This window comes from Phalacrocorax aristotelis, chromosome 5, assembly GCF_949628215.1.
Source record: "Phalacrocorax aristotelis chromosome 5, bGulAri2.1, whole genome shotgun sequence".
Classification (NCBI taxonomy): domain Eukaryota; kingdom Metazoa; phylum Chordata; class Aves; order Suliformes; family Phalacrocoracidae; genus Phalacrocorax; species Phalacrocorax aristotelis.
The window spans coordinates 29794158-29850384 of record NC_134280.1 but is presented as its reverse complement, the minus strand read 5'-3'; the positions used below and the strand labels follow the sequence as shown (position 1 = coordinate 29850384).

Here is a 56227-nt window from a genome sequence, read left to right as displayed (position 1 = left end):
GAAAAAACTTAAATAATTTTTTTTAGTGTATAGCTCATTAGTTTCCTCATTATTTCCTCTTCCTTTAGGACAAATAAAAAGGCATCTTTGCAGTTCATCTCTGAACAGGGTTGTGCATAATCCCATTTCAAGAAATCTTATCACAGGTCTGCTGAATACAGTGATCAGTGTCCTCACTTACAGATACACGGTAGCATCTCACATTGTTCTGACAGCATTTCATATATTTTTTACAACCTAATAAAGACATCTGCAACAAAGAAAAACACGACTATTTTATATTACAAGGTATTGTAGTATAAATTAATAATACTCCTCAACTCTGTAAAGACAAAGTCAGGAATAATAGTATTCATAAGTATCAGGAACAAAGCCCTCAAATCAAAACAGTAGCTTAAAAAGAACCAAAACGGATTTTAGAAGGCTGCAAAGTGCTTTGAAAACATTAAAACCAAAACTCAACTATTTCCTCCAAATTTCTTGCTATAAGCTTTATTTTTTCACATCCCATCCTGAAAGGCAGACAATGCTAAATTTATGACAGATTAGCAGAATTTCTTAGACATATATCACTTCCATTAAATCCCCCATAGCTTCTCTACATGGCCTACTCTAGAAAAAAAATAAGAATTAAAATTTAAAAATAGGTGTTTTTTCCTACCTGTACATACAGTTTTATTTGCAATACCTTGAGAGAGAGAAAGACGTAACGGTACAGTTACACCAAACTATTCCACATCAATCTCAGCTGTTCTACTGAGAGTATAAGTATAAAAAAAAAAGTTACAGTAACTTTCACAATTACACACTAAATTTTAGAGCTATCACACAACGACAGAAAAATTTATCAACTTTATAAATTACAGGAAAAAACCCACGAATTTTTAGTTATTAAAGAAAATTAAAGTTACTAAAAATATATTTTTTACCGTACCTCCTTTTAATTATTTTTTCCAGAAAGCTGATCTTAACAGGTTATAAAAAATGTATTCCTTCAGCCATACGCCTTTGTATTTTATTTTTATTTAAAATAAAAAGTCACATAAATTATAAAAAAATTGGTTTTCGCCATTTGGCTCCCTCCCCCAAATTGACACTTTATAAAAACCTTCTGTACTTCTTTTCCCCCTCCCTCTCTCCCTCTCTACTACCTCCAAGATGGTAGGAAAGTTGTTGTTTTGGAGGGCAGAGGAGCCGCTCTCTGATGTTATGTCCTCTCAGTGCCTGTAGTGGTGCTGTAGGAGGCTGCTGGCTCGCTTCTTGAGCAGCCCCAGCAGCCCTGCCTTCTTTGCTGGAGAATATATTCAGGGATTCCCCTTAATAATCACCTACCCTCTGAGCACTTTGTAGTTTTAAAATAATAAAGAGCCCCCAAAGCTTCCTTCCCACAAAAAGCAGGATCTTCTCAGAGCCAGGGGGGCAGCAGCTCCTCAGCACAGAGCCCGAGCCCATTCCCAGTCCCTCTGCTGGGGAGGAAACTCTGATCTGTCAGCCCAACAGAGGGAAAGGGGGGAGAGGAGAGAGAGGAGAAAAAAAAAGCAGCTGGAAAGGTAAGCCAGGCCCGGCCTGCATCCCCGGGCTCGCGTAGCGCGGCAGGCGGTGCGAAGCGCGCAGGGCGGGCGGGGAGGCGGGCTACGCGAGGCCGGGGATCGGCCGGGGCGGTGTAGGCCGCAGTGGGGGGTGAGGGGAGCCGGGGGGGTTTTTGAGGCTTTTGGGCGACGAAAGGAGAGCCGAAGGGGGGTGAGACGGTCGTCAGAGCCCAGCGGGAGGGTCGGGGCGCGGCGCCGCGGCGCCTTTGCCCGGGAGGTGAAGGGCGGCGGGGAAGAACGGGGGTGGGGGGGCGCTAGGCCTCAGTGCGGCGCGGCCCGGCAACTCCGCTCCCCGCCCCGGCGGGCCCCCCGCGCCGGGCCCCGGGCCCAAAGCGGGCCGAGCCCCGCCGCCGGCGGAGCTTGGCGGATGGGGGGAGGCGGCGGGGGCGCCGCGGCCGCGGCCGCTTCCCCCCCCCCAACCCGCCGGCGCGGGGCGGCGGGGCGAGGGGGGCTGCGGGACGGGACGGGACGGGGGGGTCTGGGGGCGCCATTAATTTGCTGAAATGACTTTTAATGAGTGTCGGTGGCTACGGCGGGTGGGGGGATGCCCCCTCCCCCAGCCCGGTGCGGGGCCGCCGCGGCGGAGGCGGTGCCGGTCCCGCGGGGCGTGCGGGGCCGCGCCGGCCGCGGCCTGGAAAGTTTCGCGGCGTTTTTAGGGTGCTTTACCCCCCTCGACCGCCGCCGCCGCCCGCCGCCGAGGGGCCGGGGCCGGGGCCGGCGGGAACGGGGCGCCCCGGGAGGGGACCGCAGCCCCCCCCCCCGCCCGCCCGTCCTGTCCCCCCTACCCCTCCGCCGATGCCCCCCCTCCACCGGGCTGGCGGTGGACTCATTCGCCTCACAACTTTTGGAGAAGGTTTGGGGGGGCCGTCAGAGTGGCCCCACCCCCACCCCCCCACCCCCTTGTAAGCTGCCGATACACAGGGGCCCCGGCCCGGCCCCCGAAGCGCGGAGCGAGGGTCTGCCTCGGCCTCGCCTTCGTGCCCCACCACGTGCCGGGGCTGGCAGCCACCTCAGCCCCGCCGGGGCCCGGGCCGGGGCTCCTCAGCCGACCCCCCCTGCCCCGAGACCAGTTGGCGGTAGCGGGACAGGGGCAACAGCCTGCTGGACCCCCAGCCAGGGGAAGGGGTGGTCTCAGCGGCTCCTATGCAGCAAGGGCCGTGTCGGGACTTGGGCCCTGGCCCCCTGAGGTCCCCGCTGGGGCCGGGGGTCCCTAGGAGGTGCCGCTGCCCCCCGGGACTGAAAATGAAAGGATCCTTTTTTTCAGGGAAAAGAAGGTCTGGTAGTCGTGGAGTGAGCCTGCTGGAAAACCCACCAAAGCGCTTCACCCGGCACAGGTGAAATAGCTCCAGTTTCTAATGCGGGAGCTTTCTAGTTTTGGTCAAATGTTCCTTAATATGTCTTTTAGCTCAAAGTGCTAATGGCTTTGTACAGGTAACCTCAAATGAATTTTTGAAATGATGGTAACACCTTAAAGCCTTGTATTATACCATCTGACTAAAATATGTAGATCTATAGTTAGTTCTAACTTTGTTACTTAACATACGATGAAGGTTTATTTTAAGGCTGCTCTCAATTTTTGAGGATTGGTAGACTTAAAAAGAGAATTGGCAAATTTAGGGCAACGCATTGTTCCCTTGTACTTCAGTGCCCTCTCCTATGGGAACCCTGTATTGGCAGGGTTTCACACTAGGGCCTTACCCACCAGGTACCGCTGCTGATTGATGAACTGGAGCACTTCTGTTTTGTATGAAGCTGTCACAACTTGGTGACATTTCTGCAGCCATCTTCAGCCCTCTATGTGATTTGTTCAGAATACATACGTACATCAGACAAGTTTATTAATTGTAAGGCTATATTATCTACAGAAAGCAACCTGAAATTACTTAGTGGGAGTTATTTTGACATTTCAATATTTTTATGGTGAGTGAATTAATTTGTGCGTAGGGCCTGGTCCTAGCAAGTTGGAGGCACTGTGTTCTCACAGTATGGTAAATCCTCAGGAGGTACACATTTTTTGTAATACCATACCGAAACTTTGGTAGCTTATAACTGCTAAAAGGCTGCTCTGTGAGGAGCTCTACTGCTTTATTTTATTTATTGAGTATTCCTGCTGAACCAAGAATGATATTCCTGTACTGTGTGAAAATAAGCTTATTTGTCTTTGCAGCATTGGGACTGAAAATAAGACTAAGGTATTTTGTTTAAGCTCATATGCAAGTGCAGGTTATCTGTTATTTGAATAAATAAAAGACTTGGACTTGCAGCTCTTTTTTTGTTCAAGTACCGATGTAAAGTATGCTGTGGTATGTTTAGTTTCTGCTTTGTCTCAGGATCATGGTTTTGATATTTTGAGATAACATTTTAAAGTGTGTTTCTGCGATGTTGCAATGGCCTAAATGTTCCATTTGTTGCTGCACCTGAAGGCTGCCTTTCTGCAGCCTTGCTCACCCTGGCAAAACCTGGGCCTGTGTATAGCCACACTGAAATAAGTGTGCTTCTGTGCACACATGAGAATCTGCCTGCGAGGATGTGATTGCAGGACTGGGGCCTGAGACCTTCTGCTTAAATCAAGAAATCTGTGTTCAAAAGACTTCCAAAGATATGGGGCTCGTCTTAAAGCTTAGGTCAGGAATAGCCCCATTTAGGAAATTATTTTATTGAAATCTATAGGAATGTGCTCTTAGCGACAGTTGTGAATCATCCTACTTAATGTCTTTTCTCTTCAGAAATCCTTTGAAATTTGTAAAATTCCTAGAGTCTTAAATATTTGTTGTTTTTTAGGATCTGAGCTGGTTTTGTCATGTTTTCTTTAAGGTGCTGTTTTTCAGATGAGTGAATCAGCTGAAATTAAAATTTCTGCTTAAGTTCATTTTGTGCAGGAAAAAAAAAGGAACCACCTGTTCAGTTTTGGAACAAAAAGAGTTCTTTTTCCTTTCTCTTAGTTATGTTTTCTGCTGTCAGTTGAAACTTGTTACAAGTCTCTAAGTTCTCTAGCCATTATTAGGAATAATACTTAAATTTAATTCTGTATTTATTGCATTATATTCTGAAGCATAATCTCTATTACCAGTATCGCCTAAAATATACCACTGCTTTTCTGTTAATATATCAGATGCCCTTATGCGATATAAACTGCCTTTTTGCAGAATTGAAGTAATAAGCTTTCTGAAAAGGCAGAATGAGGACAATGTTCCTGCTTCTGTCTTCCTAGGTAGATTTTAACATATGAAAAAAAGTAATCCAAAATATGATTCCAGGTGGTAACTAAAAATGTCTAGGAAGATCTTAACATGTTAAGTGCCTTGATCTGTCAGGGTACTTGCATGTGCGTGCAGTACCTTGACTTGTGCAGGGCTCTTCAGAGGCCTTCTTGAGTAAGGTTTGTGCTCTCATTAATAAAAATGTTCCCTGCAGGAACTCTTGCAGTTGACTTTGGTTGCTTCCCAGTGTTTTTTGCCTCAATTTGGATGCTTTTACTAACAAAAAGACTCTTGTTTCCAGAGTTACAGTAGGCTTGGTTTGGTAGCTGAGTGTAGTAGAGAACGGAGCTGTTAAGTGACCAGAACTAAGCCAAAGTTACGGCTAGATCACAGAACGGGAACAGAAGTTACAACTTTGTGGTGCTGATGTCAGCCACAATTAGATGTGGTACAACATCTTCTGATAGAACAGAGACATTCACAGAGAGGTACTAATTGCCTAAAGTTTCGTAGTATGAATTAGAAAAAAGGAATGTTTTTGCTTTCCCGCTAATAATATAGTTTTTGCTAATACTGACTGAAAGGTAGCTTTAAATGCGTGTCTCTGTAATTATTATTATTGTCTCTGTTAATCTCTGAGTGCAGGAAATTCCATGTTTCCCAAGTATCTTAAAATGTATGTATTTACTGTTAGTCACAGCTCAAAGGGTCAGACAGTGGCAACACAGAGAGTTGTTTTTCCTTGGTCAAGTTGAGGAATCAGTAAAACTACTATTTATGCTATTTGTGTTTGTGGAGAAGCTGAGGTTCTTGGAGATCCATGTTCCACTTCTGGAGCCTGATGGTTTTGGAAGCATATGTAGAGGATTGTACCTTGTCTGTGAGATGTCATGAACACACCAAGCAATTTAACATTAAATCTGCACTAGTATTGGCAAATGCAAAACAACACAGTTAAGACCTCTTTAAGAGTGGCTTTTGTTTGGATGCAACGTGTGAAGCTCTGAGCTCAGTCCTCTTAATTATACATCTTTTAACCACCGACATATAATTGCCTTGCAATTTACAATGCATTTGGGGATTCCATTGCCTAAAAGGGTCTTACGTATGTTGAATGTCAAGTTCTGAGCATCTGTTTAAGAATGTATCTGACCCACATGATTTAACATATTCAAATATTTTCAGCATGGTGTTTTCTCAAAACTACCGATTGAGTTTTGGGGATATAATGCTTTGGGCTTTCTAATAGTGTCTAGGCCCATTAACTTCTCTGTAGACTACAGGTTATGTCAGGTACCAAATTTCTGTATGACATAATGCTGATACTCAGTATGGTCTAGCAAAGATTCCCCCGTCCTAAGTTTGCTGCTACACTGTTTCCCAGCCTCTCTGAAGGACTGTTTAACTGTTTTGGGAGAGGGTGTGTGGAGGGCAGAGCTACAGCTTTATTGTCTTGGAGCTGATGTGCATTGCAAGGGAACTGATTATGCCTGCTTGCCAGTTCTAAAAGCAGTTGGGAGTTGGCTTCTTCATGTGCCTGACAGCAGGTACTGATGGTTGCGCGGGTATGTACCTGTGTGTATTTAAGTATTTCATTTCTCTTCTTATGGTCACTTTGCAAACCACCTTCTGTTGTCTTATGGACCACCAGTGGCTGCACTCAGCAGGACAAGTAGCTCTGCTCTGAGTGATGATGTGGCAGAGCATGGCTTTGCTGTGTCCTGCCTGTCGTTCCTATAAAGCTTTGCTGGGATGCTAAGTTTGTTGCTCTTCACTTGTCCAAATAGGGCTTTTGCCAGAGGGAGGACATTTTCTTCCAGTCAACTGCTCAGGAATAAAAAATGTGAGAGGGGGATAAATGAATGTGTTATCAAATTACAAATGTTAGTGGTAACCTGATAAGAACATAAGAAATACCCTGATGGGTCAGATCAGGGGTTGATCCAACCTAGCATTCTGTCTTGGGCACTAGGAACAAGTGATGCTATTTAGGAAGAGCATGAAAGCCCAGCCACTTTTTACTGTTTTCTTATCTTACTCCTCCAACATCTGTATTTGTTAAATTAGGCGTGCTAGCATGTACGTCACTTATGTCCCTGTTGTCTATGAACTTTTCTGTTGTCTTTTTGAATCCAATGATACTCTGTCCGCTCCCATAACCTCCTGTGACAGCAAGTTCCAGCAGTTCACTACCTGTGAGTAGTAAAAATGACAACTATTTCTTTAATATAATAGTCAATCGCTTAATAGCTTCATCAAGTATCCCTAGTTCTAATATTGTGTGATATGGTATATGACCGTTCCATATTCACCTTATGATGAACGCTAACGTGATTTTTTTAAACCTCAGTCACGTCTTACATCGTTTGGCAATGGCGTGCATTTTTGGGTTCTCTTCTCTTCTTTGCCCTGTTGCTTCTGACTAGCTCAAAACCTTCTATTTAGAAGGAAAATCTAGGTTCCTGAAGAAGCAGCCTCTGGTTTTTCATTCATGGGTTGTGGCTAAAGCCAGTTTGAGCACGTGCAGACGTAAATTGTGTTTCTGTTGAACATTTCTACAGCTGCACTGTAGAGTATAAATGCAAAATCCAAAACAGCTTCCAGAAAGTTTTGTACCCTGATATTTTTGCAGTGAAGTACAGCTGCTTAAGCATTTGATTTTTCCAGGGGAAGTCCATGTTTCCGTCATCTCTTACTGAATCCTGTGGGACAAAAATAATTTCTCCCCCACCCACTATTTAGCTAAGTGTAGTTTCAGTTCTCTTCAGTTAAGTGACATGTGCCTCTTCCATGCTTGTGCTACTTTTTATGTAGCAGCAAGAAGCTTTGTTAAGAACTCCTGTATATTTTGTTCAAAATAAAATACTGAATCAGATTAAATCTGAGTCAATAGATTTAAAAGTGTTTGCTATTATATATATATATAATGCTATGGAAGTAAAAAGGAAAATCTCGTTTTAGATTAAGTACACCTTCAGCCTCTGATCCTGGCAGTGTGTCCACATAGTGCCACTGTCTTTTGGGGAGTCTGTGTAAGAATCTACCAATAAAGATATAATTGCAAGTTTGAGAGAGTTGCCATAGGGTTTTTTTTAAATATATCATTGGCTGCTAGGTATATTGTCTTTCTTTTTGTTCGTTACAGTGTAGTTGCACTAATTGATTCCTATCAGGATTTTTAACATGTTTATATTTGCATGAGCTTCTCTTAGTGTATATATAGACCCAAAGTTCATGCTCAAGCTCATTGGTTTCCCTGAGGATTATTGTCAGTATTTTTGCTTAAATGTTTCGTATGGCATTGTACTTGTGCCCTGTATCTTTCAGACAAGTGAGAAGTAAAATACTGTGCCTGCCTTGACACAGTCAAGTTAAATGCAAAAATAAGACTTAATTATGAGTTAAATCCAAAAATAAGACTGGGGGCACAAGAATAAATCCAGGATTATAGTGTCTGGGAACTGTAGAGCAGTTTCTCTACAGAAGCTTAACAGAGGCACACCAGCTATGCATTTCTTGCTGTTTACTTTGGAACCATTCTGAGGAACTCTTTTTCTTTGGTCTGTTGCTTGATAACCTTCAGAAAAAAAAATGTTGCTGGGTTGTGCAAAAGAGGAGAAGGTCATTGATCCCTCAAAAACTCTGCAAAGTATGATAGTAGTAGCTTAAAAGAAGGTGGTAAATAAAACAGAAAGAAACAGAGAGCAGTATGTGAGTCACCCAACTGCAAGATGCACTTGCTCTTTCAAGCTTTTCATCCTGTCCAGTATGCCACCAAATATGAGCTTTAGTTAACTGTCGAGAAAAAACTTTGGGGCAAAAGGCTTTCTGTCAGCTTCATTATGTGTATGAGATGCAATTAGTTAATGGTCATTGACTACTTTTTCTGCCATAGTAATGGAGGAGGCTGTCTCTCAAACATATGGGACCCAAACCTAGATCACAAGTCCCATGTTGGGCATGTCACCATGGGATTTATTTTTTTCCTTTCACATTGTTGCTGGATAATACTGCAGTGTATGTTAGTATCTGCCTTATCAAAGGTGTCTGAAAAGGTTATTTGGTTCTCGGCATGCTAAAGAAGAGGTGGTTCCCTCTTCCCATTCTGTGTTTTTGAAGGGCACAGCCAACAATGATCTTTTTTGTTCTTAGGACTGATGCGTTGTGAAGGGTTATATTCTTATGATTAATTTCAAATTTATATAATATTTACACGTTCTTCCATGCATTGAGAAAAGTTGGGAAAGGTGGTTGGAACTGGATTAGATGTCCGTGCTTGTGTTGTGACTATCCAGTGTAAACAAAGTGCAAGGCCCCTGCCCCAGGTGTGTGTGCTTGCATGCGTATGTGGAAAGGGAACTATGTGTGTAAAGAGGAAATACGAAACGATCCTTGTTATTGTCAAATGATTAATCAGGTCACTTGCACTTGTGCTAGTTACATTTTGTAGCACGTGTCTCCATTCTGTGTGCTGTGTATGCTGTGCATGTATGTATACAACTGTTTCAAGAATTTCAAGGGTATTTTTTTAAATTTGTATTATTCTTCTGTCCTTCTGCTTCTACAGCTAGATATATGCTAATGAAAGGCCTTGTTTATGCAGTTTACTGTTAGAAGTGCGATAGGGTGTTTTCTTTTGCCCTAGTGACTTAAAGTTGCTTTTCTAGATCCCCCAATGCCATAGTGCCTGTAGTTTTCTCAAGGTTGTTTTATACAGTGGGGAGTGAAGGTTTGTACCTTCACAAGAGGAAACCGCATCTTTCATGCAAAGTCTGTGTAGGCTCCCTGCTCGCAATTGTGTTCTTGTCATTTCAGGCTTGGGAACAAGTAAGTTGACTGAGGTGGTAATCTGTACATTTGTCACGTGCCTCTAATTTATTAGATATTTCCTGAATATCACCTCTATGTACATTCCTTTGCTTGAAACTGAACTGAGTACTGAATATACCATGTTCAAAAGAGTTGATTCCAGTGTTTCAGGGTGGCCTTTCTGAATAAAAGCTGCCTTTTGCAGGCTAAGCTGGGTGTAGGAGAGTAGCTGCGGAATATGTGTACCGTTAATTTTACTTGAAGGTGCTTTGGGGTGTGGTCTTTTTTGTTTTGGGTGGGTTGTTTGGTTGTTTGGTTTGGTTTGGGTTTTCTTGTTTGTTTGTTTTTTAAAGATGATTGCCAAAGACTCCATAGTGTTAGGAAATTAAAAAGTACCTTATGACTGTATGGATTTGTTATTCCGTGGCACTGTAGGAGTCTATTTTAGGGGGGGGAAAAAACCAGCCTCTTGCTGAAATGATGTTTCAGCCCTCCTGGCATGATGGGAGTACTGCCTCTGACATTATTAATGCCTGCATTTACCTAAAATAAGTACAATAAGGTAGGAAAAGCTCTGAAGAACCATGATGACCTCAGGAAGGACTAAATATTGATGCTTGCAGAAGCTGTGGGCACCAACAAGATCCGAAGACTGTTCATCAGGTGTGGTAAAGAAAGCTTTTCTGTTTTTTAAGAAAAAAAAAAAAGCTTTCTTGCACTGCCTGATGAAATTAAAATTTTGCAGAGCAAGGATAGTTACCAGCGTTTTCATAAGCAAAGATACTTGAAGTAAAACCTCTGCAATCAAATGGGTTAATTATCATTCAGCTTGATTCCTGAAAGCAAGTGATCTAGTCTGATGCTTAACCTTTATCAACTTACAGCTCCTAGTCACTTTCTGGTAGATGAGTTGCATTTTGTTTAACAGATTTAAGTGTGGTGGCAGTAGAACTTTTTTTCCCCCTCCAATAATTTCCTCTCACAGTTTCCAAAGATCTGTGACTACTAATTGGAAAGTATTGTGCTAGTGGATTTGGCTTATTGGATGCTCGCTGAACCATAGGTTTAGTGGCTACATCTGGCCACTTACTTATTAAGCGGTAATAATATCTATTTTATGCTGACTGACTGTGACCTATTTGATGTTTTCCTTAGACAATCTGCTTCATCTTGATTCATCATCATTCCAGGATAGTGGTGTCCTTGGGGCTCTCTCTTAACATTGATATGGTACAGAAGATTTAAAATCAGGTATTGTTTTGGGTCCCTTTTTCCTGCCAAAATGAAACACACAGTCTAGAACTGAATGCATTTTTTTGACCCTTATGTGATTTGTCTTAATATTTTGGTTCTTTCAGCTGATGTTCACAAGGAATAGAGTCACGTGATGTATGAAGGCAAACACATACACTTCTCTGAGGTTGACAATAAGCCTTTGTGCTCATATAGCCCCAAACTGTGCAAGCAGAGGCGACTTAACGGCTACGCCTTCTGTATCAGACACGTTCTGGAGGACAAGACTGCCCCCTTCAAGCAATGTGAATATGTGGCCAAGTATAACAGCCAACGCTGCACCAACCCCATCCCCAAATCTGAGGACCGTAGGTGAGTTGTGGTTACCCATATACAAAGGGGAAGTTGCTGTTACATAGGCATGAGTTCTCTTTTAAGATGCTGCCTGGTTTCAGGATGAGGCAGGAACTGGCCTGAGTGGATTGAATTCCACAATGTTCCTTTGAGGGTTTTGTTTTAAGACCAGTAAACTTAATTTTATTTTCTGTGGGAGTCAAGTACTCAAAGTGGGCAGTAATTTACTCCCTAGGAAGTTTTCACAAGAGTTCACTGCTTTTCTGAAATTCACTATAAACTGTGGATCAAACCTGGTACACAATACCTGCTGTTCTAATTAATTTGCTTTGTCGCTCACAGTACATGCTCTTAAAAAAAGCCTGCTTATTTGGCCAGCTGTGCCAAAAGCACACCTCCATCTACTTTTTTCAGGACAAACGGTTGAAAATGCGTACCTTCTAGGCTTAGGGAGCAGTGACACAAAGGAATTAATCCAGAATTACAATTCAGTGTTTGTGATTTGGTACTGATCTGTAGTGTTTTATTACTGGAATAAAATAAATATTACTTGACAACAGATGAGCCAGTTGAGAAAGTGCTGTCTGCTCCCTTTCTTCTTTGATCCCCTCTTCTTCTCCCTCTCCCTGCCCAAATGAGGATGCCCAGTACGCCTGGTTATTAAATGCCTTGCAAGAGATAGTGCTCGAAGTTGTTAGAGAGCTGGGAATTCAAACCAAATTTCCTGAATTGCAGCCCGTACTGTAACCACAAGGACATTCTTCCTTGTTCTTTAAGACTTTCTAAACACCAGTCTCACTGGTGTTGCTTTGGCTGAAATAGCAGAATTTGTCTAATCTTGGCTGCCAGGTATATATGACTATAATTTTTCAGAGTCATTGTTGCAGGCTTCATCAGTAACACAATATTTAATTAACGTGTGTGTTAACTATCTGAGGCTTGTTCTGTTAGAAATGATGTTTCTAACCTAAAATATAAACCAAAAATATGCCAAGAAAGAATTAAAGCACTATTCACCGACCTTTCGCATTATTAGCTGCCATTCGCTAACCTTTTGCATTATTAGCAGTGTTCCCACTGTGCCCTACATATAACTTCCCTCTCAGCTCACAGCTCCCTCTCTTGTCTGAAACAACAGTTGGACTGTACTCTAAATTAACTTGTACTTCACCTGCCATTTCAGTTGAGGAGACTGATGAAGTGAGAAAAAACCCATGAATGTTTGTCGAAAGCTGTAGGGCAAATGCTCAAATGACACAAGATGAATAACTTTAAGCTGTAATTTGACAGTCGGTGACTGTTTCTTTGCTACTGTACAATTGAGGCTCTTTGGAAATAAGCTCGCAGAAATGATCATGGAAATTGTTAGCGCAAATGGTATGCTGTAATTTCAGATGCAAGAGCTGACTGAGCCAGAGTTACTGTTTACCAGGGGTCATACTTAAGAACAATAGAAATAATAGTACTTAATGACACTTTTTTAGGTCTCATATGTTCCCATGGAATTTGAGATTTTTTTCTTTACACCTTGAATTGAGTTCACACTTTGTTCTTTTTTATTTTTCTCAAGTTAAAGTGAAGTGTGGTCATGACATCTGGTGTATGTTATATTAGAATAATTCAATTGCATGTCGAGTGTCATATTACAGTACTTGAAGAGGACAGCAGGTGTCTGAAGGAGAAAATAAACTTTTAATTTCAAATGAGAGGATGTGATAGTTTGAAAGAATATTTTAAAAGACTGCTTCTCAGGGCAGAGTTTAATTTTAACAATAAAATCTAATAAATGCTAGTGATATGACTGTGGCTGTGCTAAACCTTTTTTTTCTTTTTTGGCAGGCAAACCTTTATCTGTTTCTTTGGAGAGTTTTTTCACACTCTGTTTGATACAAAGATGTTTGCTATGTCTGAGTTCTTCACTCATAGCTTTTAATTTTCTGTATACAAAATTACTGTCAGATGGTCATTTTGTCACAGTTTTAGACATGTAACTGTACATGATCAGAAGCAGGCTGTATGATGCTCTGACAGCTATCTTCTTACCTACTTTTAAAGATTATAAAAAATAAAATATCTTAACAGGATGTATGCATTATACGCCAAAAGCTTCATAGTCTGTCCACAGATAATTAAAAAAAAAAATCATTTGACCCCAGACAAATGAGATGCTAGCAGCCACAAAGATGTTTAATATGCTGCTATATTATTAGACTTCATATTAACCATTAACATTCTACAAATTAAATCTATTAATAGTGCATGACTTCATTGCCTTATTTGAAGTCTAGTTTCTCTATTCACTTTTTTTTTTGACTAATGTATTTGGGATGATACAGGCGTGGGTTCTGTGTCTGTGTTTCCTCTGCATATGTCTCCTAATTCTGTCCTATCCAATTACACACATAGATAATTAAGTTCTACTTAAAAATTAAGTATAGAGTTATTACAATTTAGCTGGGTAAAACACCATTTTAACTCTAATTCTCTTTCAAGAGAAACTTTAAATATTTTGTTAATATGCAAGATGCTCTCCAGTTTATTTGGATCTTCCTTTAAGTAAGTGACAGAACTTGATACCAGTCTGGGATGTACTGGGAAGCAGAATGCAGTTGTAGGTAGAAAAACATCCCTGTCTGGATTCTTGCCCTCCCAGTGATGTGGGAAACTGTCCAGCTGAAGCTGTCAGAGCCCATCACCTTTTGTGTGCTTCACGTTACAGTAGTTTTAACAGGTATCGACCCACTGTTCTTACCATATGTGCTGACTACATTCGATGTCACCTACACAGAATAAGTCCCTTTGGCACTGAGTAAGGAAAGTGGGTCACTAAGACTAGCACGTCAGAACTAGCTCTTGTAGGGCCAGATTGACCCTAATGGGTTTCATGCTCAGAGCCATGTGAAGGGGGCTATGCTACTTACAGGTGCTATACCAGTCTCCCCAATGATTTGTCTTCCATGGAGAATGAACTACTAATGCCTTCCCTGGCATTAACCTCTGACTGAAGGTGTTTATTGCCTTAACTCAGCTGGTTATAGACTGGTTCCAGCAGAGTCAGTTGATGTCTGCAGCAGGCTCTGGAGCACCGTGCAAAGTCAGAGCCAGTTTGGGCCAGGGTCAACTGAAAAGCCATCCTGGAACCTGGAGGACAGGGAGGTGGGTGTGCGTGCCCGCCTGGCTCTGCATGGGACCAGCTAGAGCCTGACAAGGCCAAGGCTGAGTTACTGCTAATAAATTATGCCTAGCCAAAACTGCCTACATGTAGTCTTTACCCAGAGAAGACTTAACTGCTCTTCCCAGATTCTTCTTGCTCCTTTTAGTCCAGCAGGAAAGGTGTATCAGCCTCAGTTATGCTGGAAGACACAGCGTTGACAGGCACAGCCTAAAGCACAGAGCCAAGGGAGTCTGCAAGTGCATGTGATCTATATTTTCATTATGTGGTAGCCTGACATCTACGGGTTTGTGTCTAGAGGTGATGCCTGTGTAAGATATTGTTGGCTTTCAGTGATGCAGTGTGGTCAGTTTTAAGAACCAAAGCTTTATTCTCTGCCATAGAAAAATGATGCTGTTAGAATTAAATGAACAAGCAAACCCCTTATAGCCTCAAACTTGGAGAATCTTAGCAATCTAATTACCTTTTCATAGGTTTATTCATTTTCTATTAATTTCCTTTCTGGTTTTCACAATGAAAACGGACTAGCCAGTTTTACCTCCTCACTCCTGCACAAGGTGGCAATATTTAAGTTCTGAACAATATAAAGGAAGCATTCACATTGTTTTACTCTCTTCTTATTGGAATAAGGGGAAAAATTCCATTGTGTTTGTCTTGTCTGTTTATTGTTTTTTTCTTACGTCATACTAAAAGTGCTGTTCTAACTGATCTCATCAGTCTTGTTCAAACAAAATATTTTAAAAGTAAGTGCTTAATTTTAAATATGGGAATAGTGCTGTTGATTTTAAGGGAGGCTTTATTGAGTCCTCATTATATAATTTTATTTTCAGAAGTGCATCTCAGTACAAATTTACAGTATTCCAGTGTATTCTAATAAGGACTCTACATGTTGCTGGCTTTCAGCTTGCCTCATTTAGATTTATTTATTACTTAGAACTTAATGTAATAAAGAAATAATTCAGACAATAATAAGTAGCAGTTCTTTACAGCCTTTTCTGATTTGTGAATCCTTATGGATGTGGATCCCTCGAGAAATTACATGTATGGCGATCATTAAGGAGCATACATGATTTTTTTTTTCCTGCTTTACCTTTTATGGACCCTTTAGAAGCAGTTCACACATTGCTTCTTTAGTGATGAAACAGCAAGTTGAAAGTCAGTAAACTGAAGTGTTAAACCTTTCTGGGGGTTTGCTTTGTGCTTTTCTGTTTTTTGTTTTTGGTTTTTTGGTGTTTTTTTTTTTTCTTCTTCATGAATAATTTCATTTTAACCTATGTGTTCAACAAAACCTACTTTTCTACTTATACTGATCAGATTTTATACCTTTGTGGTATTTTTCCTTATCTTATCCTTATTCATATCCATGAATACCTTAATGGATATGTCCTTAACTTGTTCACTAATACCTTGATGTAGACATCCCTTTTTCCTCACATCTTTGTTTTCTAAGGTGCAGGTTGTAGATGGGATCCTGCAAGGGTAGAAGTCTTATTGCTGGTGGCATTCTACAGAGGCAGGAAGACCTGCCTGTGTGAAACAGGAAAAGTATGAGATCATGGTTCCTACATTTCTATCACCTGCTTGGTTTAATCAGACAAAAATTAATTGTTTATTTCTTTGTATGTTTTCTGTGGCCATAAATTGTAACTCTTCTCCTTTTAATTTTCATTACAAACTTTCAAAGACTTTTTTCCTTTTTATTCTTTTTTTTTTTTCTTTTTTAGTAACAGGACTTCAAAGCTTTTTTGTATTTGGAGAGCTTGAAGTCCATGTTTGTGGATTGTATGTATATTTATATTTCTGGCGTTGGAAATGTAAACGTTTTCTAGCAGCACAGAATTTCTTTTAAGCTAGATTTTTGTTTGAGGAACACGCACCTAAGCCTCTGGATACAAAATTAATCATGTTAAACTACTAAAACAGAACTGAAATATTTATGCTACTTTTTCATTAAGTGCACATAGTGGCCCTTCTCAGTAGGTATCTCTAGTGAGGTTATCCATATAAGAAACTGCTCCCTACTGCAGTGGAATTCATAACAATAATGTGTGCGTTGATGAAAATGTTAACTAATTCCAGTGAAAGAACAACAGAATGAAAGGAATTAGCCTTCAGTGTACTTTTTATTGGGAGCTTTTGAAATGATCAGTGTTAATGGCTTAAGTTCTTAGTGTTTTATGTATCAGACAGTCCATTTGTTTTGTTTGTTTTGTGAGTATTTACCCAATTAGAGAGTAAATATTTTGAATGGTTGTGTGTGAATCTCCTATGAATAATGACTGAGGACTTCTGTATCTTAAGATTACAAATTGTCACTTGAATAAGTTTTTGTTTTCTGTTACAGATTGGGAACAGAACAGTTATCTCTTGTATTAAAAGCAGTTGTGTACACTTCTTATAAAACCTGTGGTGTTTCTATCTAAATTCACAAGATGAGTGTGTGTGAATTTCCCTTTAGCGATGTGTGTTTTCTTCAGATTTTATTTACAAGAGTTGAGTTAATAACTGCTTTTACTTTTCAAAGGTACTGCAACAGCCACCTGCAGGTACTTGGCTTTATACCGAAAAAGGAGAGGAAGAAAAAGAATGATCCCATAGAGGAGGTAAAGGTCAGGCATCAGATGGATGCTATGGCCTTCAGTCTGACAGTGCCCACCCTGGCCTTGAAGATGCCCAATGGACTGGATGGGATGTCCCTCTCCCCTCCTGGGGCTAGGCTTCCTCTCCACTACCTGGAGGCAGAATTAGAAGACCCCTTTGCTTTCAATGAGGAGGATGATGACCTAAAGAAAGGGGCAACAGTGAGGAAAAAGTTGCAGAGCAAGTTGGCTCAAAACCGGCAGCGCCAGAGAGAGACAGAGATTTTAAAAGTTCGCCAAGAGCACTTTAGCCCCCTTCCTGCACCTTTGCAGCAGCAGCCTCTGCAGCAGCAGCACTCCCATCTGCCACCTTCATCAGCTTTGTTAAAGCCGACAGGGCTACCGCAGGGCATAGTCTGCAAGTCACCTCAACCTCCGAACACCAGCCAACCAATGCAGGGAGTGGCACCCACCACACACACTATAGCACAAGCCCGGCAGTTGTCTAACAAGAGACCTCTGCCTCTCCTGCCACCTGCTAGGGCTCCTGTCATGGACCCTCCAAGGACTGATCGGGTCCTCATGAAAGCCACAGCCTTTTCTCCGCACTCGTCCTGCATGAGCCGGCTACAGAGACTGGTGAAACTGTGCACTCGAAAACAGCAGCTGGACACTGATCTGTTTCCACATTTAGGTGGGTAGATAATAGATGCACTGCCTGCTATTTTTTAACCTGAAACCAAAAGACAAAAGGGGAATGTCTTCCTATCCCTGTCCTGCATTTGTGTGTGGTCCTTACAAAATAACCCTGAACTAGGTCATCTCTTGTTTTCTTTAGCCCTGTTTTCCATGAAGGGAATGCCTGGACCCATCGTTTGTGGTTTATGGCATTTTGGTTGTTTATTCTTCTTAAAGTCCTGTTAACCATTTGAGGAATCAAATGAGGTGTAGAAAGAATTGCTTGAATGATACAGACATCGTACAGAATGTTTGCAACTTGAGTAGTAAAGGTGGCACAGCTGTACCCACATGAGTGGACAAGGTGTGATTGAATGTTAAATATGTGACAAGTCCACATTATAAAATGAGTGCAAGTAGAAGTTTGGAGATTTGGTCATTCGTTCTGTGCAGATCCAAATTTCCAGTTGACTTGATTGGGAAAGTCGAACACAAGAGATTTCTTTCTCGACTGGGCCTATTCTGAGCTCATACAGAATATGAATGAGCAAAAGCAAAAGATTACTGTAGGAGGGCAGCACTGTTACAGAAGGTAATTGGAGAGGTGGAGTCTTGTCCACATACCAGTGCAGGAATAGCCTCCTCCTTACTACCTAGAAACTGTAGTAATCAATTGCTGCTTGTGAAAATGTAAGTAAATATAACCAACTTGCTGCTATGGAAGTAGTGCTCTATAAAGCTTTAAAAAGGCAGCTGACTTTGTGGCTCATTTGTCTGATTATGAATACAGACCTAGGTACACCTCGCTATCCTTGTTATCTCCCTCACCCTCCAAAGTTACCTTACTTTTCTGCTTAGTTTTAGAAGTACTTTTCTAACAAGTAAAATACTGACAGGGAAAAGGGAAACGGGAGTCAGTGTGTAATATTAGAGAAGGAATGCCATTTATGATGTTTAAAAAAAAAAAAAAAGACTTCAAATAAATCTGGACATTCTTCATATAATATTTTATTTAATTGCAAACATCTGTAATTTTTGCTATTTCAATTAACCTTTTTTTAATTTGCTTTTAAGATCTGCCCTTTGGCACTCATGGGATAGCTTAACTATTTGTTCAGAATATAATTAGCATCCCATAGCACATCTCCAAAGGATGTTGTTCTTCAGAAAACTACTTTGATGGTCCAACATATAATGCAGTTCTTTTGAGGAATGGCAACTCCAGAGGCATTTCCAAGTGTCGCAGACCCTGGTAGCTTAGGAAGTGACCTGCGTTTTGAAAGACTGTAGAAAGATCACTTTCTGTGTTTAATGTTTTACATTCTCAAGTGGTGAAGAGAATACATTTTCCTAAAAAGAGGGATAGAAAAAAACCTCATTAGACCTATGAATCTACAGCTATACAGATGAATAACTGTATGTGTATGCAATTAGAACATTTCATATTTGGCAAAGTAATGGAATTCATATATTATGTGAGAGTGGAAAATATATTTGTTATTTATTCATGATATGCCTTAATATTAAAGACTAGTTATGTGGGTTCAGAAAATGTCAGGATTTCTTTTTTGTGATAGAGTAGCACTAGAGATAACCACATAGAATCTTTAAAAAGATGCAGCCAGTTTTATGTGTACCTACATCAGAGCATGTAATTGGATATTAACATAACTGCAGTCTTCGGTGTGAGTATAGATGAATCTGGATTAGATTTTATTACTTCATTTCTGCAGTGCCCATTAGAAGCAAAACAATGCAATCTCTGATTTTTATTTTTAAACTTTGGGTAAATAATTTGTTACATGGTATCAGTTGTGGACATCTTTATCCAATGATTAAATTGTTTTTTCATTCCTTTATGGAAGGGGCAAGAGTAAAAAAAAACATTTAAGTTGAAAGTATAATTCTGGCATTTTATCAAATGTCTTCATTTAGTTCAAATGCATATCTTAAAAATAGGAATGTCAAATAGAATTTTCAGGATGCTGAAGTTCCTGAAAAATAGGGTTTCTGGTATTTCTGGTTTATGTTAAAGTGTTGCTTCTAAATGATGAAGGCGCTTCTGAGGATTGTATTGCAAGTTTGTGTATGTGTGTCTAACCCTGAAAGTAGGTGACCAAGTACTGATGCATTTCCCCAATTCAAAGCATCTGACTTCAGAATAATCTCAGATATTGTAACTTAGTTTATTTTTAGCAAAAATAAGGCACTCCATAGCTGTATCCCAACTGCTGTTCCATTTTCAAGGAGCACACAAGAAAGTGAAAAAGTAATAATGCTGGCTTGGAAATGCAGCTACAGGATTTTATCCCACCTGCTGTGAGGAATTGGCAGGAATTCCACTGGATGTGGGGGCAAGAAGGAAAAACTGCAAACGATGAAGCTCCAAATAAAATGTTCCACCTGAGAACTTACTGGACTCTGTTTTCTGGCTGTCCTGTTCAATGATTGTGTTTGGCTTGGCTAATTGAGGCTGCTGGTGCATACAATAAGTTGATCCTACTGCATCACCATTCAGTGAAAGCATGCTGCTTAGTAAAAGTGCAGGAATATTTGCATCTCTCTCTTTAGCTCTCTTTTCGTGCTAATGTATGCATTTGGCAGGCAATTATGGAGACTGAGCAGAGGAACATCCCGTGTAGCTGTGTATCTATCTCTGTCCATGCTGCTCTGTCTTACGGTTTTCCTATTCCTCCTGTGTTTTGGCACAGAGGAGTCAGAATAGAAACAAAAATAAAAGTGGCCTATTTAGAGCATATGGTATTAGAAATTGCGAGACAGTCAGTTCTTCATGGCAGGGACTTCTCTCTTACCTTGTCTCTAAAGATTCCTTGTCCTTGGTACGAAAGCTTGTGATATTTTTCTGTGGATAAGAAAGCTGGTGATTTTTCTTCCACTGCTTATGGATAAAGACATCAATAAGGATTTTAAAAGGAAAACTCGAATTTGACAAAAATCAGTGCATGCTATTTGCATGCTGTAATGGAGCTGTTACTGTAACTTTTCCTGTGTAATTGAGAACATTATATGATTTGATCAAACATAATTATGCTTGTGACTATACTACACATTCATCTTTTGTTCCATAGGTTGTTCAGAGACTTATGTGAGGCGGATACACTTTTCATCCACCTTTCATGTTTTCAATTCCTTAGGGCTGGATTGGTCTGAAGACAGTGGAGAAGAGTTGGAGGATTCAGAGCAAGCCTCACCTTACCAGGTTGCGTGGTCTATCCGAGAAACCCTTGGCTATGAGAGACATGAGTGAGTATGATTATTCAGTGTTCACACTGGCCTGATGGAGTAAATCATGTAAATATGAGTTTCACTTCAAGTGGAGTGACTGGAACCTAAGCACTTGTTCGAATGCTTTGCTGAAACAAAGGATTGTTTGAACTCGTTTGTTTGTAAGAGCTATGAAACAGCTTGTCGCCTTTTGTCCCAGTTTCCACCTAACTTAGAGACCTTTGTGCAGTCTGCTATCAGAAGGATGCATCAGGAAAGAATTTAAGCTTATTTGCCTAATTTGAGTTTAGTGGGATTTATTCACAGACTTCTGTGCCTTGCTGAGTAGAGGTATTTCCTGAATTAGAACCAAATGAAGGGAGTTGCTATTGGTTTCTAGTCTTTCCTACTATTTATGAATGACTTTGTTAGTAAACTCGCTACATTTTACTCATTAATCCTTATGGTAATTGTGCAGGATGTTGTTTTAATGTGTTGTGGTTTGTTTTTTTAAGGGCATGGCATTTCTTTTCATAATTAAGTGTTGAATAAAACTCTGTCAAAGAGTTGGGAGCATTGAAAGGAAGTGATGTGATTGAAAGGATAAGAAGAGCAGGTATTAGCTGCTGGTGCAGAAAGGCTTACAGTGTTCTTGCTATGTATGCTAAGCCATGAATCTGAACTTACAGCAGGATATGATAATATATGTCTATTAATGTAAATTTTAAGGTGCAAAGTTAAAGTAAAGCATCCCAAGCATAACATTGTAGTGAAACTTAAGCATGTTGATAACATAAGGACATGGGGGTCTCAACAAAGTTCAATTGTAGTTTCTATAATGTGATTCTCTTGCACTATGCAGCTGGACTTTTTGATACTACAACTCACTCCCATTTGTTCAATTTTTAAATATCACAGAGTAATGATACTAATGAAACTTTATTTTGTTACATGGAAATTCTGAAACTTAACAGAACATCTTACCATCTCTAAAGGTTGTCCACAAGGTGAACAGCAAGGCTGTATCTCTGTCATCAGGACAGACACCAGGACACTAAATACTGAGAGACTTCAGTGAATCAAAGTTTAGTAGCAATGTGTAGACTTCCCTTTTAAAAAAGAAAGGGTTTTTTTTTTGTTATGAATGACCATTGTTTTTATAGGGCATCAGCAGTCAGAGAGAGAGTGAGCTTGCACAAACATTAGCTTTAACTTAAAAGGATACTTTTAAATAAACTGTCTTGGGAACACATGAACAGACTTTCAGACTTTTAAATCATACATTATTTTCAAAGCAGATGTATCTATTAAATAACTTCCCTTACACTCTTCTCCCTTTGACATTTGATCTGGTTCTTCCATAGATCCCTGTTTTTTTGTCAACTTATAAAGGTCATCTCTGTGTGTTTTGTCTTCTATTTGTCTTAACTTCTTTGGATTCTTCCTACTCTTTTCACATACTGAGAGAAAATAATACCTTGTCTTGACATTTTCTGTTCCACTCTAACATTTTACACACTTCGATTAAACACTGCCGTAACTAAATCATGATGGATAAATTTTTGTATGATACTGGCTGTTTTTGTACTTCCATCAGCAGCCCAGTGTTAGCTCTTCAACAACTTTACTAATTTTGTGTATGGATAAACACTGATACATTCATTTGATGTCAGCCTTTTAAAACTTTTAATTCCTATTCTGCAAGCTTCTGTAGAGGTTTTTATTACCTGGAATGTTTCACTTTGACACTTCTGCAATGTGGTCTGTTTGTTGCTGAAGATGAATTAGTTCAGACCCTTTCTTGGTGATTTGATTTGTCAAAATGGCTCCATCTTGCTAATCTGGCGGTGCAGGCCAGTGGCTCCTAATGGAGTCAGCTAATGACTTGTTATGACTCTGAATTTCGGAGGTTATTTGTACCAGAAAACCAATGGAGATTGTTTCCTAAAACTTTTAGATTCTGAAATCACATAACTAAACCTATGAAATTGACTTACTGTTTTCCATAGTAAAATTAAAGCTATTTTTCCTCTGTTCATTTGTGTCTGAGCTTGTGGTCCCTCTAGCTGGATTCTGCCCTTTTCCATTTGACTCTGTGGAAAACGGTGGGAGGCATGCTTCTCAGAACAGATTAGTAAAAGAAGGGGAACAGTTAATTTCTGCATTACTGGACAGCTTGTTCTCAGCATTTCTGGTTTGTGTGATTGTGGGGGGAATCCTCTAACTTTCTGCTGAACTTGTGTGATACTCTAGCTGCTCTTAAACCCTCAGAAATTCACCAGGTCATTTAAAATTAATGTCTTAACAGTAACAAGTGTTACTCATAATAAGTAATAAGTGAACTCAATTCATTTGTCTTCTGGCCTTTTAATCTGTAAAATTAATATTGTTGCAGTCATCTGTGGAAACACAGGCCAAATGTTTGTTTTTATTATTCTGTCCTTTAATTTTGAAAAATCGGGTTCCTGTGGTCGCAGGATTCCAGGATGCAGTGCTTTGAGGCAGGCACAAATGTTTGAGCTGAAACAGTAGTGCAGGAGTTGGCACTGGGCGCAGTGCTGGCAGGGTGGCTGGCAGGGAAGGCTGCCGGGGTGGGAGTAATCCCTTGCGGGAGCAGCAGTTTGGAGGAAAAGCAGGGGCTGCTCTTTGCGGAGATTAGTGAAGCTTCCCCCCAAGATGATTCGATTACTGGGTGTCGTAGCTTAGAAAGTACTGGAAACAAAATCGTTTTTCACTTCCTATGCTGAAATATAGATAAAATGAGCATTTCAAGTAGCAAGTTTGAAAAGGGAGTGTGGTGATTGGAGACCCTCCTCATACCAGCTCAGTCAAAGGAGGAAATATCTACACTGTATTGTCAAAGTTGGATTTAATAACTCCCAATAACTAGAAGAACTGAAAGGAAGAAGGGAAGGTTCTTCGAATACCTCCTTACAGAGGGTTTTGAAGTACAGTTGCTGGTGTGTCTCAGAGTAGAGAGCATATTCTCCTGGTTACCTGATGGTGCCTGACTGCTCACGCTACCCTTTTGCTCTTCCTTTCTGCTGCTTCGTGCTGCCTTTGTTTTCTTCGTGAACACTCAGCAATAATTCCCCTGATGTTTACACATGACAATCTTAAAGGGAAGGGTTGGGAAGAAGCATTTTGGATTATCAAATGGCTGTGTGCACTTTCAGAAGTCTTTTTAAAAATTAAATGCCACATTACATTGAACTCAGAAGTTACATATGCAGTTTAAGAGAATAAACTAGAAGTTGGTAAACTTGTTTATGAAAGGACAACAATAAAAGTACCTTGTGGTTTCAGTACTAGCCTAGCGAAAAAAAAAAAGAAGGTGTTATTGTGATTTGTGATATTTTTAGGTTTCTTTGAACATATAAATGTGTTTTTGTTAATCTTACTGGCCTGGAAACAAAATTCTGAATAGGCTTTTAGAAACTGTTTTCCTCAAAATAAGCCCTTGTCCACTGCAGGCATGACTTTTTTGTACATCTTGTATATATGTCTTAATCTGATTTTTAAAAATTATCTCATAAACCACAGTTCAAAATATTTTAACATATGATTTTTTTTTTTCCCCTGGCTGTTTCAATGGGAGGGAAGTAAAAAGTCTCAAATAGAAAGACATTTGCATTAGAAACACTCTTTCCACGCAGAAGAAACACTTTTTTCCCCTAAGAAATATTCCTGTCTTTTCTTAATGTTAATTTGTAACCATATTTATTATTAAATCTATATGTCTGCAACTTTGTTTAAAAATCTTGGCCCAGAGCAGCAATGAAATATCTAATACCTTAGATCTGCCTGTATCTAACTGATCCCATCCATGTGTTCCTGTTTTCTGTTAATACATTGGTAAAAGGAGAATCTATATTAAATAGCATGCAATTAATTTCTTCTGAACAGTTTGTTTTTCTCACTAGGCATTCTTTCCTAAGATATCTTAAAAATGTATTTTCTTTTCACCATGAGTTGGAAAATATTTGAAACATTACAGATGTTAAATATTTTTAACAGATTGTATTTGCTGCTAAGCATTTAATTGCAGAGGTTAATTACTTGTAATTTATGCTTCTAGAAAATAATCTGTAATCTGTTTTAACAAACAAAATACATAGGATGGTTGACTTTACATAAAACTTTACAGAAATGTTCATTTGTGTCAAGGCATTGTTTTCTCCTGCGGAGTTTTCATGGGCAGCCTTAGTGGAGACGGGTGCAGTCTCTTAAATTTAGGCTGCATGTGAATGGAATAAGATTTTTCCAGAAAGGAAGGTAGGTCTTAGTCATATTGCCTTTCAGGGACAGCTATTCTGCCTGCGTTTCTGGATCTTTATTCAGTAAATATGGCAGGTATTTCACATCTCTTCTGTCATCAGCTAGTTGTGGTCTGCTTTGCTGTGCGCAGGTTTGGGTGTCAGCTCATCCAGTCTTGCTGGCCAAGCTCTGCAGTCTGAACCTCGGGAGCTTTTGTTTTGCTTCATTTGTTTGGAGTTGTTTTCTTACCCCTGCTCTTCCTTTGTTTTACAGATAGGAAAGTTAGCAAAAAGTTTCTCTGTTCTATAAAGAAAAACTTAAAGGGAAAACTGAACAAAGTCTACTTTGCATAGATTCAGTGTACACTTTGTTGCTCCATGAACAAAAAAATCATTCTGCAAACTAGTGCTTATTGTGGAGGACCTCTGGGTAGCTTCATGGACCTTGTTGTTTTTACAAATCCCAGTGATGATTTTATTTGTTTCATGATTTTTACTTCATTTAACTGAATGTGTTGACATGGTTTGATGGCCTTGTTGATATATGCCTGGACAGTCAGAGAGCCAAGAAAAATGGGAAAAGGCTTCCTTAGGCAAACACAAAATTGGATCAGTCCTTCATCTTGTCATTGTTTAGCCCTGCTCTGATTTTTCCCTCAGAACCTTTGGAGTTAAATGTGAATTTCTTCTCCATGGCTGTGCTGTTACTCAGCTTTAACTCTGCAGCAAGGGGAAAGTGGTATCAACTGCTAGCTGTGTGAGTATTTTGGTTTAGGAAGGAAAACACCACCTGGCAGAGTAAGAGGAATTGGAAAAGGTCAGCAGTTTTGGTACTTGTTAGAATTTTACCATCTTCCCCAGCATGACCTTTCTTCAATAAATTTCTACTACACAGTTCCCCACCCTTGTCCTCTCCATTAATTGCGGTTTGATTTAAGAGTTTGTCTCATTTGCTGAGACATTTACAGTAAATAAAGGTTAACAGTATAGATTTTTTTTGAACAGCAGGCTCCAGACATTTAAATGTGTCAGCCTTAATGATAAATTGATGTAATCTCTAATAATGACATACTAAGAAGGGTAAATACCTTTAGAATTTAGAAGGGATTCTGCCTTTACCATTTCTCAAGTGCCCTGCCTGATTTCAGCCTTTGGATGTGTGTGGGGCTAGAAGATAGATGCCAGCTTAACAAGTCTATTAAAATGACAAATTAGCTTCCTTGGAAAATAAAATACTTCAAGCCATTTGTTTTTATTTTCCTTCCTTCAGGTCCGATGACGACAATGCAGATGACAGGAGTTCCAGGGTGACCAGACTTTGCACTTACTTTCAGCAGAAATACAAGCACCTCTGCCGCCTGGAGCGGGCAGAATCTCGTCAGAAGAAATGCCGGCATACACTCCGGAAAGCCTTGCTGCAGGCGGCCAGCAGAGAGCCGGAGCGTGCTGGGCAACTGATACAAGAACTCCGAAGAGCTACGTGTGCTCATACCAGGTTAGACCTTTCCCTGTGACTTCAGTAACCTGGGGTCTGGACAGGGTGGAGGTGGGCAGAGTATCCAGCAGCTGAAATGCTGAACTCTGAAACTAGTAGGCAGGCATAAGGCAGAAAACCCATGACACATAAATGCCTGTAAGTGGAGTAAAATAAACGTGGCATACAGTGCTTTCCGTGAAGACGGGCATACTCCAGCTTTGTGTTTTAATATGTGGATCGTTTGTTCAGCGGTATCTGGGCCAGATTTCTTAAATGTCAGAAAAGAAGTTAGTGGCCTGCTAAAATTTATTCTTATTAATTAATCTATGTATTTTGGCTGCCTTCAAATATCTGGTACTTCACTAAGCCCAGTTCTTTAGGTGTGCAGTCTGGTCTGCAGTTTACTGCTTCAATTCAGATTTCGTTTTTCAGACAGCTTTTTTTGAAAAGTCTGTACCTCCTCTTAATTCTCTTTCCAGCAAATCAAACTTAAGTTCACACTTTTTGTTAGATTTAACTCAATCTAACATTAAACGAAACTTGGCAACAAAATAAATATCTTCTAACAACTCTGAAGGTTACCTTCTATGGGAATTCTTTCTAGATAATGTCAACATCCCTCCAGCTCTCGGCATACTGAGAGTTGGTTGATTCATATTTGTGCAGAAACAGAGTCTGAACCCTGGCGGTATGTCTGGGATATCAGCAGCATCCTTTTGGTTTTGTGGTTTTGCTTTACAGGATGTGTGACTCTGGCGGGTAGTTGGGGGCTAACGTGAGAGGCAGGCTGGAGCAGGTTACTGAGAGTATGTTCTGGTTATGGGGTGCTTTTGTTCCTGGACAGTGCGATGCGGGTCATGGCAGTTGGAGGGTTTATTGTTGGGGAGGTGGAGTGATGCTGAAGATCTGCTCAGAGGTGAATGTTAGAGGTACATTACCAGTTTACAAAGTTGTGTAAACATCTCCAAACTTAAACTACAACAAAACCTTGCCAGAACTGGCAAGCTCTTGTTGTTTGTTTTTTTTTTTCCATTGTTTTTGCCTTTTATTACGCAAAAAAAGATTATGTTGTTTTGGGTAGACTAGCAAAGCCAGGTATGCCTGTCATCACTGCTCTGGTTATTTTAAGTAACCACAGAGTCTTTTTGTTTACAAAATTTTTCACAGGAGTAATATTGGTAACTAAAACTTTGGTCAGTCAAAGTGCAGTTGATGACAGAAATTGCTGAAGGAGAACAGTCAGGCTACAGACAGCTTTTTGTCAACCTAGAAAACAACGTGTACAGAGGTGAAATTCAGCCCTGGAATCGCCAGCTTTGTCTACATGAAGGTGACAAATGCCTTGAGAGCAGGCTAACACTGAGCGAGCTGTGTAACGCTTGCAGTACTCATCCACACTGCTGCCTGGTTGCCTGCTTGCAGCTCAGGCTCAAAGCTTTGAGGCTGTGCTGAGGAAGCGCTCAGCTCCGGGCACCTGCTGGTGGATTGGGCTGTAGCACGTTGATGAAGGACAGCTTTTACCCATGTTGAGCACGCTCAGGCTCTGCCACTCCAGAGCTCAGTCTAAGTTTGTCTGAGCACATGCTTGCATGTAAGCTCTGGGGATGCTCGGCATGTTTTGATTTATGAACAGGCTTGGAAGTGCACTTGACTGCCCATGTAGACGTACCTGATACGTTGTATTCTAAAGATTGACCTCATTTTAAGGGTCACCTGTGTTGACACACACTGCTGTCCTTGGCTCTCTTGCAGGGTGTTGTAATATTTATATGGTAGTAGCACACAGCACCTCTCATTACAATTGAGGCCCTGTGAAATAAAAAATAATCCTGTTACTGCAGTCACACCTTCACCTGTCAGAGAAATCTATTCTATATCCCTGTGTAGAGTCTGGTAGTAGTGTGCACCCATCTGGATCATGACACACACACACACGTGTTATAATTTTTCATCCTACTGTGCCACATCTAGTGCAATAGTTGTGCTAAGTTAACCACCTGAGACTAGGTTATTGTCCTTAAACTCTTTTATGCCTTTTTTTTTTTTTTTTTTTTTTTTTCCAGCACAAGCCAAGCAAGGCAGAGAGATGCAGAACCAACAACCTGTAGTGGGACTTCAAAGGGAGAACAGTGCACTAACAAAGCCCTTCCATTCACCAGGCATTGTTTTCAGCGTATCCTCTTAACTCAGTTTGGGAGTTGCATTCAAGCGTGGAAGCTGTTCTGTTTTAGGAGTTTTGTTTGTTAGGTTTTTGCATTGACAAATGTGTTTTCACAAAAAAATACCTATTTGTTAGTATCTTATCAACTACTTTGCTTTTAATTTGTCTGTGTGATTTGGATGTGTAGACAGTGAAGACAAGTAGTTTGCCACTGGTATCTATCATAGTCGTATTGTTTTACCTCATAAGCTGTTTTTAGTAGGTGCAAGAAGCCTTTACAAAAATTACCATCTTTCATGGATGACTTGGTACAAACTATGTGGCTTTCAGCCTCATGGCTTTCATACAGTTCTTGGTAGGTAAACTACCTACCTATGAAGGTTTTATGGGAACATGTTTTTACACATAGTATAAAAGGATGACTTTCACTGACTAGAAAGACAGAAATCTGATACTTTGCATTGTTTAAAGAAGCAGAATAGGAGGAGTCACAGAATCTGAATCCCAGATGAGTAAGAATTTCCAGTGCTGGGGATTTCAATCAAAGCCTGAAAAGGATGTTAAAAGTCCATGTATGAAGGTTGCAGAAAGGAGGGAACGCATTAGATGTAAGGTTTGATTCTGAATACTATAAACAGGCAGACTTCTGACCTGGAATACTTAAGAATTCTGCAGACTTTGTCTTTTTTGGTTTTAGCTGAAGAATTGTTGGAACTTTTGTTGGAGTGACTCCTTTTGTTCAAGCTTTTGCACTTTGTATTTTAAGTAACAAGTGCTGATCTGTCCCAGTTGCTCTCAGACTGCAGCACCTTTTCAATCTTTTTGGTTTGCAGATGTCATGTTTTTCTTGGTTGATTTTTGCAGGCACCTTAAAAGTAGTCTGCAGAGCAGTTTAAAACCTCTCTATGAGAGAGCATCATGGTGTGCAGCTGTGTTTGGGGTTTGCGTCACGATTCTGATTTTTAAGAGTTTAAGTGATCTTGCTTCTTGGTGTGCGTAGAGCAGAGAAGTGAAGACTAGCGATTTTGCATTTGTGCCCATTTTTTCCCTCTGTGCTTCCTTCTCAATGGAAACAGCCTCTTCTAAAATGAGCAGAGTTTTGGTTCTGACCCATCTGTCCTAGTCTGCCATCTGGACTGTTCTGCAGATTTTCCATTTTCTTTGTCCTTTCTTTTGCGTTTCAACATTTTCTGAACATACCTAGTGATGTTGAGGTCTGAGAACTGTTCAAGATGGAAAGGAGTGCTTCTAATGTTGTTTGAAAAAACACAATGAAATATCTGTTTGATTTGCTCTAAGTCTGGAAACATTTTTACTCCTGCAGGGGATTTTTCTGAAGGAAATCTCAGCAAGCTTACGTTTGGATTTACTTGACCTTTCTGTCTGATTGCATATCTTTTTTTCAGAGAAGCAGGAAGGATCTTGAAACTTCTTTGTCTGTGCTCAAAGATAAATGCCAAGAATGTACCTTAAAAGATTGAATTAAGAAATACTCTTTCTTTAATGTTTTGGTATGGATTGTCATTAGTCTGTAAGGAAATAGTCCTGTTGATTACACTGTTCCAACTGCTACTATTGATCTATTGATTAAGACTCCAGGAAAAGGCGTCTTTTTGCTAAGAACTCATTAGTGAAATGGCTGCTCCCATAAAACTATCTCAATATATAATAAAATCATTAGAGATTCTGCATGAATGCAGTTTTTAACTTTAAAAGTTGGGTTTGAGCCTTACCTAGCTTTGAACTTGAATAAAAAAGTTGAGGTACTCATTAAAAATAGCATCTACGGACAGGTAGAGTCGAAGGCTCTGATCTTCATCAGATTGATAAATCAAAGGGCATTCCTCCATCATTGCCTCGTGTGTTATTCCTGATGCAGAAATGTACAGATATCTTATTGAACCGTTCTCAGCAGCTCTTCTCAAGTTGTACAGCCAAGTTTGCAGATGGTCAGCAGTGCTCTGTGCCAGTTTTTGACATTACACATCAGACACCTCTGTGTGAAGAACATGCCAAAAAAATGGTAAGTACAAAGCTGAAACTGTAATTATTTGTGTATTAGGATGATCATGAGTTTTAGCCCCAGTCTTTCTATGAACTGTTGCTTGACAACTAACACGTTTATGAACTTAAGTGCTCATTTCCTTTTATTTTTCTTGAGAGGATAAAATATGCCAAACTTTCTCAGTTAGTATAAAATATGTTGTGAAATCTTTTACATACTTTAAGGATATAATAAAGTGAACATGAGACTACCCTTCGCTGAAAGAAATTTGATTCTTCTCGTGAATCAAAAAACAGAAAATCATTGTGAGAGATCCTGTGGTCATTTTATTTGGGCTTACTCTGGCCCTTGGATCTGAAGAAAGTATGAGTGTAGTATGGTAAGAACACTGCATCTCAAACAGTCTCAGTACATGAGACCCAAAATATTTTCTAGGCGAAGTGTAGACAGCAATTACAAGCATACAGATAATGGTTTTGCTACTTTATTTACATTTTAGTGACTATCAGAATTTATCTTTGACCTCCTCCAGGGATCTGTGGATCCCAGAGGAAAAGCAGTGGCCTACTAAAAGTTGAGAGAATGCAGACATTAAGATGATGTCCTCTGCTTTCCTTTTATGCCTTCCATCTTCCAGAAGAAAACTTCTAGCGTAATTCACAAACCCAGTTCTGTCTTACCCCTCTTTCAAGGCATTAGGCATAAAACTGCCTGGTTTTTTTGTTCGTTTTTGTTCTGTTGTTGGGTGGGGTTTTTGTTGTTTTCATCCAGCCTCTCCAATACTTGTGACTTATGGAGTTTTCTGGATTAAAATGTGAGGGTCTGCGATACACAGATTTGTGTGGGATTTCCCCCCTCTCCCAGGCAATGTTCAGTGTGTCTATCAAGGTTTCCTTCTGTAGCACATACAGTCCTCTACCATTCCCAGTATGATGGCAACTGAAAACTGATGATAGTTTGGTTTATTTTTTGATATATCAGTGATTGCTGTTCAAAAATAATGAGGCCTTAGTTGTTTACCCACATCCTTACCCTAGCCCTACAGTATTAATTCCGTTTCCTCAGTGCTGTCCCTCTTTTATGGTGCTGGACACTTGCGGGTGCTGGCTTCAGCTGCTGCACGCTGTCCCCATTATCCCACCGCACAACAGTGTTCTGTCTTCAATACTATGTGAATGCTGCCAAAGATTACAGTTTTGCACTGATTTAGTTAGGGTTTGCTATGATGATTTTTAAAGTGACGCTGCATAATCTCCTATTTAGCGTACCTCATAATTTGGTCTATGCAATTTTTGCCATTGGATTCAATGAGGAAGGAAATGGCTTAATTTTTGTAACCTTGCCTGGGCATAAGTTAGCAGTCATTCTTGCAGTACATATGAAAGTCTGTGGAATGACCAGGGGGAAAAAAGCAAGGAAAGTAATACTTGTTCTTTATATGCTCCCATTGCTATTGTTTTATTCCCAAAGGACAATTTCTTGAGAGGGGACAGCTCCCGTAAAGTTCAGCACCAGCAGCAGAGGAAACCCAGGAAAAAAACGAAGCCACCTGCACTTACCAAAAAACACAAGAAGAAGAGAAGGCGAGGCCCACGCCGGCCCCAGAAACCCATTCCTCCTGCAGTGCCCCAGGGGAACCTCACCATGCCTGCCAGTGTCTCGCTGCCGGTAGAGATGCCCCACATACGGTCAGTGGTAGACCTGCCCCGCTTTGCCCACTGCTAGCTTGAACATTGTCATTGAGTAGTGTAGAAAGGTGTGATGTTGCTCTGCTGATTGGCGTCTGGAGCGTGGCTAGAAATTGCATCTCCATAGAGTGGGTCATTTTAGATTTAAGCAATTATTGAGTGTGATGGATAAAATGTCTTACTCCTAATGCCCGTCTTATGTATTTAATCAATAGGCTATGTGTAAGCTTCCTAAAGAAACTTTCTAAAAGCTTTTTTTCCCTAGATGATGGGGGTGGCGGGAAGGTGTGGGGAAACACCTGTTATAGATGGATATGCATTCACAATTGTTGTTTGGGGGAATTGGAATTGAATACTATGGACTAACGGTACTTTCTGTCCAGGAGCCCTTCCACACCAGAGCTGAGTGCCGATGAGCTGCCTGATGATATCGCCAACGAAATCACAGACATTCCACATGACTTGGAATTGAATCAGGAGGACTTCTCTGATGTCCTGCCGCGGCTGCCTGATGACTTGCAAGATTTTGATTTCTTTGAAGGTACCATTTTATTTTATTTTATGCTAACATGAACACAGTCAGTGAACTGAAGAAGTGAGTGTTTCTAAAATGCATTTTGAGGGGTTGCTTGCTTTCCTACAGAGGTAATAACTTCTTGACAAAGAAGCATGCATTTGCTCTATTGTTTGTTTGTGAGCTCTGAAATAAAGCAGACTTTAAGAAGACTGCTGTGCGCGGTTCTCTGCTTGCTCTTAAAATTACTGCTCTGAAAATCCTAATTGGTTTAGTATCTTAATAATTCATTTTACATTTTTACTGCCTGTCAGTGTTGCAGTTTAATCAAGAGTATTCTCGGTAATGGCATCTTTCTGCCATCGAGTGGGGCCGGAATCACAGTCAATGTTGGCCTTTGATAAGAGGAGAAGAGAGTGAGAATAAAATCTTTAAATATGTTTTTGAAACTAGCTTTTGATCATAACTGTGCCTGAATTTCTGCATTCTAAAGCTCAGTACCTATCACAGATAACAAAGAAATTAGAACAGCCCAGAGCTGGGATATGTGATTTCTTTGGTAATTTCCCATATGACATGACATCAAGACTGTGTCTGAGTTGAAATTAACCAAAACTATACTGACTGTGTAAATTTTAGGTCCAAGCTGTAATGTGGTAAGTAGAAGGGAGTTTGTGGACTATTTGTGCTATTGCAGCTTTGAGGAAAATCTTATTTAAGTATTTTTACTTTGTCTACTGAGTTTGAGAGGCATCTTGTATTGTAGTATGTGGAAGAGGAGGGCAGAGAGAAGCAATTCCATTGATGAGGGAGGAAGGTGTAATTTCTCGTTTTCCTTACCTTGGTTACCTAGTGAACACTGGTGAAGGAAATTTTCTGTGTACTGCAAACCATTCTAAAAGGTTTTCATGTGCTGCAGCTCTGTACTGAACTGTCTGTACATCTGCATCCTTAGAGTGCCAGTTCTGGGCTCACCTGAGGGGAACACACTAACTTCTGGTGTCCCTGTTTCTGCAGGTAAAAATGGAGATCTCCTTCCGACTACAGAAGAGGCTGAAGAACTGGAACGGGCCCTACAGGCTGTAACTTCTCTTGAGTGCCTGAGTACCATTGGAGTACTTACACAGACAGATGGTGTGCCAGTTCAGGAGCTGTCAGATAGAGGGATAGGGGTGTTCTCTCCAGGTGCTGGAGCTCCAGGAATGCAGTCCTTGAGTCGAGAGGTGAACACGGATCTGGGGGAGCTGTTGAATGGGCGTATAGTACATGATAATTTCTCCGGTCTGGAGCTGGATGAGAACTTGCTCCGTTCTGCTACCTTGTCCAACCCACCTACGCCCCTGGCAGGGCAGATCCAGGGGCAATTCTCAGCCCCAGCCAACGTCGGCCTTACTTCTGCCACTCTCATAAGCCAGAGTGGCCTTGGGGAGAGAGCCTTCCCAGGACAGTTTCATGGACTTCATGATGGCAGCCATGCCTCCCAGAGGCCCCACCCTGCCCAGCTGCTGAGCAAGGCAGATGACCTGATCACCTCACGACAGCAATACAGCAGTGACCATTCACACTCCTCACCCCATGGAAGCCATTATGATAGTGAGCATGTGCCGTCTCCCTACAGTGACCATATCACATCCCCTCACACCACATCCTTTTCTGGTGATAACTTGGCAGCTACCTTCTCAGCAGAGATGCCCATGATGGCACAGCACTTGCTCCCAACTCAGCTGGATGTGCCACTTAGCGGGGTGGTCAACCCCAGAACTCACTGGGGAAATCTTCCTGTCAATCTTGGGGACCCCTCTCCGTTTAGCAACCTTCTTGGTGCAGATGGACACCTCCTGTCCACCTCCCTGTCCACACCACCTACCACCTCGCACTCAGAGACCACACAGCCTGCCTTCGCCACTGTGACCCCCAACAGCTCCAGTGTGCTTCCGGGGTTACCGCAGACCAGTTTTAGTGGCATGGGTCCTGCCTCTGCTGAACTCATGGCCTCCACCTCCCCTAAACAACAGCTCCCTCAGTTCAGCGCAGCCTTCGGGCACCAGCTGAGCTCCCACAGTGGCATCCCCAAGGACCTGCAGCCCAGCCACAGCTCCATAGCTCCTCCCACGGGCTTCGCAGTGACCGGTGCCACCGCTACCAGTACCAATAATGCATCCGCGCCCTTCACCACCTCCAACTGAGCTTGTCTGCCTAGCTCTGTGCAGGTAGATGGGGGACCTGTGTTTTCTATCTTTCCTTATTTTCCTTTTTCTTTATTTTTTCTGTCCTCCCTTCCCTTTTTTTTAAGACGGGGTTGAGAAGAAAACCCCTGCTTCAGTACTGACCAGGGTTAGCCCTCTGTGAACCTTGCTGTAGCGTTCACATGTGCTTGTTACGCACCGGTGCTCATTTATTGCAGGCAGGTTCACCGTTCCCCAATAATTCCTTAAGGATACAGCACAGTTACTGGATGTAATTGATCTTAGCAGTAAGACCTAGAAATGGAAAGATACCTCAGATTACTGATGCATGTTACTGTTTCCTAGGGTTTGGATCAGTGCTTGCCATCCCATTAGCATCTGGGAGAAAGTTTTCCAGTGGGCAGAAGTCTCTTGATTTTTTTTCTTTTTTTTTAAATTTACATTTTTTCCAAAGGTAGCATCTGGCACGGAAAACTTGGCTGCACAGATTGATTTGAGAATGGTGCACTGAAGTCCTAAATCAAGATCATGGTTCAAGGATGAGTTTGGCAGTTTCTTAATATAATCTCTTGACCTCCTCTGTGTGCATGTGTGTGTTTGGGGTGCAGGGAGCAGCAGTTCCTTTTCTTCTTTTGGTGAAGAAGTGGGAGTTGTCCTCTTCCAGAACTGGTCACTGTTCTTATTGCATGCTGATTTTTGGGTTTTTATTATGATGATTTTTAATTCATTGAGCAGCAACGGGATCAGTTGACTGGTTGCCCAGAATCTGAAGGCTGATATGAAGTTAGCCCAGGGAAAAAAAGGAAGAAAAACAGAAGGATTGAAATACATCACGGATTAGCGAAGATGCCTGTGCAGAAATTCCCTCCCTTGCTGAATTATTGTGGCCTTGTAGCATTGACGATTTGCCTTCTCAAGTGTGGCTTTGTCCAGAATTCCTTGACAGGCTGACAGGTATTTCCCAGCTGAAACTGGAAGAATTTGGTTGTTATTCTGCCCATCCACACAAGTCTAGGTCAGACCCTTTGGTAAGTTTCAAATGGATGTATTTCTCAAATTATGTCTAGCTACTGAGACTTTCTTGGGTAGTTTTTTTCCCCCCTGGGAGTCATATAGTTTTTTCCGATACTTGTAGCGTTTGATGCTCTGTATGGGAAGCTGAATGTATGTAAGGAACTAGGAGGTACCTATCAGCAGTCATGGCTAACCAAAAGAGAAGTTACTAAAGCAAAATAAATAAGAATTCCTTCTGTCTGCAGGACAGTTTTGCTTTTACTGCCCATCTGCTAAAGAAACTATTCAGACTCTTTGGTAGTAATTTCAGTTCTTAAAGAAAGGAGTCCACTGGCTTTTGGTTTTTTCTTTTTAAAATTTCATTTAATGTTTTTTAATCCAAGAGATAACAGCAGCAGAAATTCTGAGGTGTTTACTTGTATCTCTTTATCAGGAAGGGAGAAAAGGAATTTGCTTGTGACTTTATAGGGCTCAAACTTGCTACTGTACTCTGACTTCGACTGTAAAAGTAGCTCCCACTTAATATAGCAAGTCTCTACTCTTCTTGGATTGTTTCTGAGATGCAGATGAGAGAGAAGAGAAAACCCCACATTTCAGTCTCGTACTGTAAAAGACAGATTTCAGTCTACCTTACAGTAAAACGTCCTACCTGCATGTATTCTAGTCTAATTCAGGAAACTAAGATACCAAGCACATGTAATAGGGAGGCCTAATAAATTGTTTGAGCAAGGGATCATTGAATGAAGTGTAGTTGCTATAGAAATTAATTTTGTTAGCAGTCAGGCCCACACCTAAATCTCTGACCCAAACCTCTCCTTCTGTCTTGCAAAGGAACAGAATTTAAACAGGATAGGTCTTGTGTCTTCTTACTATCGTAGCGATCGTACTATCCCTCTTTTCTTGAAAGATTTGTCCTCCTTAAATATAAAGAAGTATGGATGATGCATATGTCCTTTTCTGAAATTGCAAGTGTACGTGGGTGGAGGAAACAAAAATTATTTTCATTCTTCTGTTGTTATGAAGTCCTTATTTCATACTTGGTAAAATAGATCTTAATAATATAAGCCGACTATTTTTAAGTGGTGATTTAAATATGTTTGTAACATTTAAATGTTTTTAAATCATGTAAAAAGTTGAATTGAAGCCTATGAAATCCTGCTTGTGATTGTCCTGCTGATTGAGGAATGCCCAGTGGTATTGTGAAATGAGGCAAATCTGTCAAGGCATTTATTTATTTTTGTATTATGTTCCCCATACTTTGTTGAGGAGGCAACTGTTTGATTTGCAAATGATTTTCATTGTGTCCATATACCTTCTTCAATGTGTTTGGATGACTGGCTGAAAAAGAGTGGAGAACTAGTATACCAAATGGTTAATTCTTTAATCTGCTTGTGTATTCATGTCATTTTAGAGAATGTTAATTTCTATAAATTGGTTTCAGGACTTTGGTCTTGAAATCATTGTTGTGCCCATCAAACTCTTTAACGAACCTGCAGCTGGTGCAGAATATATTTACCCCACATCACATTTCTCTTTCTTAGCAAATACTGAGGGGGAAGGAAGGAGAGGAACTGAGAGCCAAGTTCTGCTTGTTCGCATTGGTATGAATTACGAAGGAGGTCTTTTGTCTAAGGTCACTGTGAGTTTGTACTGGTCTAACTCAGAACACAGCCCAGCTCCTAATCTGACCATTGACTTAGACAGGGAATTTCAAAAGCTGTCAAAGCTATGCAGGTTCGTAATCCCATTTGAAATTAATGGCTGTTATGTACCTGCATTCCTTTAAGGCAGCCTAGGATATCAACTCTCTTCCCCTGCTTAGACTTCAATTTTTGTATATTCCTTGATGACTCTTCCCTGAAAAGTGACTACATAACATTTTCAATGAGCAAACTAAGTTTGCAATAAAGCTGCACTTTTAAAAATAAACTTCAGTTTGTATACATTTGAAATAGGAATCCCTCTGTCCTGTCTGAGTTCTGAAATGGGCCACCACTCTTGCATTTTCCTGGTTCACCTCCCGTTTTTTCACTGCTGCTGATTTCATGATTACAGCCTACCAAGCAGTTACGGGTCTCGATCTTAGCTTTACAAGGTGGATCATGCCAGGTGGGCTTCTGCACCCACACAACCTGTTGACTTCAGTGAATCAGTGTCTTACAGTTGGATGTGAGAGATCCAGTCTGAGAGGTATGTGCAGCCAGAGATATGTCACGCTTCTTCCTCTGGGAAATATTACAGGTCTGGTTAAGGTTGCCCTTGAGGCTGTTATTTATATGGTTCCTCGTAGAATCCATGCTGTCTCACAAAGGTTTTTGAATATCATCTCCTCGTATAGCAATTAGCACTCTAATCACCCTTTCACCAAAGAGCCAGTGTAGCAATTTCAGTCCATTGATTTAGGATGGTCAATACCTGTCATGCCCTTTACGTGTTAACAAATGGAATAAGGCTAGTTGAACCTGAAAGTTAATTTCTTTACATAAGATTTGGGTTTTAAAGAATTGAAAAAAAAGTAGATTTAGAATAAAATACCAGTAACATCATTTTTGGTAATGATAGCACCTCAATTAGCCTTTGTACAAAAATACTTAACACAAGATGAACTCTGACAGTGTACTGAGGCTCATCAGGAGCAGCCTCATGCTGGCCTGGTGTGTAAGGCATTCTGTAAGACATGCTTCGATGTTCCCTTTCACCTTGGAAGACTTTACACCAGCTTTGAGGGGAGCCATATGCACTTAGATACCTCGAAGTTGATTTATTCTTTGGCCTTGTAATTACTATGATACAAGAAGATGTATGTATGATGCAAGAAGCTGAAAAAGTTGCATCATTTTTTCTCCTCCTGCCTTCAAGTTTCTCCAGGTTCTTGCTTAGTTCCCTTCTTGTTAGTAGCATGCTTCTCTCTATGGTTGGGCATAAAGGCTTTAAATCAATAATGCTGAGAGGTAACACAGTTGCAGGTCTGCCTCAGCCATTGTGGAGAAGAGAGCAACACCTAGATTTCCCACTTCATTCAGCAGGCTACTGAAATGAGGATTTGCAGTTCTCATTTGGAAAGCATTGGAAGGCCTTGAGAACCTTATCACCTGCTAGGCAACAATCAGAGATGGTATTAGAAGTACAAATGCAAGAAAAAAAAAAAGTCCAAGGAGAGTTATCCATAACAGCAAAGACAAACCAAGGGAAGTGGCTTTTGTAATTATTTTGTTTTTAAGAGGGAAGTGGGTATTAGTTACAAAAATTGTGAAGTCCTGTTGTGAGCTCTTAGGCACAGTGTGATGTTAGTGGCTTCAGGGGCGTGGCCAAGGTGAAGGGCCTAGGACTGAACCTGCAAACCAGTAGCCAAATTCAGTTTGAAGCTTCATTTTGCTGTAACTACATCTAAATACAGTCTGGGATTGAATCTGCTTGCCAGACAACAAGAGTCTCATAAGGAGTACAGTAAACAGTGGACAGGTGTCTTCCCTGAGAAGCTGGCCCTGGTGGTTACATACACACGTCGTTAGTCTGCTTCCGAACTCCAGCTCCTCCCTGAGCTCCTGCAGCACTGTGGCTGCTGCGTTTCCCTGTAGGCATCGGCAAAGTTCCAGGGGTATTTCTCCCTGCCTTTGTGCTGCAGTGAGCTGAATCCAGTGATGAATTTTCCAATAGTATGAGATTTTGGGCAGGGAGAAGGGAAAAATTTTTGAAGAGCAAGTTACCTGCAGCTGAATCTTTCCAGAGTTGTAGGGTGCAGGGTCGATGGCAGGAGGTGCTTTCAGCAGATAAACAGTAGAAAACTTACCCACAGTGGTTATCTTCAGTGAAGCATTGGTGTGGGTGTTTGGGCAGCTTCTCTGGTAGGATGTTTCCTTTTGCTTTTGTATTTTTACCATTACACGCGAAGGAGTCTCCTGTGCAGGCCTGTTGCAAGGTCCAGTGGTGGTGGAGATATTAACTGAGGGAACAGTTTTGGGTGAACGTGCTTTAGGTCTTTCTGATCTTCTGGTCGCAGGGTCTTTCTGATCTCTTGGGTAACATTTAATGATGGGGTGTTGTGTGCTGCTTCTCATACCTCCTTTATTTCCTTCCTCTCTACATTCTTCATCACTGTCTTATTCTCCTGTTCTCAAATACTTCTCCAGTGTAAGTAATGCCAACCGGTAAGTCTTCCATGGTCCTGAGTGAATCTGGCTGCAAAACAAAAGGGAAAGATTCCTGCAATTCATAACATATAATTTGGATGCTAGAATGGCAGCGCAATAGATCAAAATGCTTCTCAGATCAGTGAGTAAGATGATGTTTCACAGCATGGTTATATGTCATGAACTAGATGCTGTGGGTACAACATTGATTATGGGAGTGCACACCCTGGCAGTGAATGTGCAGGCATTTTTAGCAAGATTTTACCTTCTCACAGGTTCCTCTTCTTTTAAGCAGTGCATCAGCAGAAAGCCACGAAGAAAAACTTAAATTTTTCTTTTTAATACCTGCAAGCACAAATAGAGTTAAGGAGGGTTGGTGGGAAAATCTACAGTTGTGTTGACTAAACTTAAACATGGACTTTAGGAGAGGTCTGGTCATGAGAGACCTTAGCTCTGTCAGGTGAAGTTTTGGTTTTGTCTTTAAAACTAAACAAAACCACTCTTGTGGGAAAGAAAAGTTTGGTGGAGGAGGAGGAGTTACAAAAGATGTGTCTTAGAACAATTTTCTCACTCATGTCTTCAGCTATTTTTTTTTTTAAAAAAAAAAGCACAACAGTGACTGTTTTGGGAGCTTTTCCCTTTGCTGTTCTGCTGCTTCTCATGGTTGTTGGGTTCTTTGCTTTCCCCTGTTTTATTCTGCTTTCACATACTCCTTCTCTGGCTACTATGGAATAAGATAGTGGAAGCATGAAAGGAGAAAGGGGGCTTGGCTGTAGATTGTCAGCAGTAGTTGGAGAAGGCTTTCTGTCTCCTTGAAGTAAGTCTTGGCACCTTTTCAGTCTACTCTGGCTCATAGAATTCGGTTTGGAAGTGAACAAAATGAAACTTGGGCTTTTGACCTTGAAACTGTACTTACTCAATGTAGAAAAAGGCATTCTTCCTACTCCTTTCCCTTGCTAGTCCCCCAAACACACACACAGTGAGATGTTCAGCCTACCATCGTATCGACCGTGTATGCGCGTTGAACTTGGTCCAGTAATTCTGTTTTACCTGCTTTCTGTCGTTGTCAGCTGGTGCCCATGGAGGTGAACTCTGGATAGGTAATGTTCCCAGATATCCTCTGGAAAACTTTAACTTGGTGCAGATTGCTCTGATGTAGCGAACTGCGATGGCTTTGGCTTCTACCTTGGAGTGGACTGATTTACCCTGAAATGACTTTCTAACCTGCGTCTTAAACAGTGTAGCTGATTCCAGTGCAAATAGATTCATTCTGAAGTGATGGACAGTTCGATTCCCATGCAAAATAGCTACATCCTACCAGAGGGGGTTGAACCAGTTTCTCTGAACAGTGATGACCTTCACTGTACAGTTTTGGGTATGTCTCAGGGATTCCTTGTGGAAATAAGGGCAGTTAACAAAAAAAAAAAAAAGTAAAGAGTTTTAAAAGTAAATAATAATTTAAGGTAGAGCGTCACCTAAGTGAGAGCGCAAGAAGGAGAAATCTTTGTTCAGTTTTATAGTCCATGGTGTCTGGCTAGGGACTCTCTCTTCTCGGGGCTCTCATCTCAAGTTCAACATACAGAATCTTTTTCATCACGCTCAGCTTTAAACTTTTTATTTAAAGATACCCTTCCCCAATGAGCTTTCAGAATACTTATTGTAGATTTTAAGAGAAATGGTATATTAATTTATGCTATTAACATCACCTCATAAATTATAAGTTTTATACTAAAGCTGTATTGAGTGTAATGAATTATGTTGCATATGTGTTTTTAATAGCTATAAAATTATATACAAGCTTTTTTGGAAAAACAAACTAGTGAAGCACCTTTTTACACTGGATCTTTGCCGTGTCAAGGTGTACAGCTATTCTTTGCTACCTTGCAGATATCTATATCTATATATAGATATATATATATAAATAAAATAAAATGGTATCCTGTATCAACAAAGCATAGAACTCTTTTTAACCCTTTTATTGCTGTTCCTATAACTCTTTTTAAATTTTATTTTGAGTGTTACATTCTGCAATAATTTATCCGTGGTTTGTACCTATGATTAGAAATTTAGTTACAGGGTAAATAGATCAAATTAAAAAAATCCAACTACTGTAGCTGGAAGTTGTGAACCGAGTTTGTAAGACTTTTTTTTTTTTTTTTAATGTATTTATTTCCAGTTAGCTCTGTGAGTTGGAATTTGAAAAGTCAGAACATTAGGAATCTACAGTGTCTTATTCAGGAATTTTTCCCCTCCTTTCCTCACAAAGGAATTCCCACTGTGACTTATAAATAGAATTAGACTGCTTGTGTGCATGTATGTATTATATATACACACAAAAAATATGCATTGGGGGGGATGTATGTGCGATACGAATGTGTATATTGTATGTAGGTCATAGTTTTGTAAAGAGAAAAGTAGTCAAGAGGTGATGGAATGTATTGTAGAAATGTGATTATTTAGTAGGGGGTTGTTATGTCCTCACTGTTGTATAAATAACTGAAACTCTCTACTACATAATCTTCTGTTATAAGGCTAACTCTGATATCATGTCAATTTTACTGTTTTTTAAATGAGTTGCATTGAGCCCTGTTTAAAATGCCATGAAAATACCAAGCTCCCAAAGACAGCCTTTAAATAAAACAAATGGGGGAGGAGGAGGGGTGGGAGAAATCAGTGATATTTTAAAGAAGAAACTGAAATGGGAAGGTCTGCGTTTAGTGGGATGGGGAGGCATGGAAATTGCTGTATCTTTGCAAATCAGTACCCAAATCTCCTGTGGTCTGACTTCGAAAATGTTGTCAATCAGCGTACTTGTGTTTTCAAATCAAGGGCACTGTTTGTGGGGTGGTCCCTGTTCTGTAAAAGGATCTCATCTTCAAAGTAGATTCTTTTCTTTCCTGAGGGTCTTGGTGTGTATTAATTTCACCCCAAAATTGCTGTTGTGGGATTGCTGAGCAAAATACAGTTTCAATCCAGGGAGTTTCACTTGTGCCGTGAAATTCTGAAATTAATTATGGCCACTTAACTTTTTGTTGTTGTTGTTCCATAATTGGAAGACTTCTTTATGGGAGTTCTCACTTGAAATTGTGAGAAGTCAGAAACATTCTTACAGATTGGCTTCCTCTTCATACTGTTCTATTTAGGCTGGAGAAAGTAATCTAATTGTTATTTATTCATACAGTATCACTTTTAATGATGATGATCCTGGTGACTTTAAAAATCTGTTAGAAAAACAGAGCTCCCAGCATTGCACAGACATTTGAATTTTTTGAAGGCCTTTTTTAAGCAGTTGCAAATCAAATCTTAATTTTTCAAATTTTTTTTTTTTATATCCCACTCCCTATCAGTACGTTGATACCCCCAGGCATCCCTCTTTCTTTCCCCCCCTCCGCAATTTGCTTTTGGCACATACGCATACAAGTGAAAGGGCAGGGAGGTGGAAGTTGTCAGAGGCCTTTCCTTCTGCTTGTTTGGTGGTAATGGGAGTTAGCAGCATAAATCTTTATGCCTTTATGGGGAGGAACAGACCCATTTTTGTGTATACCTGTACAGAGAGATAACTGTATATGAGATGTTGGTAGCACTTTGCTGAATGTGGACTTGCCCTCGTGGTGTACAATAAATACATATGAATGCAGTCAATCTAAATCTATATATACATGCATACAGATATATAAATGGAATATACGTTGTATCACACACGTGTACATTTAGTTGTAACATGAGTGTGTGAGCTAAAAGAGAGAGACTATCCACATAACATATGTGTAACAGGTAAGCACTTGTGCCAAACGAGGTTGGTTTAATTCTTCTGAGGGATTTGGATTACATCAGTGACTGATCTGAGCTTGGTCACCATTGATTTGTGTTACCTCAGCCCTCACAGTGGAGTTTCCTTGGTACATTTCTGCTTTTGATTATTCTATATTAATACTCGTTGAGGCCTCTTGCAATGCCAACCTCTTCTGCTTCTCTGCTCCATTGCCTCCATTCCAGCTCCTCCTTGTCCCTGCATTTCTAGTTTCTCTTGCTAGCAGCAATCAGCTTTGATGGCCCAATGCAGCTCTGCTTATGCATTAGGGAAATTCTCTTGGTGGCTATAGTGGCAGCTGAATTGGGCCCTGAGCCACTTGCTTGAACTTATGCAGAATTTCCCAGCTATTCAATTGTGCTTGAGTACGACTGTGATGGATTTGCAGATGAACACAGACTTTTCTTAGAACCTGATGCAAAGCTTCCTAGCATATTAAAAGGTTAACCCAGCATCATATTTTACACGTAAATGTTCAAAATAAGAAAAATGCACCCACCAAAATTATCTTCAATTTTCATCCCCAGGGAGAAAAAGGGAGTTTGGTTTGTGCTTCCCGTAATGCAGGCAGTGAGCAGAAGGCAGCCCTGTGCTTTGTGCTGAGCAGTGAGCTTGTTATTAAATGTATCAAGAGAAACACAGCTTGTTACATTTTACCATTAAACAGATTTTAAAGCGAGCTGCAGAGTTGACCATTAACATGCTAGTACTTTGCATTGAATTGTGTACTGAATGATCTTGCTTATGCAAGTAAATTGTGGTTTTAAGTATTTTATTTTCTGTTTTCTGGCAAAAGGGAGCTTCTATATCCTTTTAGCAAAAACCAGCCGTCAGAAACCTGCTCAGTCACTTTAAGCACTGTTGAAACTCCTGGCTAACTTAGGCTTCAGTTTCAGTGGAGAACGCTGCTCCAATTCTGTCTTCGAGCCGTACTGCATTCCGTGTTTTAGGTATGGAGATGGCACGATTTTTCTTGGCCACAATTCAGCCATGGAATTTTGTCTTCCTTGCATTTCTATTAGGAAAAGGTAATTGGTGTACTGTTCCATCTGAGCTTTCATGCAATCATACATGACGATTTCTATAATGCATATGTTTGGGCGTGTGTATGGGTATGTCTGTGTACTGTGTGTGTATAATACATATTTATACGCACACATATATTACGTTATTTCAGTTTATGTATGTAGAGAACATACCTGTTGGTTCTCTCCTGATATATACTCATGCATACGTATATTAAATATGTATATAGCATGTAGATGTCCTGCATATACATGTGTATATGTTATGAACCTTGGTTGGCAATTTTTTTCTCCACTTTTTGCAAATTGCTGTCCCTTATGACGTATTTTCACTGAAGCTGCATTATATAGAAGAAATGGAGAAATGTGTTATCAAAGTTTTATTTTAAAAAGGAGACTCTTAATTATCTAAAGCCATTTGTAATTGTCTTTTGAATTTTTACTAGAAGGGTTATTAATTTAAAAAAGAAAAAATAAAAGAAAAAAAGAACACAAAAAACCAAAAGCAAGCAGACAAGCCCTTACTCCTGCCATCCCTTAGGTGGACATAAGAAAGAAATGGAAACACAAGTTTCTAAGTATTTATTTCCTTCAGGGGTTTCTGAGGCATACTGTAATCTCATTCTGCTCCGTCCCTTTTGTCCAATTAATGATTCGTGTTTTCTTTTACACAGCTTCTTCCCTCATTACGTTACTTTTGTAAATCATTGTTCACCTCACACATTCAGTAGTACTGATATCACTGAGGAGATTTCATGTCCTTCTGTCCTTTTCAGGAAAAATACCAGTGCATCACTATTGTATTACATTTTAACACACTTTGTGGAGGATGGATGTTTTTATTGAAGATGTCTGTAACAAGTCTTTAACTTATTTAATGTGAGAAGCCTTCATTGGAATCTACTGTTTGTTTCCAACGAGTTTCTGCAACTGTTTTTTCACCAACATATTAAGTAGTTCCCTCCTCATTTGATGCGTGAGGTTTTTAGGGTATGGGTTTATTGTTGTGGGTTTGGTTTTGGGATGTTTTTTCCTTCCAATTCCCAAAAATGTTTCTGCAAGTGGAGCAAAACAGATGTCAGAGTCTCAACCAATATCCTTTTTGCAGTTAAGGGTAAATATCTTTATTCTAGAATTAATAAAAGAGAAGGTGGCACATGGACAATCTGAAGTGCTTAGAGGGAATGCTCACTCTTTTTAAGGCTGTCTCAGAGAAGTTTGTGTTTGGTGTCATTTTAAAGATAGCTTAATCACGCTTTGATATCAGAAACAGCCTTGTAACAAAGAGCCTCATACAGTTGTTTGGCCACTAGAGTTTAAAATGTAAACAAGTTGCAGTGGGAAAGCAAAGGTGAGGCAGTGTATTTTGAACCAGTGAATTGTAGCTTGCAAATGTACCTGATTTTGAAGTAACTGCATGGTAGCAAGGATTAGCAGTCTCTTACACCCCTTCTTTCTTCCCTCTCATCCCCGACACATGTGTTCAGCATAGTGTACATTGGGAAAAATAAAAAAACTTACTCCAGCAAAGCTAAATCCACTTAATGATTGCTTAAAGGGAACATACAAACTTGCATTGCTGCATCCCGTCTCATGGTATTAGCTGGAAGACTAGCTAATACACGCCAAAGGCCCAGTCCAGGTTGTTTCTGTGGATGTGTTGCTTTCAGAGAGTGTGGTGCGTGGGGATGCCCAAGAAAAAGGGTCCCTTCCTACAGGGTCCCCGGCAGCGATAGCGACTCTCACTACTGCTTCTAGTGCTGGAGGCTCACGGACAGCATTCCAGGGGCGGGTAGGAAAGCTCGTGTTTGTACTTTCCCTTTAAATAGGAAAGGTTTGCTCACATGTTCCTCATACTTCTCAATGAATGTACTGTATTACCATTTAAAAAAGAAAAATCAATGAAATGATAATAGATTGGTCTCCTTTTGTTATCTGGTCCTTGTTTAATTTGTTTAAGGGTTTTTGTATACAAAAGTTTACATTTTTATGTATATTTTTCTTGTGTAAAAACTGATGTAATATGTGTATAAAACACTGTATGTATTATCTGTATATAGTGTGACAAAATGATTTTCTTTCTTTCTTTTGGATGTATTAATAAATCTTGCTGTGAAGTAGTTGTGTTTATTATGATGAAACCCTCTTCTCCAAGCCATTTTGCCTAGTCTGATATGTATGAATATTGCCTAGGCTGAAATCTAATCCGTGAAGTGATTTCTTTCTTCTAAAACATATCCTAGGTACAATTATTAAACTGTCCTTTGCTTAGATAGCTGTAGAGTCTGATTCTGCTCTTGCTTATTCTCTATTGCTTTCTAATGACATTAGCTAATTAGTTTTGCAAACAAACTGGGGTCTTCAATCTCAGTCCTGATTCTAATTATAATGCTTTCTAGCTCTGGATCCCTGGCCTGGAGACCAGATCCTCTTCATCTTGTTTTCTGGTTTGAGTTTGCAGAACTGTCCTTGAAATATAATTTAAGGGCTATAAAATAGAATTTTGTCTTATATGTTGCTATTTTTTCTGAGATTTAAAAAATATATACCAGCTTCATCACCAAAACTGGTGAATTGGAGTTCGGTGTTACTTTGGGGATTAGCATGTGGATGAGAAATTATGGTTGCTGAGGTTCTGTGGGCCCTGGTCAGCTGTCGGGCAGGGTTGCAAGGCCAGGGCATGCCTGTAGTGACTACCTGAATCGGTAAGATGCTGGGAATCGCTACTGCCTTGCTTGGACACAGACAGCTGAACACCGGGGAAAAAGCTGCTGTTCCTCCCACTCTGCTGCAACTGGTGTGAACTAGACTTCCTTGGCTGGCACTGACCCCTTTCAGGGTTTGCTCTCAGAGAGCAGCTTTTCCACAGTAGCTTAAAGCGTAGTTTTGCCTTCTGTTTAGACAGCACTACGCCTTGGACACTTCGTAGTAAGTAGATGGTTGCAGCATTTTCCTCTCAGCATTTGTTTTGGGAAGTCTTCCCCTTTGCTTTCTGACATGAGAGTATGTGCTACCACTGTGTTTGCTTCATTAGTCTTCATCTCTAATGTGTTTGAGGTTGTGACTTGTAAGGGAAACACATTCGTGTCCTAGCTGAGACTATCTTCCTGGATCTGTTTTTCATAAGCAGTCTCACTTAATGCTGCCCTGATCATTGGAATAACTATCAGCAGAGATTGATGAGAAGGAGATTCAGTAATTTGACTTTTCTTTTTAATGAACAGTGGTCCAGCCATTCTAGACAGTGTAATTAGAGCTGCATTTGAGTGCCTGATTGTAATTCAGGCCAAGGGGTAAGCGGTGAGTGCAAATGATGTAGTCTTCCATGCTAACACACACTGCAAAAGTTTCGAAGCAAAGGATGAAACTGGTTTGTGCTTTAGTATCTTGCCTTCCTGGGAGATGGGTGTACACTGAAAGTGCCACATCCAGGTATTTGTCAAGACAGAGCGATGACAGAAAATGTCAGATGCTTAAAGTAAACAGGAGAGTCCAGCAGCATAAATTCAGTTCAGTGTGGCTGGAGAAAATCTACCTCAAGCTTATCCATTCTAGGGAATTTTCAAGGTTACGGGCCTGAGGCATTTGGACACACACTGGAGACATTTGCAGTACTGTAAATACTGTAAGTGTAATAGTGACGAAGCAGTTCTGGGCTGTTATTGATGCAATTCTGGTAGTGCATGTGGGTGTCACCAAGTTGATCCTAGAAAGTACTCCTGTCTCAAGTAGCACTTGAAGTCAAAATGGTGAGAGGTGGAAGAATTGATTGTTATGGAGAAAATAGTTGTTTAAAATCTGCTTTTAATGAAACCGCAAAAGTAGGTTGCTATTTGGTGTAAGATTTGAGGCCACGATGATGAGCAAGAAGGTGGAAGTTAGGAAAATGTGGGCTTTTCCCTGGGGATGACTCCCTGGCAGAAGCAGAGTTGCCTGGTCTGGTCCCATGCTGGGTGTTCTCCAGAGTGGACTTGAGGAGAGATGGACTGAGACTCCTCTGCTGACTAAAGCAGAGACCAACTGAATCACCTGGGTTTTTTTTTTCCAGCATTTCCATGAACAACAAAGAAATGCTGCTCTTAGAAAATGATTGCATGGCACTCAGCCTGTAACTTTGCAAAAACAACCGGTTATTGTTCTAGTGCCACGTTTCAAAACACAAATAGATTTTGTTTGAAGTATCAATTCAGGAAGAATGTGGTACATCTTTCTTTCTATTCTGACAGTCCTCTCGAGCTCCAACAGTAGCCTTTTAATACTTGGCAATTATTTAGTTCCTACTTGAAAAGCAGGTGACGTTTTGTTACAAGAGCAAGTGTTGCTGCCATATTTGGTGAAGCAATGGGAAGGAGAAACCTTTATTAAATCTGGGTGCCGGCCTCCTGCAGAGGTGAAGACAATGTCTGTCTCTCCCTGCATAGTCATGGGCAATTGTCCATAGGGGGACCATCCTCCACATTTCCCTACTTGAGCCTACACCCCAAGTGCAGGACTGGTACTCTGCAGCTGTCGGGTCTGAATTAGAGATGTAAGTTTCTTGTTTTAAGGGGCTAAGAGGTGGTGGTTGTGTTTACTGTCAGGAGCTTGAGCCCAGGAATGGCTGCCTTGTTTTACTGTTATTGCTAATTTATGACATGTGGAAGGTGCCAATAAAGAGTCTTGGTACTACTGAATCTAGTAAGAAATTTGAAGTAGTGTGCTAAGTAGCTTTCATACGCAGATGTATTCTTGTGCTTCTGTAGGGGAACAGTGGTACAAACATTCTATGCCTGCATCCAAGAACTTCTTTGACAGATGTCCTTAGGACCACAAGGCTTATGTGTCCTGTTCACCCCTCACATCTCCCTTGCTACAGCTGACAGAGCCACCAGTGCAGAGGGGAGTCCTGTAAATTGAACTCAGTCTGGCTCTGCTGCTGTATCTGCTCAGCTTGCATGCTAGCTTCAGGTTCTTGATTGTTAACATTTAAAAAGTAAAGCCTTTGCTTTAATGCTGTGCAACTCTTGGTGGAAGAAACCCCCTGGTAACCAGCCTGCAGCTGTCCCAGGGGGCTTTTGTGAATCTGAGCTATGGTGCCTACCAGAAAGCTGACGCTGGTTAGGCTGCTGATACAGATGTAAATGCTGTCATGCTGATTGATATTTTTTCACAGCTCCCTTGTGTTCTACAAGCCCACAGTTCCTGGGAGGGTGTCATGAACTCCAGCCACTTCCAGCTTCCCCACTGCAGCCGTGTTAGACGCAACGGTCTTCAGAGCAGGAGAGAGTGCTTTGCTGAGAGGGAGGGGAGACAGTCTTCTGAGCTGCAGACCGGTGCTGTGAGCCCATACTGTGACCCCAGGGAGGGCAGTAAGGCTTGCAAGGTGTTCAACTGGCATCAGATGCAGCACCCTCTCCTGCCTCTATAGTCCTTCATTAGGGCATCTCTGTGGTACCTGGTAAAATAGGGTACAGCTCATGCTAAAAAGAATTTCACAGATGCAAAAAAAAAAAAAAATAATCTTGGTTTCTAAGTGTGTTGAAGCATTCCTTTTCAGGCTGTGGCTTTCTTGCACTGAGGCTTTGCATGTGCTGAGAGCAGCAGTGCTCATAAAGAAATGCATTGGGCCCAAACTCCACCTGAAGTGGTAGCATCAACCTTGCCTCACCCAGCTGGTGCCAAAGCATTGGCAAGAATAAAGAGCCTGATTAATGTCAGATTTGGGCCAGTACTCTGCCAAAGTTTGATTTCGAGCTGTGAGTTGCAGTTACAATACTGAGTTGGCAGAGTTGTTCCATGTTTGTGCCAGAGGAATTTGTGTAGAAGTCGACCCTAAAGCGTTCACAAATATTTCCCAAAGTGACTATTGCTGCCACTTCTACATGGGACATGTGGTACCTGGTTACAATGTCCCTGTGTCTCTCTGTGACCAGCTTGGTGGGGCTGGTCCCTTCCAGTGCTGGGAGAACTGGCTGAGTCCACGGACCTTGAAGCTGTTATCAGTTTTGGGCAGGTCTTCAAAATAATGCCTTACTCAGGATTTTATTTTCCATTTGCTAATGAGAAATGTTCTTTGCCATCACTCCATTAGGATGAAACAAATGGGCTGGGCAGAGAGGTTTGAGGGGTGATTCTTTAAGTGCCTAGAAGCATACTAATGGGTTAAATCTAAGACACGTGAGACATCTGGGGTTCTTCTCTGCACATTCCTGCTGCCTGTTGGTGCAGACATTTAAACTTGCCATCTGAATCAAGACATGTATTAACATCAGTAGAGGATATCTCCCTAAGTGTGTAGTCTTCTATAATTTGTGCTCTCAGCAATTTGCATGCATTTGCTATGGCTGCTATAGTAAAGAGCTTTTCCAGTCCAGCTGAGTGTTCAAAGTCAGTAAAGCTACTTGACTTACATCTGAGACCACGTAGTTGCTGGTTTGTTTTTTTTTTTTGCCCCAACCAGTTTAATGCGTTGTTTAATCCTGCAGAATTTAATTTTTCTGTTAACAAGCATTTGCTCAGTGGAGCCAGCCAGTTTCCTCTGTTATTAATCTCATTTTTTTCTGTTCTCCCTTGGGTCCTACTGTTTAATTTAGCTTTTGGAGTTTTTTTCTCCGCTTTTTTTCCCCCCCCCAATGTTTTGGCTATTCTGTACAATGCTTTTGTCTTCTCCATCTCCTTTCCCCTCAGACTGCAACTAAAATTGTTGCTGAAGAGATTCTGGTAAGCAAAATTAGATTCCTAGAACTCAGAATTGTTCCTTGTCAGACCTTATCCTCTTCACTCGGCTCCTTTATCTCTACCAGCTCTGCCCAGGTACAAAGCCTTGCTTAGCAGAGCTACTCCTAATATCCCTAATTAAGAAATTAGAATCAGTCACGGTCTCGTACAAATATATATGTTGTCTGAACTAGGCCCTTTCAAAGATGGTGGAGATGAGGATCTTGACAAATAATTTTTCTTAGAAAAATTCAGCAAAGCTGCTGCGATATTTTGCATGGCTTGCAAAGCTGGCTGCCTGTAGCTTACTTCCTGTGATGACATGCCAGAAAGATGATGCCTCTATCAGACACCGTTTCCCATTAAAAATGCTTAAAAAGCTAGCCATCCTGCTCGTATCGGTTCCCAGGTTGCTGAGATTTTGGCTGCTTTCATGCAGCCCTGTGCTATAGGGAACAGAGTGTTTCATGAAGACCACGCTGTGTCTCTTTGAGTATGTTCCTGCTATTGGGCAGACTTTGCCCGCAGGCAGCACTGCTGCCATCTGCCTTTGCTGGGTGAGAGAGAGTGAGGCTGGTGGGTGGCAGCTTAACTCTTAATCAATTAATTGAATATTTGCAGGCACTCTTTTCTTTAATTTCCCCCCAATAACATGGGATATTTATCTGTAAGCTTTCTACCTGTCCCTTCCTGCTTCTTCCTGGATTTTGTGCTCTTAACCAGTGCCAGGATCTGTATGTGGCTGCTCTAAGCTGAGTCTGTAAGAGACAAACAATGCATGGATCTTCTAGTGCTCTAAATGCAATCTAAACTGTACAGAAAAATGATGGAGGATACCAGCAGAAAAGAGCAAGTGACTCAGTGTGACTGAATCTGTTCAGCATCAGTGGGTGACACAAAAAGACACTGTCCTTATCTTTTTGTTTTGGTGCCTGCATGCATTTTGGAAGGTCATCTCACAGGCTCTCTCCATTGACCCATCCACCTCACTGTCCCTGTGGCACATGGCAGCACAGCTGGCTTCACCATCACCTTGCATACTCTTTGCTCCACATCTTCCTCCTTGTCTGTGTGCTGTCTCCTCTGGTGGCCAACCCTGCAGATTTTTGCTGTGTTACAACCCAACCTACTTCAGTGGATCCAAGCTCTTGCCAGCCACTCTTTCAGGTCTACTTTGGCCTCTTGTCCAAAGCTCTAGTTTACAGTCTGTGGAGCTATGACAGTATTTTTCATCCTCATTTTCAGCCTTAGTCACCCCAGCCCGTGTTGCTCACCCTGTCCCATATGGGCAGCCATCCAGGTGTGAGACTCCTTGGTTGGAAAACTGGTGGTTTTTAAACATCATGTCCCCTCTCTGTTACTTTCTGGTCTTGTAATTGAAACACAGCCTGTGGTGCATAATTCTTAACTACATCAAAACTATAAAAGAAAATCCTCTTTATCTTTGATCATCTCTAATGCCATAAAAATAAATCCACTCATTCATATAATTCATAATTCAGCCTTGTTTTCCCTCTGCCTCCTGTTTTTCCACCAGCTGTTTGAGACTTGATTTGCAGTGGAAGGTGTTGTTTGATGGAAGGGATACACTGATGAGAGCAAATGGCTTCAACCTCTTGTGCTTGGAGTATTAAGTTTTATGGCTTTCCCAGTGCTGTAAAACCAACACATCCTATTTTATTTTTCATTTTGAACATCATTCTGTTTATTTTTCTTGCAAGGTTTTATACAAAGATAAGCGTTCTCAGAGGTTTTTGTTTACTCTGGGAAATGGCTTGGCAAAGGAAAGTAGTACTGTGCAAGGCTTGCATTATGAAATTGGTTTATGGCTGTAATTTTTATGTGAAAGATGCCAGGCTGTTAACAATCAAGAATTAAGTTTTCTACTTCTATTTTCAAACAGGTAATTTGCTAATTTTTTATCTAGGGATTATTCCTTGCTATTGGCCTATCTAAGTCCATGTCATACTTATAGATCATGACAGCAGGATTATTATACAGGAGAGAAATGCCATTCCCGGGGTAGAATTGGAGAAGGAAGGCAGCAGTGAGAGGAGGGCAGTGGTTCGAGAGCGTCCCTGCTCGCCTCTGCAGTCACCTCGGCTGCCTCACTGCTGGATGCATGTGGCATGCAGTGGTCAGCAGAGACCCATTTTTTCACAGGACGTAAGCTAGCATTAATGCTGTTAACCACACAGGTCTGCTTGTCCCAGCTGCAGAGCAGGACCCAGGTGGATGTCTGCCAGGTTGCTCTCCAGATGAAAGCAGCCTGCTTGTGCCCATACAAATATGTAATGGTGGAAGAGCATTGTTGTCACAGATTCAAGTACGGCTAAGGCAGGCAGACTGTAGTATATCCTTGCTTGAGATTCAGCCTATTTTCTGCAACCCAAGACCAGCACCTGTCAGCCATGTTTTTTAATTGTTTTAACTTTATGAACGTAGTCTGCGCTGAGTCTCAGACAGCACCATAACACAATGGCCACCTGTCAAACTCACTCCTTGACGGCGAGACCTCTCTTGTATCAGAAAGCTTCAAATCAAAAGGTTTGAATTTTCTTTTTTCTTCACTAATTAAAACTTCCTGACAGTGTGACACAGGTCACCTGCTTAGTCCCCCCAGGTCTGTACTACATCCAAACAGAGCTGTGTCCTCCAGATCAGCACTGGTGTCGATAACCCCCCCTACCTCTGCCAGGCTGGCAGGGCTGTTTGAAGGGACTTCTGTCAGAAGTGTGGTCCCCAGCAAGTGTGTGGGAACTACTGAACATGGTGTCAGGCCCCGGGAAGGCACAAGCAGTGAGAACCCTGGCAGATGGCCAAGGGCAGGGCAAAGGTGCTGCAGCTTGCCAGAGAGGGAGATTTGACCTACCTGGTGCATCAGCTTTAGTTTTGCATTCCTGGCTTTATTTCATTGCCCAAACTCTGCAAGGAGCAGCAGGCCATTGTAAGAGGTTTTGTAATATAAGTATTGTGTGAGGTTTTAATAATCAACCCAAAGTTGTTCCTGACCTGCACTGAGTTTATTTCAGAGCAGCTGTATTGGGGGCTGCCGGTGAGCGCCTGACAGAAACGACAGTGAGAACGTGCGAGCTGTGGGGCTAGAGCTGGGCAGGGGATGTGCAGGGAATGCCGAGGAGCAGGACAGAGCCCTCAGTTTCAATTGTTCTTTTCAAACCCAGAAATTACATCCTGCAATATGCAGTATAATGTGTGCAGAGACCTACAGGTGCAGAACCGATGCTTCCCAAGCTGTGTGAGATAAGGGAAAGCATGAGGAAGTGGAATATCTTTATTACTTTTTTCAAGGGGAGATTCTCTTTCACTTTTCATTTCCTCTTGCGTTTCCTTTCTGTATTTGTGCTTTAACATTAGGTTTGATTCTGTCTTGATAGCATTCAGTGAAGGCTTACATATTTCATCAGGATTGTCTCTCCTGTTTTCAGGGCTAAAAGTCCCAGACAATATGAAGCAGTCACAGCCACATACACATCTGGAGTCCTTTCATCCACTCCAAACAGGCACTTTCCTTTATTCCTATTCACGCTCATTACTTAATTTCCTAAAGAGGCTGCAGCTCTTTAATGCCTGAGTGACGTATGTCAAAATGTCTCACTAGGCTCTTCCACTATGTGATAATTCAGTATATCCTGTTTCCAGAGCTGAGGAAATACATTTCCTTCACTTTAGCTCATTACTCTTTAGGAAATTGCTTTTCTTCAATTATCCTGACAACCTGCATTTCGACAGCTCCAGAGTGGCTGGGTGAGGCTCCTACAGTCTCTGCAAACACTTTGTTTCCTTGAGACTTCTCTGTCTGTCATATATCACGTCCTTCCTAGAGAGGACCTTTTATTTGGGCCTTTTCTTACCTCTGCCAATGGAGGCTTTGTGTCAGGACACAATTTACAATGCTGATCCTGAAGGTTTACAAACAACTGGTTTACTGTCCCCTCTCTGACAAGGTAATGCATTGCTTTGCAGACTCACTGAGATCTCCATAGGTGAACTTGTATTACCTATTCCTGTGCTAATGTAACTTTTATGGCCAAGTTTTATAAAAAGAGCCATCACTTGCATTGTCTGGAACAGGATCTTAAAGAAAGTGTTAGCAAAGATAAACTACAGGGAGCACTCCTCAGCACTTTCTAATCCAAGAGCCACTTAACCTATTCAGAGGAAAACCCACAGATTATCTTGCAGAGAGCTGTCACAAAAGCTTTCACTTACGACCAAATACAGATGAACCCGAACTTGACCGTCTGAACATCTCTCTCTTTGTCCTCTGTGCTATTGCTTGTGCATGTAGGAAGATGAGCTCCCCTGTTCCCACACCTCATGGTCCCCGAGCCCCCTCCCCAGCAGCAGCTGTGGGAGTTATCACGGCCCTTGCTGTGCTGGTTTGCTCAGTAACCCCAGCAACTT

The 56227-nt window shown here is 41.0% G+C and overlaps 1 protein-coding gene across 1 annotated transcript; it reads left to right on the top strand.

Moving 5' to 3' along the window:
• The first annotated feature begins 1151 nt into the window (after nt 1–1151).
• Nucleotides 1152–47226, top strand: INO80D (INO80 complex subunit D). The gene is made up of 13 exons (XM_075093720.1): nt 1152–1550; nt 2854–2923; nt 10754–10849; nt 10957–11203; nt 16882–17630; nt 20770–20878; nt 26366–26590; nt 28636–28745; nt 30623–30756; nt 32209–32426; nt 32810–32967; nt 33958–35150; nt 45883–47226. The coding sequence occupies exons 4-12, from the start codon at nt 10986–10988 to the stop codon at nt 35124–35126; spliced, it is 3090 nt and encodes a 1029-aa protein (XP_074949821.1). The 5' UTR covers nt 1152–1550; nt 2854–2923; nt 10754–10849; nt 10957–10985; the 3' UTR covers nt 35127–35150; nt 45883–47226.
• The last annotated feature ends 9001 nt before the right edge of the window (nt 47227–56227 follow it).

Bases quoted from the DNA above. Each gene is read 5' to 3' on its own strand.
- INO80D (XM_075093720.1), top strand. From the start codon at position 10,986: ATGTATGAAGGCAAACACATACACTTCTCTGAGGTTGACAATAAGCCT. The intron at 20,879-26,365 runs GTGAGTATGATT...TCCTTCCTTCAG, and splicing joins CTTGGCTATGAGAGACATGA to GTCCGATGACGACAATGCAG. The intron at 30,757-32,208 runs GTAAGTACAAAG...TTATTCCCAAAG, and splicing joins AAGAACATGCCAAAAAAATG to GACAATTTCTTGAGAGGGGA.